The sequence below is a fragment of the Primulina eburnea genome, chromosome 10 (assembly GCF_022965805.1).
Source record: "Primulina eburnea isolate SZY01 chromosome 10, ASM2296580v1, whole genome shotgun sequence".
Classification (NCBI taxonomy): Eukaryota; Viridiplantae; Streptophyta; class Magnoliopsida; order Lamiales; family Gesneriaceae; genus Primulina; species Primulina eburnea.
Window position 1 is genome coordinate 32,997,217 of NC_133110.1, and position 72,089 is coordinate 33,069,305.

Sequence of the window (72,089 nt, forward strand, 5' to 3'; positions counted from 1 at the left end):
GAGTTCACAATTCTTTGTGATTCAGAATAATATTTATTCTTATTCGGGCTTACCCTATTTAGCCCCATTTTTTTCATCAACACCTTGATTAAGAATGTCAGAACTCATTTCTGATTGCACCCATCGGATCATGGTAAGAGCGTCTAGTAGCATCGCCCCATGATCCCCCTAGGTATCACTGATAGTGCCTGCAAGAACCAGTCGATTATGATTAACGTACAGTACGGTCCCTTCATCTCATATATCCCGATCGAATCTGCAATCATTGGTTCATCGAGGGTTGCATATTAATTCGATAACTATGTGATAACTATAATAGTGACATCGCGTGTACTATTTGGAGAACTCCTTCTCCAACGTACATCTCGTACTCTGGCCAGAGATTCCATGCACTATTATTTCATTAGATCACATAGGATACCCACACCCGTAGGTGAGCGGTGAATCCCCGACTATAATGCACTGGCTCCTATATGTGTCGCAACTGTACCCAACCTCGCCACCTGATGACTCTCCTGGAGCCGGTAAACGAGTCAAAGCACAGCCCTAGCATATAGAGCATCAGTGTTGTCCCGGGTCGTAAGGATTAATGGTGTACAATCATAACCACGGACTTATCCTCTCGATGAATGATAACCACTTGGAAAGTCCGAGAGAGGGTTGTTCGGTATAATCATCATATGACTACCCATCTGCATGTTTGGACATCTTTATGCCCTTACCAAGAAACGCATTACACAACATCACATATGCTAGTCTCGAGCTCAAGCGACCTTTATCCATGTTTTAGGCGGCTGAATCGACTGGGAACGAATTTAGAATATGCAATGTTTACAAATGAGTTTCAACATCGAATTACGATTCATTTGTATTAAAGCATAATCAAGGACTTTATCTATGCTGCTTGCATTGGTATACAGATAAAGTATAACGAAACCATTAAAAAGTAAATTATATTAAAATAAAGATTGTTTATTACACTTGAGTCAATAAATTCTCTAGCCAACTGTTGGCTTGCAGGGCATCTACTCTAACAATCTCCCACTTGCCCTAGAGCCAACTACCCTTAATTCCATTGTTTCGCGATGCTTTGCAAACAATGGTCCTGGCAAGGGCTTTGTAAGTGGATCAACAACATTATCTGCAAAGGGGACTCTTTCAACTGATATGTCTCCGCTTCCCACTATCTCCCGTAAGATGTGGAACTTCCTCGGTACATGTTTGGATCGCTGATGAGACCTTGGTTCCTTTGCTTGCGCAATGGCACCAGTGTTGTCCCAGTACAACGGGACTGGATCAACTTCATTAGGAATAACGCCCAACACTTGGACAAAATTCCTCATCCAAACTGCCTCTTTGGATGCATCAGATGCAACAATGTATTCAGCTTCAGTGGTGGAATCCGCAATGGTGTCTTGCTTGGAACCTTTCCAAAAGACAGCCACACCATATAGCATGAATACAAAAACAGAGGTCGATTTCGAATCATCTACGTCACATTGGAAGCTAGAATCCGTGTAGCCTTCCAATTTCAATTCTCCACCCTCATAGACCATGAAAAAGTTCATAGTCCTTCTCAAGTACTTAAAAATATCTTTCACGGCCTTCCAATGCATTGGACCAGGGTTCGCCTGATATTTGCTTGTAACACTCAAAGCATAAGTAACATCAGGACGTGTCGATATCATACCATACATGATACTACCAATAGCTGACGCATATGGAATACGTGTCATCATCTCTATCTCTTCATCAGTTTTGGGACACATAGCTTTAGATAGAGTAATACCATGACACATTGGTAAGTATCTTCTCTTAGACTCTTCCATAGAGAATCGTTTTATAATGGCATCGATATAGGAGGCTTGAGTGAGTCCGAGCATCCTCTTTGATCTATCTCTATAGATTTGTATTCTCAATACGTAGGATGCTTCACCCATGTCTTTCATGGAGAATTTACTGGCTAACCATACTTTAGTTGATTGCAGTAATCCTACATCATTCCCAATGAGCATGATATCATCAACGTAAATTACTAGGAATGTCACTGCACTTCCACTAATTTTCTTGTACACACATGGTTCCTCAGGATTCTTAGCAAAACCAAACTCTTTGATAGTGCTATCAAATCTGAGGTTCCAACTTCTTGACTCCTGCTTGAGACCATATATTGATCTCTAAAGTTTGCATACCTTATGCTCACTTCCTACTGATGTGTATCCCTCAGGTGGAGACATATAAATTTCCTTTTTGATGTTTCCATTGAGAAATGCAGTCTTTACATCCATTTGTTATATCTCATAGTCATACCATGATACTATGGCTAGTAGTATTATAACGGACTTAAACATAGCAACTGGTGAAAATGTTTCCTCATAGTCAACTCCTTGCCTTTGAGTATAATATTTTGCAACCAGCCTTGCTTTGAAGGTCACTACATTCCCATTCGCCCCAAGTTTTCTTTTGTAGATCCATTTGCACCCTATAGGAACGATTCCCTCAGGTTGATCCACCAATGTCCAGACTCGGTTTGAATATATAGAGTCCATTTCTGACTGCATGGCTTCAAGCCATTTGGTTGAATCAGTATCAGATATTGCTTCCTTAAAGTTCATTGGATCATATCCAACAAAAGACTCATCATGGTCTTGTTCATGAAGAAGCGTATATCTAGCAGGTGGTCTCATAACCCTATCAGACCTTCTAAGAGCTTGTACTTCAACTACTGGTTGTTGGAGATTAGGTTCAACTACTATAGTTGAGGGAGTATCTTGAATTTCTACAAGTTCTATCATCTTGCCTTTTTCTATCTAATAGAAATTCCCTTTCATAAAGGTGGCATTTCTTGAAAACAAACATTTTTGTTTCATTGGGATGATAGAAATAATATCCAACAGAATTCTTTGGATATCCTACAAAGTAGCACAAAGTGGATCTACTATCCAATTTGTTTCCCACTGTCTGCTTCACGTAAGCAAGACATCTCCATATTCTCAAGTTAGAATACTTGGGAGGTTTCCCCATCCATATCTCATATGGTGTTTTATCCACTGCTTTAGTATGGACATTATTCAACAACATTGTCGCAGTTTCAAGCGCAAAGCCCCAAAACGATGTAGGCAATTCAGTGAATCTCATCATTGATCGAACCATGTCCAACAAGGTTTGCTTACAATGTTCAGAAACACCATTCAATTGTGATGTTGCTGGTGGAGTCACTATGAGAGAATCTCATTCTCTTTTAGATAACCCAAAAATTCAGCACTTAAGTATTCTCCACCTCGATCAGATCAAAGTGCCTTAATACTTCTTTCTTGCTGATTTTCTACTTCAGATCTGAATTCTTTGAACTTTTCAAATGCTTCAGATTTGTGTTTTATCAAATAAACACACCCATACCTCGAATGGTCATCAGTAAAGGTAATGAAGTAGGATTGCCCATATCCTGTGCTAACACTTAGCGGGCCACAAATGTCTGTGTGGATCAAATCCAATAGACCATGCGCACGTTCCACGTTTCCATCGAATGGAGTCTTGGTCATTTTTCTTTTCAGACAAGACTCATGGGTAAGTATAGAATTTATGTCTGACAAGTCAAACATGCATTCTCCCACTAGCTTGTGCATCCTTCTTTGAGAAATGTGACCTAGTCTAGCGTGCCATATTTGTGCGGGATTTGGATCATCTAACTTTCTTTTGTTTGTTGTTGAAATCCTGTTTACTTGGACGTTCATTCATCATTTCCAGAACATTTCTGGCTCATATAACTTCTTATGTCCGGACTTCTTGCAGTGAAATATGTTCTGACTTATCGGGCTTTGTAGGCCTTTTAAGTGTCTTTCGGAGTTTGCCTCTTATTGGGTTTTTTCTTGTGAGGGGCAGAACATTTCTTTCCCTTACATTGTGGGCCACTTTTGTTCCTGACATCAAGCCCAACTAGGAAACAACATTTTCCTATTTTATGATGACTTCATAAGTCATAAGCATGTTGAATAGCTCTTCAAGGTATCATCAATTTTATTCAAATTGAAGTTCAACATAAACACGTCAAATGAAAAAGAGAATGACAACAAATTGATTGTCATGAAGTAACTTGTTAGGAATCACCTATTCCAGGCCCACCACTTTCTCATTAAACCCAATCATATATACACCACGCTCATGGACCAAAGCCCATCTTGCATTCGTGTAGTCATGAGCTTTTAAAAGTGGTGTGCATCACTGTACGAGTTTCATGCACTATGCAACTCTTGCATGTGTATTCGAATGTCAGCAGCATTCAACATTTTCTCAAACTGTCCCTACAGTTCATTTAACATAGAAGCGAGCACATCACACTTTAGCTTGCACAATATGGTCCCACCATCTTGCATGCATTGTCAGTTCAACAAGACTGACATTGGTGTGTATGTCATTTTCTCCGAATTCAGAACAATTTTCCCAACCAGTCTTGAAAATTAGATTCGGTTAGCTTGTTAATAACAAAATTGGATTATGTGACGAAATCGAAAAATATACTGATATGGAAACAGAATAATTGTTGCTGATTATTTTAAAATAATTTTAAGATATAAAATATGGATTTTTATTTTATAAATTTCCTCCTACTATTTTGACATTTCCACCACCCTCTGATGAAAAAGGGAAGTAGTATTTCCTTAGTAGGCACGTAGAGTCCAATTAGCCAATTATAATCCCGAATAATATCAGTCAATTATAATTTCTAAAAGGTAGAGTCCAATTGCATCCCTATGCAACCTCTGCGTGTTTTGCCTCACGTTTAATAAGGACCCAATAATATGACGTCGTTTATTTTCACGTGTCAAACCAACCCATCAATATTGAATTGTAGTAGACGGTCGCCATGAGTTCCCCCAATAATATGAGCCGAAGTCATGGGAGTTCACTCAATTCACATCATATGTCCGGTGGAAGTCACAGCTTTCCGGCGTACAGGCCTCCCCAATAATATGAGCCAAACACTGTCCGCGGGTAGCGACCAACATGCAACCACGGTTGATGGAAGGCAAGGAAAAATTAACTTCTTTAATTTTTACTTTTCCGGTTTGATATAAATTTTGAATCTTATTCAAAATGAGGGATTTTTAATTTTAAAATTGTCTCATCATTTTAATTTAAAAATCGCGTGCCACGAGTTTGTATGTTTGCCGGATTCATGCAACTATATTATATAATAATATACATACATGCATACGACTATATATCACATATATATCATAATATGACATTCAACAATAAATAAATATGATCGATCGTCAAAACTATTAGATCCATGTGAGCCATACATAGATCCAGGTCCAACCTAGGTGAATGTAGGGATGCAAATGTAATTATTACAAGAGCTTCCAATATTTTACATGTCTTCATCTTGATCATCGGACCCACCATCTTCCAGTCTTGATCTCCCACTATTTCTAATAATTACATTTAAATAGCCATGGCACATAAGGGATACATCTCATAGGGTGGGAACGGGCCATAAACCAGGCCCACTTTAATAATATCAAATATTAAAAACGAATAAAACAGTAAAATATCCTAACATACACCTAACACATTGGTCAAAGCTCTCGATCATCCTTCATTCATTTAATATCAAATATTAACATCAATTTAATTAAACAATTTAATTAATTGATAAACCATATATCTAATAATTTTATCACTAACCACCACAATTATTAAAGGATTAATAAATTAAATAAACTACTTTATTTAATTTCCAATTAAATCAATAATAATTGATTTCTTGTAAAAACTCATTTTACCATAAATAATTAAAATCATATTCTAATTATTTATTTCACAAGAAAATTATTAATTTTCTAAAAATCAATTTTTCAAAATAAAGATTGAACCAATTTCAAAAATGCCAGTTTACCCAAAAATTTTAGAATTCAGAAAATTGCACCGTGGGCCCAAACAATTCAGGCCCAACATCCAGCACGGTTCCCGAGACGATCCCGGGCAGCCGCCCTCGCTGCCCGCCCGCTGCCCGAACGTTTCGGGCAGGGGCGGCACTCCTGTGCGCGCGGCGCTGGCGGCGCACCGCGTGCGGACGCTCCGCACGCTGCGCCGCCCGGCGCGCGCTACGCGCTGGCCGTGCGCGCCCGATGCGCGCCCCCGTGCGTGACCCTGCGCGCACGGGCTGCCCGGAACAGTTCCGGGCAGAAACGAAAATATATTTTGTTTTTCTGGAAAATAAAATTTTATTGGTGCTAAATTTTCTGAAAAATTTTCTTGTGTGGTTAGAAATAAATTATTCTATATGATTTAAAATCTTACGATATAGAAAACCTGGCTCTGATACCATTGTTGGATCCCGGTTTTCTACGCGTCCAAACGCAGCGGAAGTTTAAAAATTTTATTTTATTTTGACAATCAAAATATGTTTTGCTTTGGGCGCTCGTATGGTTTTTCATAAACATTCAGATGATGTCAGAAATTATACCTTTGTGAATTAATCACGTAGCTCCAACTAATCCGGTATAAACGGATTAGCTCTTGTTGATTCTCTACGAACTTTCTTCGATGAAATCCTTTCTTTCCTTCTAATTAGGCCCACGACTGAATAAATTTGATCCTCTTCCAAATAGCACTAGAATAATTGGAAGAATTTTTAACGTTGGAGATTAAAATTTGAGAGACGGCTCAACCCTAAAAATTAATTCAAGGTAGCCGAAATATTTGAGAGAAAAGGTTGGAGAATTTTCGAGAGCCACTATTCTGGAAGAGCCGAAAAGATTTTTTTAAAAAAATTGAGAATCCCATTCTCTTGATTTCATGCCATATTTTAAGGATAAGAAAATCCTTATTTTATTTTTATTTCTAATCATTACTTTACTTAATTAATCAAATTAATTAAGTTAATTAATGATTCCAAAGATTGCATCCCATGAGTCTCGAAAATCTCTAATCCAATTTTGTGGAGGCTATGATTTTAGATCAAAATTTTAAAATAAAAAATTACATGACCTAATTATCATAATTAACATTAAAAAGCTTGATTAATTAATTGGACTAGTCCAACTAGTTTAATTAATTAATCAAAGTCCATTAAGAACTTTAATTATTTAGTATGTTGAACTTGTACTCCTACAAACCCTATTAAACATACTTCCCACTCTATTTAATTTAATATTTAATAAACTCAACTTTTGAGTTTAATAAATTAAATATATTATAAATTCAACATTTGAATTTAATATTACAAATTCAACTCCTTGAATTTATCACCTCCAAAATTTAATATTTAATAAACTCAACTTTTGAGTTTAATAAATTAAATATTCAAATTTTATAAATTCAACCCTTTGAATTTATTCTCTCCAAATTTCATAAATTCAACTTCTTGAATTTACTATATCATAAATTGAACTCCTTGAATTTATTTTTTCAAAATTTAATTATCATAAATTCAACTCCTTGAATTTACTATATCATAATATAAATTCAACTCCTTGAATTTATTCTCTCAACGGGAACAAACAATTCAGTGCTTGTGTGACCCTCAATGGTTCAGGGATACAGCTAGCCGTGAGTTCACAACTCTTTGTGATTCAGAATAATATTTATTCTTATTCGGGCTTACCCTATTTAGCCCCATTCTTTTCATCAACACATTGATTAAGAATGTCAGAACTCATTTCTGATTGCACCCATCGGATCATGGTAAGAGCGTCTAGTAGCATCGTCCCATGATCCCTTAGGTATCACTGATAGTGCCTTCAAGAACCAGTCGATTATGATTAACGTACAGTACGGTCTCTTCATCTCATATATCCCGATCGAATCTGCAACCATTGGTTCATCGAGGGTTGCATATTAATTCGATAACTATGTGATAACTATAATAGTGGCATCGCGTGTACTATTTGGAGAACTCCTTCTCCAACATACATCTCGTACTCTGGCCAGAGATTCCATGCACTATTATTTCATTATATCGCATAGGATATCCACACCCGTAGGTGAGCGGTGAATCCCCGACTACAATGCACTGGCTCATATATGTGTCGCAACTGTACCCAACCTCGTCACCTGATGACTCTCCTGGAGCCGGTAAACGAGTCAAAGCACAGCCCTAGCATATAGAGCTTCAGTGTTGTCCCGGGTCGTAAGGACTAATGGTGTACAATCATAACCACGGACTTATCCTCTCGATGAATGATAACCACTTGGAAAGTCCGAGAGAGGGTTGTTCGGTATAATCATCATATGACTACCCATCTGCATGTTTGGACATCTCTATGCCCTTACCAAGAAACGCAGTACACAACATCACATATGCTAGTCTCGAGCTCAAGCGACCTTTATCCATGTTTTAGGCGGCTGAATCGACTGGGAACGAATTTAGAATATGCAGTGTTTACAAATGAGTTTCAACATCGAATTATGATTCATTTGTATTAAAGCATAATCAAGGACTTTATCTATGCTGCTTGCATGGGTATACAGATAAATTATAACGAAACCATTACAAAGTAAATTATATTAAAATAAAGATTGTTTATTACACTTGAGTCAATAGATTCCCTAGCCAACCGTTGGCTTGCAGGATATCTACTCTAACAAAGTGATACCCTCAATTCGCTTCTTGAAGATAACCATGCTGTGACTCATCAGTTGTGGTCATTTACATCAATAATAGAAGCCAACTTAGACGAGCAATCCAACTCATATCAAGATATTGTTTTGAAGCATATCTTTTTTATGAATAATATGCATTACATTGTTCAAAAAGTTAAAAGCTCCAAGATTGGAACTTACTAGGGGGATGAATTGATTCGACATCACATTTGTAAGTACCGGAAATATGCAACGTGCTATAAAAGAATCACTTGGAGTTCAATGCTTCTGTTGCTACATGAGGATGAATTGGGAAAGGCGACTCTAAAGGCAAGATGTCGTGGTTTTGCCACTGCTTTTGAGGATTTATACAGAAACCAAACGGGATGGTATTCCAGATCCGCAGCTTCGCGAAGATCTAAGGATTTCGGCCTCAAAGGCGATTATCCATGCATACCGCCACTTTGTAAGTCAAATTTCCAGTTCTATCGGTGACAAATACATCGAATATTGGGAACAAGATTCGGCAACCTATATTATTGATCTTCATGAGGGTACATCAAAGTCGTTGAACCATTTTCCAAGGAGGTGAGTTTGGATTTTGGATGGTCCTAAAGCGTCATTCCTTCTTTAATGGTCTCAGTTGGGAGTTTTTGTGTGTGTGTAGTGTTAGATTTAGTTTTTGTACACTATTCCCTTGTGTATGCATTACAGTTTTAACTTGTATGGATCAAGGTGATTTTCATCTTGCATTTAACATCTTTATTGAACTTGAAATAATTAGAAGGTGATGAAAGAGAACGAGGCAACATCAAGCATGCTCATTGTCTCGGTGGCTATAAATACAACCCAAAATAATTATTCATTTCATTAATATGACCTAAATACGAGAAAAAATGAGTATATGCTCAAACTCTAATGATTCAATCTTCCTTGAACCTTGAAGCTTCAAATTCATGACTACAACCTCTGTAATTCGCTAGTGTGTATCCGATTTGCCGGTTAAGGGGATGAAAAAATGCCAACTCTTGCGTTTACATTTCACCAAATAAACATGAAATCAGTCACAAGGGATTCCAAACATGTCGGCTAAAGAAATGTGCTTTATTTCTAAAACATCAACAGGTTCACTGAACATTGTACAACAAAATTTTCAAGCAATAGCCGAGTAAGTAAGTAGAACAACACACCTAGCAAGACAGACACCGGAAGTGCCGGTAGAACCTTCTCATACAGTGCAAGGAGCAACAAGGTTATGCCAAGACCAGCAATTATTGCAAGGTAACATGCATACACCGTCATGAAGTCATACATAGCAGCTCTACCAACTAAAACACTGTAAAAGATGAAGTCACCTAACCCAAGCTTGATCGCACCTGAGGATGCCAGGCCGATCCCTTCGAGCATAAGGTTCTCACTTGGAGCTCCGTCTTCTGGTGAATTTAATCGGACACTTATTTGATGCTGAATAAGAGGAGCAACAAGTTCAGAATCCACGCTGGGAAACCGACCTTCTTCAGCATCAATGGTATTCCTCTCGTTTTCGCTACTTCCAACCGATAAACATGCCCCTGGGGTAGGGATTTGATTGGAGTTAAGCCCTCGATTTTCACCCGAACCACCCCTTCCCTCTCTCCATAACCTTCTCTGTGGCACACCACCAATCGAGCCAGAATTGCTACTGATAACCGGTCGGGCCTCGTAGACTAAAGCTGGAATTTCTTCATCTCTTGATATAGCTAGCTCTACTAAGAGCCTCAAAGGTCCACCAGGCAGCAAAACGGCGGCCAGATCATATAATGCCATGGCAACTAAAAGCACCCAAGTGGTCCATTCGGGTAAAAGGGTGAACCAATAAGCAACCAGCATCCCAATGACAACCAAATAAGTTTGTGTAACAAATATAGCCATTTTCGACATAAACACAGCCAGGACACCAACAACAGTGAAATTAAACAAAACGACACAAAACGTAATACAATCAACCGGAAAGCTGAAATCTTGGATCAAAAAAAGAGCAATCTCCCCGCCCAAGAACCCCAAAACTAGAAAAGCAGAGAAACCCATGTAGTATTTCAAGAACTTGGTGCATCTGAAATAGAAAAGCAGCACTAACAGGAAAGTGACCACTGTCACCATGGCAACAAAAACAAGGGAATTCAAAAGGGCTCCCTTGAATTTGTCCCATATGGAATCTGAGTTGGTTTCAGAGTAGGCCACAGTAGCCATCGATGTGATCGATAAGCCATTAGAAGAGGAATCCGTGTTGAGTAAAGAAACAAGAATCACCACCAAAATCATGCATATCGAGACTGGAGTTACGATTCTGACGATTTCTTCGCCGAGAGTTTCCAGAATGCTTCTGCGTCTTAGATTCCGATCCATTGCAGTGTTGGATCTTGGGTTCGACGGCTCAAAGTATGGGGAGAAATTCCTCCCTCATTTAAATGGGATCCACAACATAATAAAAATCTTATTACTTTTTCTTTTTTATTATATGTCATCACAGACATCATTACAATTTAACGATACCAAAATATTAAATATTTTTGATAATTAATGACGAAATTATTCTAAAATTGCAGGGATTGTTTTATGAACACAAGATAATAAAACTCTGAGTCTTTTTAATAATTGAATTAAAATGTTAGCTGTGATGTAGGAATATATTAATATCTAATCTTATAACTATAATACTCCTAGTTCTTGTTTAATGTAAACTAATTATTCTGCACAAGCGATGTATGTGTGTATAATTTTTTTTATTATTATCGTTGGACTAAAGTGAAATTTGACAAATTATGGAGAGACTAAATTGATGTTTGAATTGTTGAAATAAAAAAAATGAAAATAAAAGTGTGCGTTGAAATTAAAAACAAAAGTGTAATATTAATATCATATAAGATTAAAATTGAAAAAAAAAAGTTAGTATTCTTTCTAGGTGGTTAATATGATGTTCTCAATTTTAATAAAATAGAATAGATATAAATAGTAATTAATGAATCTTTCTTTGTAATATGATCAAACTGTTGAAAAATATATTTAAAATGTGTGTATTGAATATTTGAATGTTGAATATTTGAATGTTGAAAATAAGAGTTGTAAATATTGAAAATTAGTGTGTGATGATGTAGGTAATGATGTATTTTATTTTTGGATTATTTGTAAAGATTTCCTATAAATAGATCTCTCATTTGTGAAGAAAATCACAATTGAGTAGAGAGAAAAATATTATAAAGTGTGTAGTTTGGTAAATTTTGAGAGTTTGAGATTTTTACTTTTTACCATAAATTTTTACTTTTTCAAAACACGTTATCAGCACGAAGCTCTAAAAGTCCTATATACTTTTCCAAGCTCCAAAGAGAAGAAAAAGGTAACAAAAGTAATTATATTTATTTTACTATTATTTATTTATTGTGTATTTATTTAATATGCAATATAATGTTATTATTAGAAATAATAAAAATAAATTTTTCATAAACTTGTTATAAATCCTGGGAGGATGTTAAGACGACATCCCACACTCCCGGTAAGGGATACGACAAGTATAAAACCCTATAAGGTTTTTAAACAAAATAAATTATGACACTCATTATAATATTATGATATGATATACATAATTATTGTAAGGCCCGAGAATTTAATTACCGTAATCTTAGATTAATCTGGGATGATTTCTTGATTTATTGAAGTGATTATAGACGGAACGGAGTGGACCGGGAAAGACGAAAACAGACACGGAATATATGTGCGAGGGTGTGCATTTGCGCACATGCGCGGCGTGTAAGCGCGCACATGCGCGGATTGTCCAGAACCTCTTGCGCATCTGCGCGAGACAGGGCGTGCATATGCGCGAGGTAGGTGAAATGCCGAGGAAGAACTCCAGAGAGCTCGGCGCATATGCGCGACGTAGATGGCGCACATGCGCGTGAAGGGCAGGAGGTTTGGCGCATATGCGCGAGATTGACGGCGCATATGCGCGAGAAGAAAGAATGCCGGGCCGAACCTTCGGCGCATATGTGCGGTGCTGAGCGCGCATATGCGCCAGTCATGCAGAATGAAAAGGAGCCACTTGGCTTGTTGCATGTTACGTGTATGTACATATATATATATACACAACCGAGATTCTTCAGAAAAAGAGAAAGAAAACGAAGGCTTGAGGAAAGAATTGCTTTCAATTTTAGATTTTGATTTACGATCAATCCGGCCGTCCGATTTTGAATCCGACTTCGGTATTGAGTTCCTATCGACGTAGGCTACAACTGGACGTAAGTTTTGCTACGTTTTTATATGTTTTGAAAATATGGTATTGTCAGAATCTGATATGATTCATATATGATGTTCTTGGTATGTTAGACATCGTATAATCGAAATCGGATTGAGGAACAAATACCATATGAAATTGTTATGAATTTCGGAGTTGATTTGATATCAGAATTGTGTTATTATCGATTATGAGACGTGAGAATTAATATCTGATTGATATGGTATTGCTGGGTATATTGAGATTATACCGTTATGCCGTCAATATTGAATTAGATTGAGTATTGTGCAGAACATATTGAATTGGAGTAATGTATTGATATTATACTCCTCGATATTGTCATGTCAGATTGAGTATTGACAGGCTTTGAGTTCGAGACTTCGACAGAGTCAGAGTATCAGAAAGAAAGGTATAAATTAATGTTGAGTTGGGATTGCACAACTCGAGTGAGGTTTGACTCGAGTCTCCCTAAATCACATACTTTCAATTATTGCATTGATATTTGCAATTGATGAGATTTATGATTGTAGTCTATTGATTTATAGCCACTGCATGTAATGACTGCTGATTCGCTAGTCATCGATTGATTTGCTTAGATACTGAATGCATGTATTGATTACTGAGTCGTTGAGTCATATGCTGATTCGCCTAGTCACCGGCTGATTCGTCTGGTTATGGGCTGATTCGCCTAGTCACCGGCTGATTCGTCTGGTTATTGACTGATTCGTCTAAACTTCAGCTGATTCGCTTAATTACAGGCTGATTCGTTTGGTTATTGGCTGATTCACCTAATTCTTGACTGATTCGTCAATTCTGCGGCTGATTCGCCCAGACATTGATATATGAATTATATCGATGCCGTTTAGGGATTGATTCATTCCTATCGACTGAGATTCGATATAATTAACTATATCCAGACATCGGGATCCCTAGGTTAGAGTTGAGTCGAGTCTGAGACGACGTGTCGGTTGAGTTGAGTCTGATACGCCATGTTGATTTACATTGGTTATATCATTCATGTTTATTGAATGCTTGATATTGATTTATGTTTCTGATATGAGACATGTTATGAATAATTCTTATATGCTTTCGTATATGATTTTGTATGATTGCATGTATACATTGTTTATACTGGGATATTTATATCTCACCGGAGTTATCCGGCTGTTGTCTTGTTTTGTATGTGTGCATGACAACAGGTGGGGCTGGATCATGGTCAAGAAGAGGATGAGAGAAGATTAGATAGCGTGGAGATCCGGGCTTCGAAGCAACATAGGATTCAGCACTGATATGTAGTTGAACCTAGTTGAATTCTTGTAAATAACACAAGATTTGCATGTTCATGTTTAATATGTAATTTGAGTAAATTACATTACGTTTCCGCTTTGTATTTTAAAAAAAAATTTAGACCCTGTTTGATAATTGATTAATTAGTCCCAATCATGATTAAGAACTGGATTAGCGTCCGGGTCCCCACAATTATTTAAACATATCTAATATTATATATACCATATTATTACCATAAAATTATACAAATACATATCTTTATTTTTTGGTACACCAACGGTCATAAATGGTAAAAAACGGCTAGTTTTTGCCCTATAAATATGATCTCACAAACACATTCAATCACTCCAACTTTCTCTTCTTCTCTAAAAATTATTCATCATCAAAATTTTCGAAGAAAAAAGAAGATGGCTTTCTCAAGGATATTTTTAATTATTTTGGTTATCATACTCACGAGTCTTGTATTTATCGGAGAATATCCTCCTCGTGCGTTTTCTTTATTTTTACAAATACTTGTCCTTGTTGTTTATCCGTTACTTTGTATTGCAATATTTATTAACTAATAAAATGCATCGTAATTTTTTTTAGTACCACCATGTCAAATTTAACAAAGCTCGAATTTGTTGCGCTCGACATCACGGGAAATAATTATATGCCATGGACTCTCGATGTAGAAATGCATCTTGAGTCATTGGGTCTAAGCGAGATTATTAAAGAAAATGGCATATGTACATCACAAGAAAAGGCAAGAGCCATGATATTTTTGCGTCGACATCTCGACGAGGGATTAAAATGTGAATATCTGACTGAAAAAAATCCCATGGCTTTGTGGAAAGGATTGAAAGAAAGATTTGAACATATAAGGGAAGTTATACTTCCGACCGCCCGTGATGAATGGAATATGTTAAGATTCCAAGATTTTAAGAAAGTCAGTGATTATAATTCAGCGATGTATCGAATAATCTCGCAGCTAAAATTTTGTGGACATGAGGTCACAGAATCTGAGATGCTTGAAAAAACATTTTTCACGTTTCATGCATCAAATATTACTCTACAGCAACAATATAGAGTACGTGGATTTGCGAGATATTCTGAGCTCATCGCCTGTCTTCTTGTGACGGAAAAAAAAACGAGCTATTAATGAGAAATCATTAGTCCCGGCCCACTGGATCAACATCATTTCCAGAAGTAAATGCTGTAAGTAAAAATGAATTTAAACCTCGGAACCAAAATCAAATTCAAAGACAAGATTTTGGTCGAGGTCGAGGTCGAGGTCGAGGTCGTGGACGTGGAATTGGCCGTGGTCGTGGTCGAGGCCGTGGTTTTGAAAACAATAGAGATAGTTATTTTTATAACTCATCTCAAAAGAGCGTCCCAAACCATCCACAGAAAAGGCATCATGAGAATACAAGTGTTAATGAGAATCACTCAAAAAGATATGAAAGTTCTTGTTACAGATGTGGTACTCCAGGACATTGGTCCAAAGTTTGTCGAGCCCCTGAGCACCTTTGTAAACTTTATAAAGAATCATTAAAGGAGAAAGAAAAGGAGACCAACTTCACTGAACGCGGTGAGCGTTTGAGTGATTCAACTCATTTTGATGCTGGTGATTTTATGAATGATTTCTCTGGAAATGATCAATATGTTGGTGGGATCGAAATGAACAATATTGATGCTGCAGATTTTCTCAACGATTTCTTTGAAAATGAACAATATAATGGTAGAATATAAATGTATAATAATTAATTTTTCATGTATTCATAGAATAATGTTTTATTGTATAATTATGATATGTGTTATATTTAAATATATATTGCCAGTAATTTATTTCATTGCATATTTTTTTGAAGTTCAAATATGGAAAATGCTATGAGCAAAGCTGAAGTTTGCATACCCGATAGTGGTACAACGCACATTATCCTCCGAGATAAAAGATATTTCTTGGAACTAAAACCAACAAAATCAACGGTGAATACAATATCAGGTCCTGTAGACTTGATTAAAGGATGTGGTAAAGCACAATTTTTGTTATCTAATGCTACAAAATTTTTGATCAATGATGCTTTATATTCACCACAATCGAAAAGAAATTTGTTGAGTTTTAATGATATATATTCACATGGGTATGATACTCAAACAATGAATGAAAGGAATGAGAAATATATGTGTCTTATCACATATAAATCAGGAAAGAAATATGTGATTGAAAAACTACCAATGCTCCCTACTGGATTGCATTATACACATATAAGTCTCATTGAATCAAACATGGTAGTTGATAATTCTTCGATATTAACCAATTGGCATGATCGATTGGGACATCCTGGTTCAACAATGATGCGAAGAATTATAGAAAATACACATGGTCATCCACTGAAAGACCATAAGATCTTTCAGAATAATAAGTTTCAATGTAAAGCATGTTCTCTTGGAAAACTTATTATAAGACCATCACCAGTCAAAATCCAAACTGAATCACCAATGTTTCTTGAACGTATTCAGGGTGATATTTGTGGACCAATCCATCCACCATGTGGACCATTCAGATAATTTATGGTATTGATTGATGCCTCCAGCAGATGGTCACATGTATGTTTATTGTCAACTCGAAATGTTGCATTTGCAAGATTACTTGCTCAAATAATAAAATTGAGGAATCAGTTTCCCGATTATACAATCAAGAAAATTAGACTTGATAATGCTGGTGAATTTACTTCCCAGACTTTCAATGATTATTGTATGTCTATGGGAATCATTGTTGAGCATCATGTTGCTCATGTACATACACAGAATGGATTGGCTGAATCATTGATTAAACGTCTGCAAATGATTGCTAGACCAATGATTATGAAAACAAAGCTCCTTATTTCTATATGGGGACATGCAATTTTATATGCTGCTTCATTAATTCGCATCAGACCAAGTGCATATCATAAATACTCCCCATTACAGCTTGCATTTGGTAAAAAACCAGACATTTCTCATCTGAGAATTTTTGGATGTATGGTGTATGTGCCTATTGCACCACCACAACGAAAAAAAATGGGACCTCAAAGAAAGGTTGGAATTTATATCGGTTATGATAGTCCATCAATCATTCGATATCTTGAACCTCAAACAGGCGACGTGTTCACAGCACGTTTTGCTGATTGTCATTTTAATGAGGAAATCTTCTCAATGTTAGGGGGAGAACAAAAACATACCGAAAAAGAAATTACATGGTATGTATCATCATTGTTACATCTGGATCCAAGAACAAAACAATGTGAAAAAGATGTACAACAAATTGTACACTTGCAAAGAATAGCAAATCAAATACCAGATGCATTTGCAGACACAAAAGGGGTAACTAAATCATAGATACATGCTGCAAATGCCCCTGCTCGAATTGAAATTCCAAAGAAACAAATGGAAGATACTCATGATGTCATTAAACGCCTGAAGCGTGGAAGGCCAGTCGGTTCCAAGGATAAAAATCCTCGAAAAAGAAAATTCATAGAGAAACACGATGATCACAAATTAAAGAATGATGTTTCTGAAGAAACACATGATGATCACAAAATAGAGAATGGTGTTCCTGGAGAAACATATGATGATGAAAATGTTCTGTCAGAACCACAAACTGACGAGAATCATGAAATCTCTATCAATTACATTAATACTGGAAAAATATGGAACCGAAAAGATATAGATGAAATTGATGATATATTTTCTTATAATGTGGCAATCGACATCATAAATGATAACGAACATCATGAACCAAAATCTTTTGGTGAATGTAAAAATCGGCAGCATTGGATAAAATGGAAAGATGCCATCCAGGTTGAATTAGATTCGCTAAATATACGTAATGTTTTTGGACCTATAGTACTTACACCTGAAGGTGTAAAACCTGTTGGATACAAATGGGTTTTTATTCGAAAGCGAAATGAGAAAAATGAAATAGTAAGATATAAAGCTCGACTTGTTGCACAAGGTTTTTCTCAAATGCCTGGAATTGATTATGAAGAAACGTATTCTCCTGTGATGGATGCAATTACGTTTCGGTATTTGATTAGCCTGGCGGTATCTGAAAATTTAGAAATGCGTCTTATGGATGTTGTTACAGCTTACTTATATGGATCACTTGATAGTAATATATATATGAAAATCCCTGAAGGATTTAAGATGCCTGAAGCACAAAGTTCAAAACCCAGGGAATGTTATTCTGTGAAATTACAAAGATCATTATATGTGTTAAAGCAATCAGGTCGAATGTGATATAATCGACTAAGTGATCACTTGATGAAAAAGGGATATGTAAATAATTCAATATGCCCTTATGTTTTCATTAAGAAAACAACATCCGGATGCATAATTATTGATGTATATGTTGATGATTTAAACATCATTGGAACGAATAAGGAAATTCAAGAAGTTGTGTCATACTTGAAGGAAGAATTTGAAATGAAGGATCTTGGAAAAACCAAGTATTGTCTTGGTTTACAAATTGAACAAAAAGAATGTGGAATGTTTGTTCACCAGACAAATTATACAGAAAAGATCCTTAAATGTTTTAATATGGATAAAGCAAATCCTTTAAGTACTCCAATGGTTGTTAGATCATTAAACATAGAAAAGGATCCATTCCGTCCATGTGAAGATGATGAAGATATTCTTGGTCCAGAAGTACCATATCTAAGTGTCATTGGTGCCCTTATGTACCTTACAAATTGTACAAGGCATGATATATCTTTTGCCGTGAATCTGTTGGCAAGATTTAGCACATATCCAACAAAGAGACACTGGAACGGAATTAAACATATATTCCGTTATCTACGAGGAACGACAGATTTGGGACTTTTGTATTCAAAAGATGCTAGTCCAAGTATAATTGGTTATGCTGATGCTGAATACTTATCTGATCCACACAAGGCACGTTCCCAAACTGGATATGTATTTACTCGTGGAGGCACTGCAATATCTTGGCGTTCACATAAACAAACGCTTGTAACAACTTCATCAAATCATGCCGAGATTATTGCACTACATGAAGCAAGTCGTGAATGTGTGTGGTTAAAATCAATGACCCAACATATCCAAATCTCATGCGGATTATCATTCGACGAGAAGCCTGTGATACTATATGAAGATAATGCTGCATGTGCTGCTCAAATGAAAGAGGGATACATAAAAAGCGACAGAACTAAACATATTCCTCCTAAGTTCTTCGCATTCACCAAGGAGCTAGAGAAGAATAAATATATTGATGTTCGTCACATTCAATCAAGTGAAAACTCATCAGATCTCTTCACAAAGGCACTACCTACGACAATATTCAGAAAGCACATATATAATATTGGGATGCGCAATCTACGAAATTTGTGAAGAATTGTTCATGTCAACATCAGGGGGAGTTTACGTGACTGCACTCTTTTTCCCTTACTATGGTTTTTATCCCAATGGGTTTTTCCTAGTAAGGTTTTTAACGAGGCAGTATAAAAACATGTAATGAAGACAAACATTATGATCATCATCACAAGGGGGAGTGTTGAAAAATATATTTAAAATGTGTGTATTGAATATTTGAATGTTGAATATTTGAATGTTGAAAATAAGAGTTGTAAATATTGAAAATTAGTGTGTGATGATATAGGTAATAATGTATTTTATTTTTGGATTATTTGTAAAGATTTCCTATAAATAGATCTCTCATTTGTGAAGAAAATCACAATTGAGTAGAGAGAAAAATATTATAAAGTGTGTAGTTTGGTAAATTTTGAGAGTTTGAGATTTTTACTTTTTACCATAAATTTTTACTTTTTCACAACACAAACTAAAATATAAAAGATAATATTTTAATTCAAACTTTTGACTATTAATTATCTTTAGTTGGCAGCATTTATTGATAACGATGATTATCGTTGGTCCAACACAAGATATAAGTAAAAAAATGTTTATGGCAATAATTATTGTCATTGAATCCAACCTTCATGGGAGCTACAACTTTTAAATGCGTTTTTGGAGAACTATTTCTACTTCAAATTCTAGTTAGCACTTCATGCCAGTAGCATTATTGTAGATATCGTGATGTATTTATGTTTCCATGTTGGGTTTTCACAAACTTGTTTTCTTGAAGCCAACATAGCTTCCTGGATTCTTCATTTTCTCTGCCTCAGAAATATTTTGAAGGAGGAAAAATGCAAAGAAGACAGTTGAACTACACAAGAGAAATACTAATGTTTGAAATTTGTGATCATGGATACTATCTTATCTAGTAATTTATAAGCGTCTTCCTCGTCAGATGGGAATGGGGAAGTCCACTCCTGATACTGATGGAGACTGCCAGTGAAATCTGTAAAGAGTCCATCAACACCAATCGTGTGCATCCAATACTTGTATTCGTTATACGGATCTTCACTAAAGTTGAAGTGCAGAAACTGGTTCTCGTTCCGGAATGTGTAGGGGTGCACCTGTTATCAAAACACCATTTCAAGACGAGCTTCTGATTATTGACATGTTCGTCGAGATTGTTAGTAAAGTAACATCGCTTAAAATGAAATGTTTTTGAACGCACGACACAATCTTTGAGTTTAGACATGTCTGTAAGGAATACCCGGAATTTGTGTTGCTTGGATTGATTTTTACTGGCAAAAACGAGTTTGTACCTGAAGATTATGAGCATGTGCCCTAGCTACAAGATCGGTGGGTGTTTGGAGATAATTATTGGATGCTGTAACAAGGGTATCCTTCCAAGGTCCAATTCCCACAACATATTCTTTGATAAAGTCGAGATATTTATCTGAAGTGATCTCCCAAAATGACTGTCACAACATTCTAGCATTAGATTGAGAATATATACAGAGAACAAAAATTTCGAGTTCATACAACAAAGGTTTTTGGGTTGTGAGTGAAGACAACTTCATAAGTAACATATACGAAAACTAATCTGACAAGCATAGTAAATATCATGCAATTGTGAACAAGAAAAACTAGTTGGTACCGCTATAGTCAAGATGGCCTATAGCCTATCAGATAGAAAATCTACTCGAGGGGTTTTTTCTCGAATTTTATAGCCTACAATGGGATCGGATGATCATTAAAAATTAAAACACTTTCTATTTCATGTTTTGGCTTTTGGAAAGAATTTGTGCGTAACTTTAATAATAGCCATAAATACCCCAAAAAAGATATGAACTTGTTAATATCCGGTCAGATGTAAAAAGGATGAAGTGAAAAGTATAGACCTGATTTGTATCCTGAGTAGGCATCGTTGTATCATCAATTAGAAAAATCTTGGGCACATCAGTCAGGTTAGATATATAGGTAAGAGATGTGGGTGCAAACGACTGAACAAAAACAGGCTGTCTCAACCATTGCTTTGACAAATAGGATCCCTTGTATCCGTACTTCTTGAGTGTCTCGACAAATTTGTCCTCAAATTTCTTTCCACCTGACCATTTTACCTGCCCAAACAAGATATGTAAACATCGTATGAGATGACATATTTTAAGACAAATCAGTCACATTTTACGGTTTGCATCTGTTGCTCTAAGTAAGACAGGGTTGTGATAAGAAGAAAAGAAGGAACTCACATGTTGATTGATAAATACTGGATTTTTCATCTCGGGATATATTCCAACAACTCGTGGTGCATCAAGAGCGATTGAAATAAACTCTTCAAAAGTGATTATAGGAAATTGACCTGCAAAGTGATATGAAACAAATTGCTGGTGTTAGATTTTTTGTTTTGGACATTGCGTGTTTAATATTTATTTTCATATAAGTTTACCACAACTTTGGGACTAACCATTATATTGCTGATCCCGAAAATGGTACCTCTGCTTCACTCGCAACGATTTTAACTCTTTTATGGTGAAATCAACTGAACATCATAACAGCAGATTTTAAAATGTTTAACTACAAAAAATAAGCAACAATCATTGTACTGTGACATGGATGAATTATGGCAAACGAGCATAGATCACACCTTAAGGTTACGGTTCACCTTGATCAGATGCATTAAATGTGAAGATAGCAATGCTAGAAAAATATTTCCAGTTCTGATAGTGTTCTAACCTGTGAAATAGCCGGTAATATTATCCCCTTGAACCTCATAAGTCCTCTTTCGATCAGAGAATTCCTTGTGCATAGCTATATCAGTTGTATCATCAAGGTTTACATCATGGAAGCATATAAGAACACCATCTTTCGAAGACAGAATATCAGACTCTATGAAATCAGCACCTTCTTCAATGGCTCGCTGCAAGTTTATCATACATGTATCGAATATGAAGGTGGCATGTAGAAAATATAGCTAATCAATCCAACATCAATCAAAATTTCGCATTAGGATTGGCCTGTTGAACGAACAATATTAGCTTTGAACTGGCCATATTCAAGTCTCTGTAATAATTCAAAAGGTATTAACTACTACTGAGCCGTGATATCAAGCATGACACATTTGAGAATGGAGATCATGATGTTAATATTTCATGGAAGTAACTGAATTAATTTATTACTGATAACTAGGAGGAACTTTAGTAAGATGTGTTGGACAGCGCACATACATTATGGAAGGTACAGGAGAATATACCATGTAAGCAGCAGCTGTTTCTTCGGGAATTTCTCCATTCGAACCACGATGTGCAATGTTATATGGACGAAATGTTTGAAGCGGCTGTCTGTTTCTGTCATTTCTTCTGCCCGGGAGAGGGTAAAGTGCTCTTGCCGAGCACCCAACAATTAATAGAAGAAAAAAGAAAGGGGCATGACCTGCAAAGCAATGCAAGGACATGTAAAACTGAGCTCTGGGAACATAAGTATGAGGCGCTCATTTATTTTTCTATTTTTTTGTTGTAGTGAAAAAAGGAAACTTTTACATAAGCATCAGCTTGAGCCTTGAAGAACACTATTATAATACATTAACTCTTAGTACATGAAATAAAATTAACAACTGATAGAGACAAGCATTTTACAGAATTAAATGACACAACACAGAATTTAATCTAAATTTAAAATAAAGAGATTTGCAGATTCCTACTACGTAATGTTGTAGAGGAGAAAACCACATCAACAATAGCCACCAGATAAGCTAATTGAAGCGTGTAAAAAATCTTTACATTCCTTCTGTTTTGTCGAGGTAGGGAAGTAGAACTCACAAGGAGAAAGCCACATCAACAATACTACAATAGCCATCAGATAAACTAATTCGAGCACGTAAAATCTTTTCAGACTATATTGTCCTTCTGAGGCCGTTTCTATCATAAACACAACAAATATGCACCAGCGGGCAATTTTTCGTTAAAATTTTCAATCTACAGCTTCTAGATTTCGTTCCACTATTCACAGCCCACAGTTCCTACTTTTCTTGTGCAGTACCTTATTACTTATGCAGTGCACAAGCCCGTCATCTTGCTCATCATGAAAAATGCACTACTGGTCTCAAACTTAACAAGCATGAGCAACAAGTCACAGACCACAAAGCACAAGACTTTTAACATCCAAACCGCCTGCCATCAACAAAATCCGAATACAAAAACCAGATTGATTTGATCGAATGCATGATGCCATAGTAGCTCAAGTTGCTCCGATTTTATGAATCATCAAATGTTATCTGATTTCCCAGCAAAATTTTAAACACAAAAATGTCCGAACATAACTCAGTACAAACATTGCCGACACAAAATAAAATTCATGAAAATCCCACAAATCCCAGCTCACCAAAACTTTAAAAGTTCGACAAATTCCAGAAAACTGCAAAATACGTGACATGTAAACGGGAGCAAAAGCTGTGTCTTTAAATAAACGGAATCAGGAAATTGTCATAATCTCTCTGTACGATCACATGAAAACATTAAGCAAATTTAAAGAAATGCCGAAAACGGATACTCACAGAACGAACCCATTGGCTCTGATGCTGATCCCGTTTTCCTTCTCCCCTATTCGGATGCTCTTTAATTACAAATTTTGATTCAAATGGCACTTTGTTTCTTCATTATTAAATATGATTATCCTCGCGAAGGCGGATTCTATGCCTTGGATATACATAAACTGTGCGAATATTCCAACGATCGAAGGAGAGAGCATGCAAGAGATGACAGATGAATATAAACCGTCGATTCAGGAGGTACACATGGATTGGAGGGCTTTGATTGTTCTTGTGGTCCACCTTTTTGTGTTGGTTTGACTCCTGAGTCCTGCCATAGGAGCACAATTCTATTTCTTGGTGAATGGATAATCATTATATTTTATAATTTTTATTTGTCATCTTTTTTTCATCAGTTCTAAATATATAAAATTCGTTAATTTTTTTTTATAATTCGTGTGAAAATATATCTTTTTCATCGGTTGTAAATATATAAAATTAGTTAACGAATTTAAAACACATATAGACCCGCAAATATTGAACAGAGGAGTATTTATTATATGCTGTTTTTGGGTCAACTCCCGATGAATATTTCCATTAACGTACTGGAATTTTAAAATTCCAGACTAAAACATTCCCCCGATTACTCTAACCACCACAATATTCATTGAAATAGTTCATCAATTGAATCATCAAAATGGCAAGTGGTCTAACTATATCTGGACTCTTGTTACGAGAAAAGACCCTCAAGATTCATTAAAAACAGGTTTCCTATATTTACAAATTAAAATAATCGAAGATAAAGGGTTTGCTATGTGAGGATCGTTTCGATGGCACGGGACCATCGACTTTGGACCAATAATGGTTGAAGCAGTAGAAAGTGAGGGAACCCAAACATCTTATATTATGACTTTCTCCCACCATGGCAGATAAAGTTGACATACATACACACATACAATATACATACATGTGTGTGTGTGCGCGTGCGTATATAGAGGCGGAATCCTGTGTGTAAGGATGATTTTTTTTCTCCAGGGCAATGTTGAACAAATAAAGTACTCAAAAAACAACAATTGAGGTCCACAGAACTTATATTGGCTCTTTACCCTTGCGCCGATGATAGAAAATGGGACAACCGAGAGGAAAGGGTGCTGAACAAGGAATTCACTTAAATTGAACCCTTCTCAAAACTTACGCACGCACAACAAATATTCTCTGTTAGTTGACAAAGTGCATGCATATCGAGAAAATAAAACTCCAAAGTTCTTCACTGAAGTTAAACTAAATGTAAAACTCATTTCATGAACAGCTGGTCTACAAAAACATTGATTTGGAATAATTCATGGAAAGTCAAAGCAGAGCACAAAAACGAGCCCCACACTGAAATGGCTAGGCACTTGGTAGTGCAGTTCATTTTCATATGGCCATCAAATCACCATACCGGCGCATCAAGACAATGGAGCCAGCAAAGAGCCCAAACGCACGGAGTAATTTCTGCAGTGAGAGAAAAGAATGGGATAATGAGTTAAATAAAAAAAATAAGGCATCAGAAAACATATAGCAGAGCGAGTTAGATAAATTTGGAACAACAATAAAAAAAAAACTCACAAAAATAAGACAGGTGCTAAAATATTTGGATCGAAGAAAGGGGTTGGTTGTATGCAAAGAAAATGATTTCTACGAATTTCTTAAAACACCAAATCTTCTATCAAACCAACGGAACAACAAAAATAAGGTTATCCACAGAACAGCACATTTTTTACACAAAGAACACTGAACAGATGGTAAAATTGATATATGGAATCCGAATTGGGAGACTGAATATTGGAAATTTGTCATTCCTAGTACCAATCCAATTGGTATTCAACATTATTCCCCACCTTTACGATGTATAATATCATTATGTTCCAATCACAAATTCCTTGAGGCAAGTGAATATGGTGAAAACAGATTTTCATGGAAGTTTCTTTCCAAGATTATTGGAAAGATACCAAGGCTTTGCAAACTCGGGATTAGTGTATGGAGATTGTTGATATTTATTGTGAAGGGAATCGAGCTGCGGATTGCCTTGCACATTTTGCCATTAGTAATTCTCAACCTATTCGCTATTTTTGATAAATTTCCTTCTAGTCTAGGGAATGCTTTTGGCTGCGATCTCATGGAAGTTGCTTATCCACAAGTTTGCATGTTTTAGATATCATTTTTTGGTTATCTTCACATTTCCTTCAAAATCAAAACAGAAAAAGGGTTTTCGCTGCATCACTTCCCAGCAAAGAAATCCAACATCCAAACATAACTTATTTCAAAGAGCAACAGCAAACCCAGCACTAAAAGGGCTTAATTGTATAGGAAGCAGCCGAGTGCAGCAATCCATTTCATATCTACCTCCACCACCCACATCCACAACAGATTTCATGATTTTCTAGGAGAAAAGCTAGCCTGAAAATAAGCAATCGATATTCCCACACTCCACTGGTTTCAGAAACGAAAATGTTTTCCCTATCAATTGAAATTTGGAACAGCCGCACAGCTCATTTGAATTTCACAAAATGCTAAACAATAAATTGTTTTTATTTCATAAAACAAACGATCAGATATAAAAATATCAGCTGCAAAGCATACAAGGAAAAAGTTTGGGATCCCATTGATTGGCAATAAAACCTCAACCGGTCGGCAAACAAATTCATATTTAACACCAATTATACCTCCTAAAAACAAGAAAAATGTAAGCACTGAAAGAGATTAGAGAAACCATAAAATAAGGTGATTTATAAATACCAAGTTGAGCTCCCGTTTCTCGGGGTCATGGACTTGAGAGTGCCAAAATGCTTTGATATTCTCCACCGATAACACTCCATCCGCCATTGGAGCACCTTCTTCCTCACGATTTCGCAACCACCGCGGAGAAAACTCGAGTGCGTGTTTTTCCACTGCGTGTAGGTGTTAGGGTTTTGGATCAGGGTTTTGGGGAGAGAAGTCAGAAACAGAGGAGCGGGCGGCTTTTGCGTACAAAAATTCTTTTATAAATAATTATTGCATTTTTAAAAATTGAAATATGTTGTGGATAGTAAAAAATAATGAGAAAGAGAGAATGATTTTAGAATGATTTATTCATGATCAGAGACTTCTTTTTATAGAACACATTTATAGGGAAACAAATCTTATTCAATAATCATCTATAATATTATTTCTATAACACTCTCCTTTAGATGATTATCGACTCGATAAATAATTTGCAAAGATGTTGGGTCTCAAATGTTGCCTTGTTAAACCATTGTCAGTAAACCCAATGAGAAAAACCTGAACGAAAGAAAAAGAGTACGACAATAGATACTCTCCTTGATCTCAATCATCTAAGATCCTTCAACTGGTGCATCCCTATCTTGTGCATCAATTTCTTGAATGTTGAAGTTGGCAATGCCTTTGTGAATAAGTCGGCTACATGGTCACTTGAGCGAATTTGGTGTACGTCAATATCACCATTTTCTTGAAGCTCGTGTGTATAGAAGAACTTTGGTGAAATATGCTTTGTTCTATCACCTTTGATATAACCTCCTTTTAACTGCGCAATGCAAGCAGCATTATCTTCGAATATTACTGTTGGGCTATCTTTGGCTGTTGGGAACCCACATGACTCTTGAATATGTTGTGTCATAGATCTCAACCACACACACTCCCGACTTGCTTCATGCATTGCAATGATCTCAGAGTGATTTGAAGAAGTCGTTGTTAAGGATTGTTTCACCAACTTCCATGATATAGTAGCTTTATGTGGATCAGAAAGATATCCTACATCTGCATATCCAACTAAAGAAGACTTTGATTTGTCGAATAAAATAATCTCATATCAGTTGTACCTCGAAGGTAACGAATTATGTGTTTTACACAATTTCAATGTCTTCAGGTTGGACTTGAGTTATATCTCGCTAAAAGATTAATAGAAAATGATATATCTGGGCGAGTAAAATTTGCGAGATATGACAGTGCACCAATGACTCTTAGATATGGTACTTCTGGACCAACAATTTTTTCTCCATTTTCAGGTGGTCGAAAAGGATCTTAGTTAGCATCAAGTGATCGAACAAACGTGGGTAATGCTAATGGGTGTGCCTTGTCCATGTAAAAGCGCTTTAATATTTTTTCTTTATATGATGATTGATGAATAAATATTCTCTCTTGCAAATGTTCAACTTGCAATTGGAGGCAAAAAATTTTCTTTCCTAAATTTTTCATCTCAAACTCATTTTTCAAGTAATTGGCAGCTTTATTAAGCTCTTCTGGAGTGCCAATAAAATTTAGATCATCAACATATACTGTCACAATTGCAAAACCCTCATCTGTTATTTTTATAAAAGCGCATGGACAAATAGAATTATTTGTGTATCCTTCTTTTAACAAATATCCACTAAGACGATTGTACCACATGTGACCAGATTGCTTTAATCCATATAAGGATTTATACAGTTTTATTGATAACATAGTCTTGGGCGCTTCACCATTTTCTTTAGATAGTTTGAATTCTTCATGCACTTTCATATATATATATATATATATATATATATATATATATATATATATATATATATATATATATATATATATATATATATATATATCAAGTGAACCGTAAAGATAAGCAGTTACCACATCCATAAGTCGCATATCAAGAGTTTCTGATACTACTAAACTGATTAGGAATCGAAAAATAGAGGCATCCATCACAGGTGAATATGTTTCCTCATAGTCAATTTCAGGTCTCTGTGAGAAACCTTGGGCTACGAGTCGGACCTTGTATCTTACAATTTCATCATTTTCATGCCTCTTTCGTACAAAAACCCATCTGTATCCTATTGAGATTACATTTTCAAGTGTTCGTACTACAGGTCCAAATACTTTATGTTTTTCTAGTGAGTCTACTTCAGTTTGTATGGCCTTCTTCCACTTTGGCCAATCATCTCTTTGTTGACAATCTTTAACGAATTGTGGTTCTGGGTCTTCATTATGTATGATGTCAAGGGAGACTTTTACGGCAAAGACATTGTCAACAATTGTATTATTTCGATCCACAATTTTCGAGATGATATATAATTTACTGAAATCTCATTATTTTCATGAGAATTTGATTCTTCATAAATAATATTATCCAAGTTTGGTTAATTGATTTCTCTTACTATATCATCCAAGATTTCTTCTTCGGGAGCTTTTGAATTTTTTTTCTCTTGTACCTTTCTTTTTCGAGGTACAATATCCTTCGAACCAATTAGTCGACCACGCTTCTGGCGTATTTTAGAATCATTTGCAGGTTGAATAATAGATGGTCCTACAGGGATATCAATTTTTACAGGGGTATTCTCTGCATGAATATGTGACTTTGTCACATTCTTTGTATTAACAAAAGCATCGGGAAATTGGTTTGCAATTTTTTGCAAGTGAATGATTCTTTCAAATTCTTGCTCACATGATTATTTCAAGGACCATAATGAGATAGTGTTTTCTCATTCCAACAAATCTTTTGTTGTTCTTCGGGACACAACTTTATTTCCCCTAGATTTGGAAATTCCAATTCATCGAAGTGGCAATCTGCAAATCTCGCAGTAAACAAGTCTCATGTTAAAGGTTCCAAATATCTAATAATAGATGGTGAATCATATCCCACATAAATCACAAGTCTACGTTGTGGGCCTATTTTGGTTCGTTGTGTAGGTGTGAGAGGGACTTGTACTGCACAACCAAATACTCGAATGTGAGAAACATCATGCTCTCGACCATAAGCAAGTTGTAAGGGTGAGTATTGGTAATAATTAGTTGGCCTTATACGAATCAATGATGCAGCATGTAATATGGCATGACCCCACATAGATGATGGAAGTTTGGTTCTCATGAGTAATGGTCTAGCAATTAATTGCAAACGCTTAATAAATGACTCAGCTAAGCCATTTTGTGTATGAACATAGGCAACCGAATGCTCAACTGAAATCCCTATTGATATACAATAGTCATTAAATGTCTGTGATTTAAATTCAGCAGCATTATCAAGACAAATTGTCTTGATTGAGTGATCTGAGAATTGAGCTCGTAATTTAATAATTTGCGCAAGTAATCTAGCAAAGCCTATATTTTGAGTTGTAAGCAAACTACCATGTGACCATCTAGTAGACGCATCAATCAATACCATAAAGTATCTAAATTGTCCACATGGTGGGTGTATAGGTCAACAAATATCCCCATGAATTCTCTCCAAGAAAGTTGGGATTTCAACATCAATCTTTGTAGGAAAAGGTCTTGTAATTAATTTGCCTTGTGAACAAGCTACACATGGATAATCATTGTGTAAAAGAATTTTCTGGTTCTTTAGAGTGTGTCCATGTGAGTTAATTATTATTCTGCGCATCATTGTTGCCCCAGGGTAACCAAGTCGATCATGTCATAATTTGAAGCTCTGTTGGTCAACAAACTTCTGGTTTGTGGCAATGTTTTCTTCGACTGTTTTATATAATAGATGTTATGCAAAGGTACTCGAAATTATTTTCATTTAATGTTTCAACATGGTATCCATTTAGGCAGATATCTTTAAAGCTAAGCAATTTTCTACTGGATTTGCTCGCATATAGGGTATTTTCAATATATAGGCTTGTATTATTCGGTAAAATGATTTTTGTCTTTCCATAACCTTCAATAATTTTTTATGCATCCGATATTGTTGTAACATTATTTTCAGCTAATGTTAACTCCAAAAAATACTTTTTATTTTGAAGAATGATATGTGTTGTACCACTATCTACTAAGAATTCATCCTGACATTTCATCGTTAATCTAAAATAAAAATATAAATCAATAAGCTAAATATGATAAATAATGTGTAAGACTTTCAAAGGTAATATTTTATCGAATAATGAAAACATTTATTGAATAACAAAATAAACTTCCACGACAAATCCTAAACATAAACTGAACATCAAAATAAAAACAAGACCGCGATAACCTGATAAACAATAGAAATTCAAAGTAGGAACAAGACCAATGAAATTAATTGCTTATTATTTTCTAACACACCACCACCAATCAAATTATCTATATTTCCATCTGCATTAGCAAAGAAATCAGAGACGTCCAAGTGAGTTATATCAACTGGATCATCATTGTCCACAAAATTTATCTCCATTATTCCATTTTCCTTGATTGATTTTTGGTATAGATCCACAAGATGTTTTGTCGTACGACAGGTACGAGACCAATTCTTCATATACTTTGAAACTTTTCTCCTTTGCTTCTTCATTATTGGAATTCCACTGCTGGTGGCTTGTTTTATGTTTCTTTCCATTTTGTTGCTGATAGTATCTTCTTTGGCCACGCTCACGCCCACGCCCACGTCCACGTCCACGTCCACGTCCACGTTGACTTTCATTGTTATGATTCTGAGTGAAATTAGCATTTGCTTCAGGAAATACAATTTCATATTCTTTAGGAAATGTAGTTCCATTTGCTTCAGGAAATGATGTGGATCCAGTTGGGCGCATTTGGTGATTTTTCATGAGCAGCTCATTGTTTTGTTCAGCAACTAGTAAGCACGAGATGAGTTCAGAGTACCTTTGAAATCCACATGCACGATATTGCTGCTGCAGGAGCACATTTGATGCATGAAAAATGGAGAATGTTTTTTCTAACATGTCTTGATCAGTGACTTTCTCTCCACAAAGTATCATTGTGGAACTAGTCTTAAATAATGCAGAGTTATAGTCACTTACGGACTTAAAATCTTGTAACCGTAGGTGCATCCATTCATATCGGGCTCTTGGGAGAACTACAGTTCTCTGATGGTCAAATCTTTCTTTAGATTTTTTCCAAAGCTCTCGTGGCTCTTTCACAGTGAGATATTTGACTTTCAATCCGTCATTGAGGTGATGACGAAAGAAAATGAGTGTCTTTGCACGGTCCTGCTGGGACATTTCATTTCCTTCTTTGATTGTATCTCCTAAATTCATAGAGACAAGGTAGATCTCGACATCCAAAATCCATGATAAATAATTTTTTCCAGTCAAGTCAAGTGCTTCAAATTCAAGTTTGGTGATGTTCGCCATTGCAACTTAAAAAAAATATAGTAGAGTTATGACATATATAGAGTAAAATTGTATTACTATCATTGAAACTAAATATTATGAAAGATAACACATGTTATCACTTGTAATATGCAAGAAAGGAGAATAGGTAATAGAAAAACAGAGATAATTAATTATCGGTGTGTACTATGAAAGAAAGGGTTAACTCGACCCTATCCCTGCTGACAGTGCTCGCAAGGGTCGATCCAACGGCTCGGATTTTTTCGAATCAATTTTTTTTTTTTTTACCGGGAGGCAGGGGTGATCCGGGCCAGTGCCTGCACGGGCAGGGTGAAACAATCCGCAAGAAAGGGGGTTTACTGCGACTTGTACTATCCATCACTTGTATTATCTATATGAATTTTTTTCTTTCTTTCTTCGACTTGTACTATATTTTCGTGTCAATTCTTGTTAAAAAAATTAAAAAAAGGAAGCTGAACAAATAATCAAGTGAATAATTTATAGTTTTTATAATACTAAAAGCGTTTATTACGGTAAAGATTTAAAAAAAAAATCCAAAAAGTCATGGTCATATGTCCAGGATTCAAAATTCAATAGAAATCATATACAACTAAAAAATAAAAAATAAAACACACTTTATAAACATGATAAGAAAACTTGAATCAAAACAAAAATACATTTATAATTTATATTGAATCAACATTCTTCAAAAATATTGTTTGAAACATATAACATTTATCTAAATTTTTCAGGAATATGATAACATTATATTTTATATTAATATTATTCATAGATATTGATAGATCTTTATGATCTTAGATCAATGTTCTTCGAGAATATTGATAAATGTTATATATTTATATTTAATCATAGATCTATCAATATTATCAACATAAAATCGTATTGTGCTACTTCAAGAACATCAACATAAAATTAAAAAAAATTTGCTTCTTCAGGAGTATCAATATAAACGTATAATTTGTGCTACTTCAGGAGCATCAATGTTAAATCTAAATATTGTGCTTCTTCGAGAGCATCCATACAAGACTAAAAATAAATTATCTAAGAATTTTACCTTGAAGAGCACTTGTGCTGATAACGTGTTGTGAATAGTAAAGAATATAGAGAAGAGATAATGATTTTAGAATGTTTTATTCATGATCTGAGACTTCTTTTTATAGAGCACATTTACAAGGAAACAAATTTTATTCAATAATCATCTATAATATTATTTCTATAACAAAATAAATAATAAATCATTTAATTAAATAGAACACACTTCGGTTCAAAATTCGAACCCTAAATCGAGAGTTCAAGATTTTTTTTTATTTCGAATCCAAAACCATAATTAAAGGTTGGAACTAGAGCAGTAAAATTAAGCTCAGCTCACCCAACCAGTCTATTGATGATCTATGGTCGTCTCACCCCTTCAAAACTTAGGTTGTGTTGATAATTTTTTAATCTGTTCAAATAGCGGTCAATTGATTGTCATATTGGCGGGTTACGGGGTGGACTGGCCTGTCTTGTCCCGACCCACCTAATATAACAAAAAATTAGCAAGATAGCACGTTAAGTTGACAATTTTTCAATCACCCAAATTATCCGCAAAGAAATGAATGGCAACAGGAAATGCATTAATGATGATATATGCAAATTTGACAAATGAAGCATTTAGACAGGAAGATGCGTTTTCATATGTGTTTTCACACTGACAAGGCGCTCTATAAATAGAGCTTCCTCCTTTCATTCATATATCATATCACTTTCGAGTTATTCTCTCATCTCAATAAATTCTTATTTGAGTGTGTTGTTCTATAATACTTATGAGGTGTTTTGTTCTCATTTGTTAAGAGAGTTTGTGTCCTCTTTAGAAACACAATGTGTAGTTGTACATCATAAAATATTATAGTGGAATTATTTTCATCTTGCATGTGATTTTAACCTAACAATTTTTAGGGGTTTTTTTTTAAGGTCAGTGCTTGTACTTTATTGAATATCTAAAATTTCATTAGTTACAAGACGAATCAACCAAATAGGAAAATCTCCAATCTCCCACACAAAATGAGAGGAGTATGAAATAGCAAAAGAAGCGATCGATTGTGCGACTACATTCGCTGATCGTCGAATATAGCTAAGTGAAGTGTTACTTAAGGAGTCCAGGAGAATTCTGATATCTGTAGCAATGGACCCTACGTAACTGAGATTCTCTTCCAACCTTGTGACTGCTTGCACGGCTAGTAAAGAATCTGAGGTGACATGATGAAGCGAGAGGTTGCTCATTTGAGAGATCTTCAAACCGATTTCAATAGCCAGAAGTTCAGCATATGTGATAGATTGAGGTTTGTTAATTTTCTTTCCAAACCCAAGAACTGGTTGCCCCTCATGGTTTCTGACCACCCCTCCAATTTCATAACAATTTGATTCTTCCTTATAGGTTGCATCAATATCCAATCTGAGTTTGTCTTTTGGTGGAGCAACCCATTCCCCAGCTGAAGTACACTGGCGAGTTCCTAACAAAAGGAGAGAGAGCTAGTCTCGAATGTTGGAAATCATGTAATAGAATCTCACTCCAATCAGTACTAATACCGCCAGAACATTCTTTTTTCTTGTGAATCAAACTCAGTCGTTCCATCCAGGTTGCCCAAGCTCACATTGCAAACAATTCAAAATCTATTTTATTAATCTTCTCTTTCATCCACAGAAAAATATCAAACAAATTCAAATGTCTAACTTGTTTCAGGAACGACCAAAAGTAAGTCCTTTTCCAGCAGGATTTGATTACAGGACATGCGATTAAGGCATGACTTGTCGAATCACATACGGATTGGCACAGCGGGCACATAGCAGAGACTGGGACATGGTGAGTTAATAAATTTTGTTATGTAGGTATTATGTCAAGGACTGCTCTCCAACAAAATATTCGGACTTTCGGAGGGACTGAGAGAGCCCAGAGGTATTGCCACCAACTTTTCAAGCGAGAGCTCGAGGTAGATACCGGAGAGTCATAAAAGCCCATAGCGACCTTGTACCCATCTCGAACCGTGTATTTTCTTTTCGGATCAAAGATCCAATACCGGTAGTCCTCATGATGTGTCGAATAGATAGGAATGGTTAGGATCTTTGCAACGAGGTAGTTCGAGAAATGCTGGCTAACCACTGATTCATTCGATTTTCGATTTTCAATAAGATCTTTAACAAACATATTATTATTCTGCATCTCTGTAGGAATAGCACAACCCCAAGAGCTCGGTATCCATCTATCTCTATTCAATGCAATCCTGGCTCCATCTCCCACATGCCAACAAAGTCCCTTATCTAGTAAGGGTATGCTCCACAGTACGGAGCGCCAGAGGTACTAAGGCTTATTACCAAGGCCAGCTGCCATGATGTCTTGGTGCTTGAAATAACGTGCTTTAAGAACACGAGCTACCAGAGAGTCTGGATCCACAATGATACGCCATATCTGCTTAGCCAAAAAAGTCTTATTAAAGGTTTCCAGATGGCGGAATCTCCAATCTCATTAGCCCATTTTGGCGACTCTGATTAGAACCAAGAACTTCTGCTCGATTTTCATCCTAGCTCCTATAAAAGACCGATCAAGATCGAAATTGAAACTGTGGATTAACTTTAAGTAGCATGATGATTTATCATTCCAATACTTTGTAGAACTTGAATCAAACGGTGGATGAGAAAACATTTATTTAATAAACTAATATATCATTATTCACAACAAACATTATAATATTTCATTATAAAGAAGTTTGGAAAAAAATAGTTATTTAATCAATATTTCAAAAAATAAAATATCAAATAATATATCGATTTTCTGAGTTTTGACTATTGTCACCCATTTGATTTAAAGATATGCTTGAACAAAGAAATGATGAAATTGATAAATGTTGTGAGATAAATTTGTAGAAATTGATTAGTATATATAGTGAATAAATTTTAGTAAATAGCATATGTAGTATTTAATTTTGAAAATAGCGGTTGGTGAATAATTTGGCCGTTTGAAAAGAGCCGTTGGTGATAATTAGCGACGGTTTTTGAAAAACCGTCGCTTTTTTCAAAAACCGTCGCTTTTCAGTTTGCGACAGTTTACGAAAAATCGTCGCAAATTTCAAAATAATGCCGTTCGTTCTGATGAATTTTTTGGCTGTCATGTTAGCCAAGATTATTAACACATGCACCAATGACCCACATTGGTGCATGAACATTAACCCACCAATGTGGGTGCCCTTATAATCAAGACGATAAATAATATTTTCAAATTAATCAAATAAAACACAACACTGGAAAAGAAGCAAACTGAGAAAGATAATCACAATAGCCAATCAAATGGTGCCATTTGTACAAAAACGAAAAATAAAAATAAGAAATATTTTGCTCCACACAAAATGATAAATCAGAGCCTGTATTTGTCCAAATATTCTTCACAGTTTTGCAGTACATTTTCTCCACCACTAATACGGAGAAGAAGCGATGAAGATTATGGCGGCAGCACCGTATTCACCACTTTCAATCAGATCCATGGCTGCTAAGAAGCCCATTTCTTCTACCGCCAAAACTGTTGGCTCTAAAAAGGTTAGTAATCTTCGTCAAATGGGTTGTTTCGACATGTTTAGTGCTGGAAAAAACACAGATTCTTTAGTGTAATGTAGTCGTATCTAACTCTGTCTGGAAGATGGGTTATTTTTGCGAAGAAGTTCTTGATTTCTTTGAAAATTGAACTTACGGGTTGCCTATGATCTCGAAGAGGAAGAATCTTGGCCAGAATTTTGATTTGAAACTAGAGATAATCTCCGCACAGACCCTTACTTTCTGGAGACCATGATAGAATGGATATGCATTCATTATGTTTACATGGTGAGAAGACGACCCATTAGTTGATTACTTATTACTCGTCTTTGTTTCATTAATAAACGTTAGGGAGTGTGTGACAGATTAATACTTAATTTAATATCCATTAAAAGTTCATCTTATCAAAAGTCTAAACCATGTCTTAATTATCTTCGACAAGGAAAGAAATCGTGGTTCAATTTGATGCTACGGCTTTACTATGTTTCGGAATCCCTATTCGATGTTCCATTCTTCTTCACTACATGGTCATTATTCTTGGGAAGAAAAGAAAGAGAAATTGATGAGAACGTGTTATGTCTTACCTTGTAGAGTACAACGGTCTATCCTCTGGGAGAGCCCGCACGAGTGGGCAACACAGCGTCGGAGACGCCTGTGAAGCTTTTGACGAGGGTGGAGCAGCTGCGCCTCCTCAGTAAGGCGGAGAAGGCTGGCCTCTTGTCAGCAGCGGAGAAAGCAGGGTTGTCGTTGTCTGCGATAGAGAAGCTCGGCCTTCTCTCTAAAGCAGAGGAATTCGGTGTCCTGTCAATTGCTACCGACCCTGGAACGCCCTCGACTCTGCTCACTCTGAGCCTGTTTTTACTTGTTTTGGGGCCTGTGTTCGTGTTCTTGGTGCCGGAAGATTACCCTTGGCAGATAGGACTGCAGTTTGTGGTTGCTGGGGTTTCTATAGTTGGTGGATCTGCTGCTTTTGCTACCTCAAATCTTTTGTCTAGTCTGCAGAAATAAAGAACATGTTGTTGGCATATTGATGTAATTTCGAAGCATTTGTGGATTACATCAACTTCTTTCTGACGGAGTACAATGTAGCATTCATTTTCTTGTTTGCTAATATAAACACGCAGTTTGTGCTTGTGCTCTCTGGCCAATTTTCATTTTTGTGACCAGATTTTTCAGGGGTGTCCTGTCCAAATTAAGGATGAAGACTTGTATGTATCATTACGGCCGGGATGACGAGGATTCGTTCCAAATTTAGGATGAGATATATCTATCTTACAATCTCCCCTATATGATGCGTCCAGAAGGATCAAATTAAGAATAAATATGTTGCACTCTTTTCATTTTCAATCAATGAAGCTTCAATTTTGAGAAAGAAGCTGATGCTTATAGATAGAAATTATTTTTAAATGAGAATTGAAAGGATGCTTCTAAAAAAACAAACTTTATGTATTAGTGCATGCATCCCAGCATATTATAACTGCTTCTATTGTGTTAAAAAAAACAGAGAGATAAAAGAGACTCAGAAAAGTGAAATTCAAACTATTACTTATATATGAATCTAGTCATAAATAACAAATTTTCGGCAAAAAAAGTACTGTTATCTTGCACCACTAAATGATGATCAGAAACCTTGAATTCAACACAATCTTTTGGTTACTAAATAAAATGTTGCATCCCGACGTTAAGTAAACACAAAACCAATATTCTCGGAGAAAGACCAGCCACACATGGAAGAGGCATCCTAATCTTGTGTAGGAGCACCCTGGTTTAGCTCTGCAAATCTCATGCCAACACGCATAGAGTGTTTCAGGAACTTCTCGGCACATCTGCGAACACAAGTTTCCTCTTGCTTGTCAAGAGTCTTGCGACGGAAAGTGTCAACACAGTCGGTGAAACATCTCTCCACCAATGAGTTATACATCCTTAAACTGCAGAACAAACACATGAAAATATTAATTTCATCCCTATTTCATAAAAAAATTGTGTTTTTATGTAAAACATCCATTCAAATTCATCTGAACTAATGTGTGATCATCCTCAACGGAAAAGACTTCGGGTTGGATGCAATAATTTGGTCCGTAAAACACTACTAAATAAAAACAATTTCTGATGAATGTACAATACTTCGCATAAAACAAGAATCAGGATGGCGACGCTAGCAAACAAGTACCTTGAGCCACACAATATAAAGAGGAGAAGACAAACCACCACTTTATAAGTATTACTTATGCACATATTACAGAACTCTCAGGATATCAAGTTCCCCATAGAATCATTACAAGATAAGTAATAGCAAGAATTATGGCACTTCATGAAAATACAAGTGTTCTTTTTTTTTTTATTACAGAGCATACAAATTTTGAAGTCTCTCAAACACCAAAAGAGAGAAATACATTTGGTTATTGTATTACAAAAGTTGCAAGTTAGCATCAGCATAGCTTTAGGAAGCCCACCAAGCAATTAGGAGTTAAGGCGGATTAATACATGGCCATATATTAGGAAAGAGATAGACTGAGGGGTACCGTAATTTACCTCTGGAGAAAATATATGACCATGGCAACAATAAAACAGAGCCTAAAGTACACCAACCGTACACCACTGGTTGGATGATTAACAACATTGGGGTTGGGTACCATGGTGTCAAGTTGCAAAAGAGATACTGCTCGACTCACATGCACTCAAAACCCAACGGACGCTGCAACAAAGAACCAATTGTTGAGCTAAAACCTACAACTACATTTGCCAAAAAAAAAATAATAAGGGCAGGGTCTTCATGTTATCCAACAATCTTTGTAGCTTCGTCGAAATGGCAATAATTATATTCTATTTGCAGGCGAAAATTTCCGAATGTATGGATCCTAGAGAATCCTCAAGTTAGCAAGAACTTCCACCAAGCAGCACAAATAGCATCCCTATAAGAACCCATAAGTTATTACAAAGTTTCCAATTGTGATAAACTCTTATCACAATAACAACCAAGTGAGTCCAAGACTATATGTACATGCCATAGTTATTTAAGTCGTAAGGCGCACTAAAACGCTAGGATACCCAGGATGGAACCTAAGGCACAACGCGAAACGCACGCTTTATCGAAGTAAAACACATTTAATATAAATTTTAAAATTCAATATATATAAAGTGATTTATACTATAATATTACATAAATTAAATATTTTTCACAAAGATAGCAAACATTATAAATAAAAATTCATTAATAGATGATGTAGCTTAAATCATAACCAGAAAAAAAACTTCGATCATCTAAATTTCATTATTAATTTATAAGTGTATAGTATATTATGGGGAAAAGAATTCAAATATCTAAATCTTAAAATTCCTATTAATCTCCTCAACTATATCAATATCGTCGTCGTCATTCCAAACAATGGCGAGTCATGAGCTTAGAAGAAATTAGATCATTGAATGATTAGGACTTACTTTGTGATGGAAAACATATTTGTGTCACAGTGACCCATATTATTGGCTTCTCTTTCTTTTTGAATTTTACTAAAATACACAATCTGATTTAAAATAGTGATACTATAAGAAGCTGAAACATTGTAGATAATCATATTCAATAATGACAATAGACGGAAGATTACAGTAAAAGTTACATAGATGATTTTTAAACTTTCTAAAAAAAAGTCTTACATAAATGAGCGACAAAATAGTTTTTTATCAATAAATAATCATGGGATTTGCTAATCCAGCTTCAAAATTGTTTGGGCTTGAGTTAATTTTTATTTACGTACAAAATGACAGCCCACTTATTTAAAGCGCATGCTTCTGCACCTCTCAGAAGTCTTTGCCTTGCAGAGGCGTGCTCTTGTTTCAAGTGTTGCGCCTAGGTGATAACCCAGGCGCAAACTTTTAATAACTATGTTACAGACAAAAGACCAAGCGAATCCAAGACTATATTTACAGGTAAAGAGAAAGCATTTTGCTCAACAAATATACCAAAAGGATGATGAAACCCCTTAAACACACAGAAGTACTCTAACAAAGCTCGAAGGAAAGGTTAAGCAAAACTTAGATACAGAAAATAATGCCAAACTACTACAGAAAGGTTTCGGCAAGTTAAAATAAGCAACAAGAATGCACAAAAACTTTCTTAGTTCAATTACCTTTCTTAAATACAAGAGACCGAGTTTTTAATTTGATATAGAGTACACGAGGGCACGTCTAAGCAAATGACAAATCAAAGGGAGGGATACAAATTTAAACATCAATGCACCATTTAGTGCAAAAGATATTATAGTTTGGCTCGAGTTTAGAATAATCGGAGTTAAAAATAATCATATTTTTAGTATATTTCAAATTATTATCCCCTGCAACTCCAAATTTATTGCATCCAACGAGTCATGCGATCTCTAAGAAGATATTGCTATTAATTATCCCCAAAATATTACACTGCTCATTGGCAGAGATGGTACATTATCTCACACTCCCCAAAGAATAAGCACATTCAACAAGCAGGAAAAATTAAATACTGATTACTGATGTTAAGCCTAAGGGGAAAAATGTTATCGTATCATTGCTCTGACAAAAATCATAAACAAATTTTGCATCACAGATTAAAAAGAAATTTGAACTGAAACAACAAATCATTTTAGGCACATTCTTACAAAATAAAGCTGTGCCTAGCTTCAACTAATCTTCAGAACAGGAGAAAATCCAAAACTGTTCAACAAAGACCCAAAAATTCTGCCTCGGATAAATTAGGTTAGCTGGTGCATACCTGTCGCGGATTTGGAGCTGGTCGATCATGGCCGTCATTCGAAGCTTATCTCCCTCCGGAAGAGCGTCCAAATCTCCGAGCATGCTCTTGTCCATTTAGAGATTTCGAGATAGTGCAAACTGCGATGCATAAAGTATAACCAACTTTACAAAGCAAGGATCAATGTTCTAAAAACTTGACTTCTGGAGGAAGAAGAATGCACTATGCAGTGTGTTTTAAGGGATAGAATAAACGGACACGATTTGTAGCATCGGGCGGCTCAAAATAATTCAAGATTTGGAGAATAATTTGTCCACATCTATAATGATATATGTATATGTATATCTATATTTCTATATTAAGTGTGAGGGACCTCATAGTAACTACCTAGAGAGGACACCAACTTTTTTTTCCACTTTTACCCTTATATGATATTAATATTACACTTTTGTTTTTTGTTTTTTTTTATTTCAACACACACTTTTATTTTTATTTTTTTTCATTTCAACCATTAAATATAAATTTATTCCCTCCATAATTTGTCGAATTTCATTTTAATACATCGATAATAATAAAAAAGATTGTAAACACACGCAACGTGTGTGCATAGTAACTAGTATAAATTAAAATTCCAAATAGGAATTCTTAAGCTTCATTTGTTTGTTTTGAAATTTTTTTTTTACTTTTATATTTTATTTTCTTAAAAAAGCATGATTTTTTTTATTTTTATTTTCTCATATATATCACCTTTATTTATTTATGTTTTCTTTTATCTTATACTTAGTTTTCTCGTAGTATTCGTCGTTCACTAATTATTTATACTATTTAACGACGAGATAACAAGAGAGAAATATTCCCGATAATTTTTTATCGTTAAACATATCTGAAAACATACAAATAAAAAATGTACTTAATATAAAATAGAATCATATATTAACACGATGTATGAGATATAAAATATTTTTTTCGTTGTTGTATTAAAGTAAATTAATGAATTTGCTATATTTATGTAAACTTCAATTATTTTCACTATTTAATATTTTTAATAGATGATATTGATGTAATAACATTTCCAATTATTGTAATTAATTGGTTTATTTTATTTTAATTTTGTTTTTGAGATATGAAATTGACTGTAAATGTTACCCATTTTTGGGCCAAGTCTATAATGGCATGTTAAAATTCCGAGAATTTTAAATAAAATTAACCCACATCAGAATCGGGCCCAATTTTCACAAAATAAATAAAAATTAAACTTGTAATTTATTAATTTTATTTATTTATTTATATATATGTTCTGGCAATGTTTGAATTATTGGTAGCATATTTTCGAGCAAGCCTTTGTCATTGGCCATTGATTGCACTTTTGGCTGCCTCGCCAGGGATACGAGAGAAATAACTGTCTGCAAAGAAAGTGACTTATCAAAAAATAATTTTTTGGATTCTTTTTATCCACTTCGATTTTAGTCTTTTAATATCAATGAAGTTTTATTACATGGTTTTGGATCGATAGATTTATAGTTTATTGATTTAAAATTCGCTGACTATCTGACTATATGTATCTGCGTGTGCGTGTGTGCGTGTATTGTTGAAGTTGTATCTCCAAACATTTGAGAGCTCAACAAAGTTAAAATCATTTGAGACCAATGCGTTTTCAAGTAATTCCATTAGGAGTGGGTCTCATGTGAGACCGTCTCACGGATTTTAATATGTGAGACGGGTCAACCCGACCCATATTCACAATAAAAAGTAATACTCTTAGCATAAAAAATAATACATTTTCATGGATAACCCAAATAAGAGATCCGTCTCACAAATACAACCCGTGAGACCGTCTCACACAAGTTTTTGCCTTCCATTAGGACTTAAGCATCAAATCCAAATTTGGTGTTTAAGTCCAACTTGGATAGATGGAAATGATTTGAAAAATAAGTTTAAATGGTAGTTGCTTATTTTGATATTTAGATTAGACAAAATTGTAAGTTTTTTATTTATATTTGTCATGCATGAATTTAGACATTTATGTTGTTAACTTTGTTTTTTGTACAATATAATTTTCATATTTTTTTTTGCAGTTTTAGTATGTTTTCTGATATGACATCCATGCAGCACCAACGTTGCACTGACATGATACTGATTTGTGTGTTTTCACATTAGCACTGATGATAAAAAATAATTAAAATTGTAAAAAAACATTGAAATATGAATGGCCATAAATATTGAGATACAATAAAGGACTGCAACGATATATTTGTGTGTCTGTGTTACATCATGCAAGAAACTTGAAAGATCCAATTTCAAATATTATATTATTATCCTTTAATACACACACATATATATACACACATATATATATCAATAATTATATCCTTTTACTTTGTGCGTATACGAGATTTTTTACAAAAACTGAACTTTGACAACATAAAAAAAACAAATCGTAAAAAACGAACACATAAGTCGAATATTTCAATTTTTCCTTTCGTTTAACAAGCTTCGTGGATTTAATACTATTTAGATTTAAATCATATAATTGAAATAGTTGCTTTTGAATCATTTAAATATTACTCATATCGTACTATTTTAGGTGTGCTATTTATATCAAATTTATTACCTCATAAATTATTTATTATTTTGGTAAAAATTAATTACCTCATAAATATGCATACTATTTATTATATTTTTGTGTGGTTAAATCGTATATGCATACTGTGGGGACCCGGACGCTAATCATAGTCATAATCGTCATTGGGACTAATTAATCAATTATAAAACAGGGTCTAATTTTTTTTTTAAAATGCGAAACGTAGTGACAACAATCTAATATACAACTCAGTATATAATAAAGTACAAGTCCTGTACCGTCTACAATTCAGTACAAACTAAGGTTCAACAACTACTATCAAGTGTTCAAACCCTATATACAATCCAAGTCCGAAGCCTCCACTCTAATCACAATCTCTCCTCATCTCCTGGACCCTGAACCTGTCCCACCTGTTGTCATGTACACATACAAACAAGACAACAGCCGGATAACTCCGGTGAGAATAAATCCCAGTATAAATCAAAGAACATGCAGTCATATATTCAATACCAAGCATGAAACAGATAACAATAATACATATCAAAATCAGAAATGTAAACAATATCAATCTGTCGACAATACTCGTGACTCCACGATTCAGACTAGACTCAATCCTAGCCTAGGGATCCCAGTGTCCAGATGTGGCATTCCTATATCGACAAACAGTAATAGAAAAGACTCCAGTTCTATCCAAGTCGATATAACCAAACATCCAGTGTCCAGACGCATCCATCAAAGACTATGGTCTATCGCCATATCTTGTGACATCGTGCAATGTACCCGTGGTTACCTGCCACTATCAGGTACTTCTGTCACAAGATTACTCATCTAATGCATGCTCCTATAACTCCATAGAACCAGCATTTAAATCAAATCATTAACCACAATGAGAAACAAATAATAAGTATGTGATTTAGGGAAACTCAAATACATCCTACTTGAGTCGATGTCCCAATACACATTGACTTATACCTTCCGTTGCAATTTCGGTCTGGAATCCAAACTCTGTCAATCCCTCAATCTGACAATGGCAATACCAATAATCTCATATCAATATACCATTCGAATTACTAACAATCTGATTAATCTGGATTTAATTCAAAATCAACGGCATAATGGTACAGTCTTAGTATCCCCGTCAATACCAAATCAACAGACATCAATTACCAATCATAACTTCTATCCATTACAATCTGTAATTCAATCACAATTCAAATATGTCCAGTATAACTCAATATACCCTAAAAATTCATAACAATTCCATAATCAGTCCGTTTCTCAATCTGACTTCGATTCTACGATGTCTAATATGTCAAGAACATCATATATGAATTCCATTCAATTCTGACAACATCATAATTTCAAAGCATGTCAAAACGTAGTAAAACTTACGTCAAGTTGTAGTCTACGTTGCTAGGAACTCGGTACCGAAGTCGGAATTAAAATCTAACGGACGGATTGATCGTAAATCAAATTCTGGAATCAAGGAGCAAAGTTTTCCCCGGATTTCCGTTTTCTCCCTTTTCTGAAAGAAGCTTGCATGTATATATATATATATATATATATATATATATATACACATACGTAACATGCGAAATGGAAAATGGCTCACTCTTGGCCAACCACGTCTCGCGCATATGCGCGGTCACCGCCCGCGCATATGCGCGAGACATTCTGTCTCGGCGCATAGCTTCACGGGGACTCGCGCATATGCGCGACACTCTTACGCGCATATGCGCGAGGATTTCTTCACAACTCTCGAGTTGTGTCGCGCATATGCGCGGATACATGCCACGCATATGCGCGAGGCCTACTGTCTGCTTGGCGCATGTGCGCGCGTTCTGTAGCGCATGTGCGCCGATGCTATTGTCCTCGCACATACATTTCCACACGTATTCTTATTTCGTGTCCCGATTAATCCTCTCATAATCATGTCAAATTATAATTCAATAATTATAGATTATTAGGATTAAATTTCCGGGCATTACATTTCTCCCCCCTAAGATACGATTTCGTCCTCGAAATCACAAGCAATCAATCGTATTAATAATGAGTGTATATACAAAACTGTACACAAAAATTTACATCAGTGAAATAATGCTGGGAATTCTTGTCTCATATCCGACTCAGTCTCTCAAGTAGCTTCTGCGATACCATGACGAGTCCATTGAACTTTCACAAGAGGAATCGTCTTTGTTCTGAGCTGTTTTTCTTTACGATCGATGATCTGAATCGGTTTCTCGACATAACTCAATGTCTCGTCCAGCTCGGTCTCGTCTGGTTGCATAACATGTGAATCATCAGGGAGATATTTCCGCAGCATCGATACATGAAAGACATCATGTATTCCAGATAAAGAAGGCGGCAATGCTAGTCGGTAGGCACGATCTCCTATCTTCTCGAGAATCTCATAAGGACCGACGTATCGTGGAGACAACTTCCCTCTCTTTCAAATCGGACAACACCCCTAAAAGGTGAAATCTTCAGGAACACTCGGTCTCCTGCCTCAAATACCAACGGTCTACGTCGAAGGTTGGCATATTTGGCTTGTCTGTCCTGGGCTGCCTTCATTTTCTTCTGAATCAATTTCACTTTTTCAGTCATATCTCTGATCATATCAGGTCCAGTCTCAGGAACTTCAGAGATATCATCCCAATACAATGTGGATCTGCATTTCTTTCCGTACAACGCTTCAAATGGGGTCATCTCAATACTCGTCTGATAGCTGTTGTTGTTCGAAAACTCGCAAAGTGGCAATGCATCTTGCCAATTAGTGCTAAAATCAAGCATTACAGCTCTCAGCATATCCTCCAATGTCTGAATCGTCCGTTCTGACTGTCCGTCAGTCTGTGGATGATATGCGGTACTCAAATGTAATTTCGTACCGAGAGCTTGCTGCAGACTCTGCCAGAAGTGCGAAGTAAACCGAGGGTCACGGTCTGAAACAATAGATTTCGGCACTCCATGCAATCTAACAACTTCTCTGACATAGATATCGGCCATCTGATCATATCTATATGTCATTTTGTATGGAATAAAACATGAAGATTTAGTTAATCGATCAATCACGACCCAAATCGCATCACAACCTCGGGAGGATCTCGGTAATTGGGTCACAAAATTCATTATGTGATCCCATTTCCATTCAGGAATGGACAAACTTTGCAACAATCCTCCTGGTTTCTTTCTTTCAGCTTTCACCTGTTGGCAATTCAGACACTTTGATACAAATGTAGCAATGTCCGCTTTCATTTGTTTCCACCAATATTGTGTATTCAAGTCATTATACATTTTCCTGCCACCAGGATGAATGCTAAATCGACTGTTGTGCGCTTCTGTCAGTATCTGCTGTCTCAAATTCGAAACATTCGGCACCACAAGACGATTATTCACATACAAAATACCATTTTGAACCTGATATTCCGATCGATGTCCAGCTCTAACCATAGCAATCGACTTCTGTATATTCTGATAATCTTTTTGAGCCGCTTTAATTCTCACAATCAGCTCTGGTTCCGCTTGAATAGTATATAATCTCATTGGTCCCTTATCTGTCTCAAATACTAGTCCAGAAAAACAGCAGTCCTCAATCAAATTCGAGACTCCCATAGTCGATAAGGATAGAGAACATACCTTTCGACTTAGTGCATCTGCTGCTGCATTAGATTTTCACGGATAGTATTTGATTTCACAATCAAAATCTTTCAATAAATCCAGCCATCTCCGCTGTCTCATATTCAATTCTGACTGTGAAAAGAGATATTTCAAACTTTTATGATCAGAATAAATTTCGAATTTCTCACCGTAGAGGTAATGTCGTCATATCTTCAACGCAAAGACTATGGCTGCCAATTCAAGATCATGATTGGATAACGAGATTCATGGGGTTTCAGCTGTCTCGAGGCATACGCAATCACATGCCCCCGCTGCATCAAAACACAACCCAATCCTCGGTGAGATGTATCACAATAAACAACAAAGTCTCCAGTACCTGAAGGAATCGTTAACACAGGCGCACTGGTCAATCTCTTTTTCAATAACTGGATTCACAGTCTTCTGACCAAACAAACAGAGCATTCTTCTGAGTCAACTGCGTAATCGGTTTGGCAATACTCGAGAAATCTTTAATAAATCGGCGATAATATCCTGCCAAACCCATAAAGCTGCGAATCTCTGGTACAGATGTCGGTCTTGGCCAAGAAATCACTGCCTCAACCTTGCTAGGATCAACAGATATCCCGTCTCCTGATATAATATGTCCCAGAAATATCACCTGTTTCAACCAGAACTCGCATTTCGACAGTTTAGCATACAGTTTCTCCGTCCTCAAAGTTCGCAACACAATCCTCAGATGATTAGCATGTTCAATCATATTCTTTGAGTAAATCAAGATATCATCAATGAATATGATAACAAAATCATCCAAATATTTCTAGAAGACGCGGTTCATCAATCCCATAAATACCGCTGGTGCATTCGTCAAACCAAATGGCATGACAATAAATTCATAGTGTCCATACCTGGTTCTGAATGCAGTCTTAGAGATATCAGAGTCCCTGACTCTCAATTGATAGTATCCAGATCTCAAGTCGATCTTGGAATACACCGAAGAACCCTGCAACTGATCAAATAAATCATCAATACGAGGCAATGGATATTTATTCTTTACCATTGCCTTGTTCAGTTGCCGGTAATCTATACAAAGTCTCATCAACCCATCTTTCTTCCTCACGAACAGTACTGGAGCACCCCAAGGAGATACACTCGGTCTGATATACCCCTTGGCCAGCAAATCCTCCAACTGTTCTTTCAATTCTTTTAATTCGATCGGTGCCATCCTGTAAAAAAGACCTCGAGATCGGAACTGTTCCTGGCATCAACTCAATGCTGAAGTCTATTTCTCGAATCAGAGGTAATCCAGGAATCTCATCCGGGAAGACATCAGCAAACTCACACACCACCGGCAAGTCCGCCAATGATGGGCTCGATTTCAGTAAATCAACTGAATATACCAGGAATCCATCCGCTCCTTTCTGCAATAATCGTGTAATATTCATTGCAGATATCAAAGGAATTCTGGCTCGAGAACCCTTACCGTAAAATTTCCACTCCTCAGCCATCTCAGGTCTGAATCTCACTATCTTGTGGAAACAATCGACTGTAGCTCGGTACTTGGTCAGTATATCAATACCGATAATACAATCAAAATCAGATATCCCAAGCACAATACAATCTAACTCAATCTTATGTCCATCATACTGCAGTGTACAAGATTTCACAGACTTTACTGATATCAAACATGTCCCTAACGGAGAAGAGACAGACACTACTGCAGACAACGACTCAATAGGTAACGCATAACTCAATGCAAACCTCTCAGAAATAAATGTATGTGATGCACCAGTATCAATCGATACGTACGCAGGATAACCAGAAATGAAAGAGTTACCTGCCACAACATCATCAGGTGCATCCTGTGCCTACTCCTCGGTCAGAGCAAACACTCGGGCCTGCTGTCTCGGAGGCTGGCTCACTGTCTGGCTTCCTCCTGGCCTCTGCTGTGACTGGGTAGACGGTACTGGCTGAAAATAATGAACAACAGATGGTCGTCTACCTGCCTGAGTCGCTGATCCAGATGACTCAGCTGCCTGGAACCCCTGGGCACCTCTCTGGGGACATACTCGAGCAAAGTGTCCCTGTTGCTTGCAAATACGGCAGCTGCCAAACACTCCTCGGCACTGCTCAGTGGGATGCTTCCCTCCACAAGTATTGCAAATAGGTTCGGTATAGCTCTGGCTCTGTCGAGGACTCCCAGAACTAGAAGAACTGCTCCCTGACTTCTTGAACTGCTTTCCTCTCGTCTTCAAGAAGTCCTTCTTTCCACCACTACTGCTGCCACCTTCAAATCGAGGAGGTGGTTGCTGGAATCCCGGTGCTGGAAGCATAAACGAAGCTCCTCTCTGTCTCATCAGACCGGCTTCGGCTCCTTTGGCTCTATTCAAAGCACCGGTAAAATTGTTCGGTCTTCCCGTGTTTACCAAGGTGAATATTTCCGGATTCAGGCCGTTAATGAACTGATCCGCCACAGCCTCGTCATGATCCGCCACATGTGGAGCAAATCGCAACAGTGAAGAAAACTTGGCCACGTATTCCTCGATGTTAAGTTGGCCCTGTCTCAAGTTCGCAAACTCGGCTCCCTTGTCCTTCCTGTATGACACTGGAAAGAACCTCTGATAGAATTCAGTTCTAAATACACTCCAGGTAATAATCGTACCTCGGTGTTCCAATGCCTTTTTTGTGTTGATCCACCAGTTCTTGGAAATGTCATGCAATTGGTGTCCTATCAGTTTCACCCTCTTCTCATCAGTATATTCCAACGAATCAAACATCATTTCAATATCATCCAGCCAACTTTCACAATCCACTGAATTTTCAGTTCCTTTCAAAGTGGGTGGATGGAATGATTGGAATCTTTTCAAAAGTGTCTCCATGGGTGTGGCTGTAACGTCCATGGGAGGGTTCGATGTACTACCCTGCTCCGGTACTCTTCTCGGAGGCATATCTGAAACTCAAAAGGATTAGTAACCCCAAACAAAATCCGGTTTCAATCCTCTTCCGATCATCTTACTGCTGATCCAGAATTAGCTCCAATTCATATTCAATAACACATGTTTTCAAATCAAATCAGATAAACAGATAAACATGTATTATAAGACAGTAAATCATGCTAGCAATCACAAGCAGGAAAGAAAACACATTCTACCCCGCGCACTAGCTCCTATCTCAATCTCAAGGATCTATCGCTCTGATACCACCTGTTGTGGGGACCCGGACGCTAATCATAATCATAATCGTCATTGGGACTAATTAATCAATTATAAAACAGGGTCTAAATTTTTTTTTTTTAAAATGCGGAACGTAGTGACAACAATCTAATATAAAACTCAGTATATAATAAAGTACAAGTCCTGTACCGTCTACAATTCAGTACAAACTAAGGTTCAAAAACTACTATCAAGTGTTCAAACCCTATATACAATCCAAGTCCGGAGCCTCCACTCTAATCACGATCTCTCCTCATCTCCTGGACCCTGAACCTGTCCCACCTGTTGTCATGTACACATACAAACAAGACAACAGTCGGATAACTCCGGTGAGAATAAATCCCAGTATAAATCAAAGAACATGCAGTCATATATTCAATACCAAGCATGAAACAGATAACAGTAATATATATCAAAATCAGAAATGTAAACAATATCAATCTGTCGACAATACTCGTGACTCCACGATTCAGACTAGACTCAATCCTAGCCTAGGGATCCCGGTGTCCAGATGTGGCATTCCTATATCGACAAACAGTAATAGAAAAGACTCCAGTTCTATCCAAGTCGATATAACCAAATATCCAGTGTCCAGACGCATCCGTCATAGACTATGGTCTATCGCCATATCTTGTGACATCGTGCAATGTACCCGTGGTTACCTGCCACTATCAGGTACTTCTGTCACAAGATTACTCATCTAATGCATGCTCCTATAACTCCATAGAACCAACATTTAAATCAAATCATTAACCACAATGAGAAACAAATAATAAGTATGTGATTTAGGGAAACTCAAATACATCCTACTTGAGTCGATGTCCCAATACACATTGACTTATACCTTCCGTTGCAATTTCGGTCTGGAATCCAAACTCTGTCAATCCCTCAATCTGACAATGACAATACCAATAATCTCATATCAATATACCATTCGAATTACTAACAATCTGATTAATCTGGATTTAATTCAAAATCAACGGCATAATGGTACAGTCTTAGTATCCCCGTCAATACCAAATCAACAGACATCAATTACTAATCATAACTCCTATCCATTACAATCTGTAATTCAATCACCATTCAAATCTGTCCGGTATAACTCAATATGCCCTAAAAATTCATAACAATTCCATAATAAGTCCGTTTCTCAATCTGACTTCGATTCTACGATGTCTAATATGTCAAGAACATCATATATGAATTCCATTCAATTCTGACAACATCATAATTTCAAAGCATGTCAAAACGTAGTAAAACTTACGTCAAGTTGTAGTCTACGTTGCTAGGAACTCGGTACCGAAGTCGGAATTAAAATCTAACGGACGGATTGATCGTAAATCGAATTCTGGAATCAAGGAGCAAAGTTTTCCCCGGATTTCCGTTTTCTCCCTTTTCTGAAAGAAGCTTGCATGTATATATATATATATATATATATATATATATATATATATATATATATATATATACACACACACACACACACACATACGTAACCTGCGAAATGGCAAATGGCTCACTCTTGGCCAACCACGTCTCGCGCATATGCGCGATCACCTTCCGCGCATATGCGCGAGACATTATGTCTCAGCGCGTAGCTTCACGGGGATTCGCGCATATGCGCGACACTCTTCCGCGCATATGCGCGAGGATTTCTTCACAACTCTCGGGTTGTGTCGCGCATATGCGCGGATACACGCCGCGCATATGCGCGAGGCCTACTGTCTGCTTGGCGCATGTGCGCGCGTTCTGTCGCGCATGTGCGACGATGCTACTGTCCTCGCACATACATTTCCACACGTATTCTTATTTCGTGTCCCGATTAATCCTCTCATAATCATGTCAAATTATAATTCAATAATTATAGATTATTAGGATTAAATTTCCGGGCATTACACATACTATTTTTTAGGTGTGATTATTATTTGTCGTCCTTGCAAAAAATTTCTTGTTATATCTCATCTTCTGAGCTTGGATTAGTTTTTTTTTAACTTATTATATGATTATTCTAATGTATCAAAATATTAATTTTTGTGTTGAAAAATGTCAAATTTACATTAAAAAATTTTAAAATTTTAGTTATATATATGTATATAAAAGGTGTTCTCTCAATCATATAATAAATGGTAAAGATGATGGCACGATGATTGGTGAGGAGTGATTGAATAAAATATATGTTGACAATATTAAATTGACGTATTTTTTTAATAAAGTTTGGCAAAAACTTGCGTGAGACGGTCTCATGGGTCGTATTTGTTAGACAGTTATCTTATTTTGGTCATCAATGAAAATATTACTTTTATACAAAAAATATTATTTTTTGTTGTGAATATCGGTACGGTTGACTCTTCTCACAGATAAAGATTCGTGAGACCGTCTCACAAAAGATTTACTCATAAAATATTCCCATTTATGTGCTCAACTTCTTCCTTTTTTCTCGATTGGGAGGCAAATGTTATATTTGAGTTTTAAATTTGAAACTTTGTCTTAAATTTATAATATTATTGCTGGATAAACTAAAAGTCATCGATATTTCTTCGCTCACCCTCCATGCATGTTGTTGTGCTTTAATATTACTCATTAATATCGAGTATTCAACTGAAAATTTAATTTTCTTAATATAATCTTCCTTTCATTATCTTGTGAGATCAGATGATATTGTAAATTCACTTTTTTCAAACACTTTTTTCGTATGAAATCATAGCCCTTAGGAGTGAAAAATTATATATTCATTATATATATGTGTGTGATGAATATGATTCATTTCGTGGCTTTATTTCATCCTATCCATGTGGGCATTGTCCCATGATAGGATGAATGACCAAGATTGCCCATGCATATATAGGACTCACTTTTTTTTTGAAATTATATGTGTGGCAGGATTTTATCCGTTGAAATGAAGTGAGAATAGTGCCCACATAAGTAGGATCTCATCTATCCATTTCGTGGGGAGGGAAACATTGATTATGTGTACATAATGGCGAATTTATTGCAAATCTGTGATACGTATGGCGACATTTCGGACCTTCTCCTTTGCCTGCACTGACTCTGCCCCACTCCAAAACAAAGAGTAAAAGTCAAATTTTTAATTCGTTTCTGCTCTGAAAATTCTGAACAAAATAACTCATTTTTAAGGGAAATTATTTATTTTAATTAAAGGGTACGATAAATAATATAACCATAAGATTTCCTAGTACTAAACTGCTCTTTGTAACTCTACATTTTCTTGCTGACCTACTTACACATGGGTAAAGGATCAAGAATTGCACCACTTTTTCAAGTTTTCGTAATGTATTTTTCAATTTTTAACAATTGGTGTGACACTGCAACATCAACGCCGAATCAGCCCCGCGCCAGCACCGCATCAGAAGAATTATTAAAATTGTAAAAAAAACAAAAGCGTCTTACTGAGTGACTTATTTTTCGACCCGCCCCACTAACAACTTTTAGATAAACAAGTTGGTAAAAGAATTTAGGTTTTTTTTTTATCTGCGCGCGCGGACGAATAATTATATTCTTAAAATAAAAGCACAGACAATTTAGATTGTTAATTTAAAGAGACGGGTACGTTCTACTTGTCTACACCCACCCAAAAGTATGTGTGTGTGTGTGTGTATATATATAAATATATATATATATATATATATATATATTTTTTTTTTTTGAATTTCTTGACCAAGAAAGGATATATACAAGTTGGTTGATACAATCCCAGATCAAATTTATGTGTGGTCCTGTCTGAGTACTAAGCGCAGAAGCTTTAAAGAACCTAAAAATGGTCCATCATCTATATATATGAGCTAGATACGACTATATCACAATTATCTCATCCAGCTAACCATCGAACCTCCAAAAGCATGCACCACAGTTATTTTAATTTGAGTAGATCACTTGTGAGACGTTCTCACGAATCTTTATCTGTGAGACAGGTCAACCCTACCAATATTCACAATAAAAAGTAATATTCTTAGCATAAAAAGTAATATTTTTTTCATGGATGAGCCTTTTAATTTAGTGTCATCATTTTTACGACGATTCTTGATTAATCACGATTCTATTATGTGTATATACATTAATTAGTTCTTTGAAAACCAAGATGTGGATTTTTTTTCGATAATACACTACAAAAAAAAGTTTCTGAATTGCAACGGTCTTAATTAGCGACGAAAATCAGACCGTCGCTAAAGTCATCGTCGCAAACATATTGCGATTGCGACGGTGTTTCAAAAATCGTCGTCAATTAGCAATTGTTTGAATTATATTTTGTTTTTTCTAATTTGTGTTCCAGATTTTATCAAGCTTATTTTGCTGATTTTGTGTTTTTATTTTTGTTAAATATTAATGTGATTTGTTTTTATAATTGATAATAGTTTTTTTGTGTTTTATTTTTGTTTATAATGTTTATTTTGTGTTTATTGTTTTGTTTTATGTATCTACGTTCGTTATATGTATGCACGTAATTTATTAATTTTTAAATAGTTTATTTATTTAGTTGAAGTTTAAATATTAGGTGATTATTTCAGTTATTAATTGAAAGTACATACTTACATGCAAACAATACCTTAATAATTTAATTTCCGGAAAGGAACCTTCTCTCTATAGCTAGACATGAATACTTGAATCAATGCATACTATGAAATTTTGCCGATAAAGTTATTTAAATGACAATAAAGCACTCGACTTTTTCCCCATTGATTAACATAGATCGGTCCCATTTGATGTTTAATGTCTTCTATCTTTAGAACATTTATCACTATTATGACTAAGATATGTTAGTTACCAATAAATATTTTCACAAAAAATTAGCTAATAATAGTGCGAATCAACAAAATTTATATTTTAACACGTACAACAGATTGACATATTAAAGTATATTTCAACACGGTTGAGTGCAATAATACTATGTGTCATGTCATCAATATTTGGCGTCATGTCAATGCTCTAATACAAAATAAAAAAAAGCTAAAATTACAAAAGATGCAAATTAAAGTTATTGAACTGAACTGAAATTTGACTAATTAAATGAACAAAATCATAATTAGGTCAAGTGATATGTTTCATTTTTTATTTTCCTATCTCTAATTTTTATATAGGCGTGAATCGAGCTAAGGATGGACTTGTCGCTAAATAATGTGAAAAAAGAAATTTTCATCTGTATATAATTTTTTAAAAAAAAGTTCGAAGTTTGCCCTTTGAATGTATTAAATCGTCGTTGCCTTCCCAAATCCTAAGTCGACCCCTGTCACTGCTTGCATCCCATGAGGTTGCCCTCATGATCAAGTCAAATAATTTCACAAAAAACTAGGGAAAATTGCATGGGTTCCTGTATATTTCTGCATTTGCGATTTTAGTTATTTATGTTGTCAAATTTCAGTTTTAGCATGTCATTTTATAGAAAATGATGATATCATTAGGGCACTACCCCAAGAGTGCATCTAAAGATGAATATTTATCAATATATGTGAGACCTGTTAATTTTTCAATGGACCCTACGTGTATTGTTAAATATCAACCCTTATATGCAGGGTTGAGGTAGTACCGTAAGGGTAGCTTGAAATTCTCTTATTTTATTTTAATTATATTGATTTGGAACTGATGTTACAACAATGAAGTGCTGACATGGCATCAATATGATGCTTACTCGTGCAATTTCATGTCAGCACTGCGAATGAAAAGAAATTAAAATTATCAAAGATTGAAATATGATACAATAGTTTGATTATATAAATTTACTACGAAACCTACAGTGTCACGCCCCGAGACCGGGGTTAGTCGACACCGGCGTTGTTCAACAATCACATAATCGCCAAACAACAAGCCTCGTAGTTCAGTATAAACCAAAACCAGTCTATTTCATAATTAACTCAAAATAATCTTGTCTTACAGTGATAAATTCCAAAACGAAATAAAATGTGCGGAAGCGATATACAACTTGAATCGAAACTTAGGAAGAACATAAGTGAGAAATCTTCATATCTCGAAACTTCATCTCCAACTCCAAAACACGTCTTATTCATCCTTGTCTACTTGATCTTCATTCTCATCTGGGGAGAAATGTAAGGGGTGAGTGTTTGGGAAACACTCAGCAAGTGGGGGCCGATCGATTACCACAAATACATATAAATATAATTTAAAACCCATATTGCAACTGATTTTTTTCAAAACGTAGTATCTCATATCAGATCAGAATCGGAATTGAAATGCAAAACAGAGATTATCAGACAATTCAGAACAGAACGAATCAGAACAAATGAAAACACTGTTATTCATCTCGTTATCCATGGTCAAATTGTCCCCAATATGTTAGTCCTCTAAGGGGTGAGGCCAAAACACAGTTTTATACCCACTGATAGGGGCCGAAACACAGTTTTATACCCACTGATGAGGGCCGAAACACAGTTTTATACCCACTGATGGGGACCGGAACACAGTTTTATACCCACTGATGAGGGCCGAAACACAGTTTTATACCCACTGATGGGGGCCGAAACACAGTTTTATACCCACTGATGGGGGCCATATATAATTTATAATCGTCGTTCCATATCTCACTCGAATCATAACAGTGCACCACAAAATCAGATGTAGCAAACAACATTTATCGGAATTTTTGAATGAACTCAGCAGAATCAAAGAACATCGGAAATAGAAGAACATATCGTACATCGATTGAGATTTTATAAAATATATAATAGCATTTTCCGAAAATGATTTGACATACATAGACGCATGTCATGAAATACTTATACAAAGTTTAAATTACAAAGAAATACATAGCAAAAGCCCACTTACAGTATTCTGACTGCTCAAGGAAACGTGAATGGTGAGATTGCGGCAGAGCTTCGCTACTTGAGGATGAAAGCTTCGAAAATACGGTGATGCTAGAGAGGATTTCGAGGTTTGGGAGTGCAAGTTCTGAATGAAGAGTCCTCCTACTTATAGGTACGGAAAATCAGCTTACAAGGTAAGCTCTGAAGTCGCTCCACGAATGACGCTGATGGCTAATCAAATGGGTGATTGCACTAATCTCTCTCGGATGAACGTAGACTGCTTCCTTGTACAGGTTCGTGACGTATCTGGACTGTATTGCAAATTTGCTAGCTTCCTTATTGAGAAAACTTCCTTATATACAATATAATATTTCCAATTATGTGGATATCCAGTATTAATTTACTGTGTATCTTGTACTGGATTTCGATTTCCATGTATTATTTATATTTTCAAATTTATTATAACTCGAAAATAAATTCTTATACATGTCTATATTTAATTAATTATGTGCCCAAAAATTTGGGTTCTCACATACAGGACCAAATGTTGCAATTTTTCACAAAAACAATGGTTCAAAATTTAGGTATTTCCATAATTCATGAGACTTCCTGAGATTTATGTGTCATATATGCATAAATGCCACATGGTTGCAAATGTTCCATACCTTTCTCTTTCCCCTTTGCTTTTATATGTCCTTGGCAACATGGCATAGTAATATTCTCTTCTCCTATTTGACTCTCTAAGATTTCCTCACACAGCCCTCGCTTGTTACATTAATACTGTGCTGCAAACCTATTTGAAACCCTCCATGGCTTTGCAGCCAAAAAGCGAAAGGATTCGGGCTAATCGCCATTTATGTTGAACCGTGAGTGTTCTTTAGCTCCCATATATATCAGCTGAAAATCACTTCTTCAAATAGTTTTGAGATTTTTATCATACAGTTCAAATATTTTCAACCCTAATTGTCACTTTTCTTGAATGATACTGTGCTTATTTTTTATCAGTTGGTGTGTTTCTTGAAAATTACTGGTGATCAATTTTCCCGGAGCCTGTATACCTTGCTGAATATTGCAGCAAAATCTATGAATTTCCTGTGAAAATACTTTCTTGAGTTAAAATATAATGATATTATTCAAGATGGTGAGAAATCATGATTTTTGGTTATAGCCAACAGTTTATGTAATTATTATTGTATTTTCTGTACAAAATGAAAGAATATAGCAACAAAACTATTTCCCAAAATGAACTGAATTCGATTTCTGTCGATACCGTTGATTTCTTGCAGGTGGATCGGTTGATCATGAATACAAGAGAAAAAGATAGCACTCGGACGGAAAAAGACGACCTAGATGATAGGAATAGCACCAAGCTGTTTCCCAAGATTAATCCTACATCTTCTTCAAGACAATGGTCAAGCTACAAAAACCCAAGAATTGTTCGTGTATCGCGTGCTTTTGGATGCAAAGACAGACACAGTAAAGTGTGTACCATAAGGGGATTGAGGGATCGACGAATTAGGCTCTCCGTGCCTACCGCGGTTCTGTTGTATGAACTACAAGACAGGCTTGGTTTAAGCCAACCTAGTAAAGTTGTAGATTGGCTGCTGGATGCAACGAAACACGAGATCGATAAGCTTCCCCCTCTTCCAACTATACCTATAAACAACACTTCACATGAATCATCTTCTAACCCTCAAATAATATCCCTATCTCAGACAGATCAACCCTTTTTGGGACTCAATCAAGCAAAAGAGAAATGGATTTCACCCCATCAAGATCAAGAGGTTTATGGGGAATTTGTGGCCCAAAACTTGTTTCCATTAAACAGTCAACAACCCTCTTTCCCATACATGCCATACAACTCTTTTATCCACAATTGGGATCCTTCAAACTTATCCTTATCCCAATTCGGAGGAGGGTTTTCGTTCTCCAACCAAACGGATCAAGGTCATTCATCTCACAACAATCTTATGCCATCTGTCTCATCGAGTTCTCAGTTCTTTTTACCTTCCATTGTTCCACCTTTTAATCCTCCATACATCACCACATCAATGGAGAGTGATTTGAGGCAAAACAATCATTTGCAGCAACAAAATTCAGCCTTTCACTTGATTAGTTCTCCACTGAAATTGTATGGACTGAACATGAACTCGAAAACAGCTCTTCAGTCACAGGACAACAAAGCCGAAAGAGGAGATGAAGACAACAGAAATTCTCAAAGACAATAAATTTTCTTATAGAAGATCAATAGGGCATTTCACACAAGAAACAAAGATTTCAAGGACTCAGCACAGGTTTCCTGCAAAAACTTTACAAATAATTGTCCTACACAGTAAGCAACATAATTCTTTGTCTTTTGTCACATACTGCTGCATCGATGCTTTGATAATATATATCTATACATATATACACACACACACACACACTATAAATGTGTAACTATTACAGTATGTGCATATACTATCTCTGTCAGGTTCATTTTTGGATTTTTACAGAAACCAAATATGATTTTTTTTGTTGATTTTGTGCGAAATATGAAGTGCTTGCATGTGTTAGATAACTGGAATATTGTATCATGAAAACATTTTATTTTAGATAATACATTAAAATATATATATATATATAATATATTTTATATGAAATTTTGCAATTTATTTGTAGCATTTCACAATATATCCCAATTTGATATTTGATAGATTATATTTATTGGGATTTGAATTGGTTTTATAAAATGATTTTTATTTAACTTTTTTGTGAGCTAGTCAAGCTACCAAATTAAAAATCAATCTCTTGTGTTTTTTGTTGGGAAAATCAATCTCTTGTGTTTTTTGTTGGGATGCCTTACTAGTACATGGGCAAGAAGCAAGTTTGTTTGCAAGCAGATTCTTACAATCCAATCTATGAGAAGTCGGAATTGAATCGGCTTTCTCAATTCAACTAGCTGAGTGAGTGATAACTACTCTGTTTTAAATAATGGACAACTTTAATCTGTTATAATATTAATCAAACAATTAATGTTAATTGGCATAGTAAACAAAATTTTGTTTCAAGGGAAATAATTATTGTGGTATATAATTAAGTTAGTTATGAAAAAATAAAATGCTAAAATTTCGTATGCAGGTTCTGGTATTTGAGAAAAAATTTTACGTATGCAGGTTCTGGTATTTGAGAAAATTTAACGGATTGTATTCACAACCAACATTAATATATAACATAATTTTTTAAAAATACTCAGGTTCTTGTTATGGTGCAATTACAATTTTAGTTTTGTACATATATTTGTCTATTTGCAATTGTGATTTTTTATATCATCAAATTTCAGTTTTAGTCCATTATTTTGTGTTTTTTTTTAAATTTTTTGCAAATTTAATATTTTTTACGACAAGACATTTACATGACACATACGTGGCACACATACGTATAGTTTCTCATCAACACTCAGAGTGGAAAATGAATAAAATTTACAGGAAATAAAAGAAATGGGATTAAAAATTAATTATAACATCATAAATGACCAAAATTTTAAATAACAAACACATAAGATGAAAGTTGCAATTTTTCTGTTATAAAACTTTTTTTTATAGAAAAGATGGATATAAATAAATTTAATAATTTTTTTTTTGGAGAATGAATTTAACAAATATTTTGTTTGAGAGGAGGTGCATGTGCACAAAAGGAATTAATCAATTTTATAGAAGAAACAATGTTTTCGAGACATTTGCAAGATATACCTTCTAACTTCTAACCATATATTTACTTTGTGTCCAATACATTTCCCACTAGGTCTCTCTTTTTTTTTAATTCATTTAATTTTATATCGCAAATATATATATCTTATTAAGTCTACTAACTCATATATTAATTATTTCTTTTGTAAGTGAACTTAACATTAATTACCTTAATTTATGCATATATAGGCTAGCTACCATTTTTCTATTAATATAAATGGCTTAGGTTTCAACTTTTAATAAATGTCAATTACCAGCCATGGCATGACTACAAGAAAATTCCGGGATATTTTGATATGATATATATTTTATAGAGACGAAGAAGGGATTCATTATAATTGTATTTCGAACTCGAGATATTTTCCCAAACTTTATATATATTTTTGAATCAGATAAAATATAAGTAATGAGCGAAAGTTTTGATATATAACTCCACACATAAATGAGCGTTTCAAAATGTGAAAATTTCATTTTAGAACTGTATATTTTTCCAAAGGAGAATGTCATGGATAAAAAGGTCAAAAAATTTCAAGAATTTAAAAATTAATACTTGTTTGTTTTCTCAACCCCAAACAAATTAAACAATAATTGCATCTTCATTAAACAAAATTAATTAAAGTTTGAGGTTCGGTGATTAAATCTTTCATTATTGCATGCACTTATTTAGTTAGATTAATTATATATTCCTTAAAAAATTAAACTGTGTATATAATTGAGCTAGTCGATCATATAACATCGACAATAATTAATTTACCATTAATTATTAACTAACAGTACTACCTTTCGTCAATAATCAACATTAATCTTGGTTTAATTAGTAGTTAATTGATAATAATGAAAAAGGTACATTTTGACCAAAGAAAGCGGAGACGAGAGGGAATATATATAAAAATAATTTTGGTATGATGAGTGTCTGATGATGGGCATCCATGGCATCCATGGGCGCCTCGCGATATCTGTGTGAATGTCTCATAAGAATTTGATGTGTTTCCACGAGATGTTCTCGCGAACATCTCGGGTAGGCAACCAGAATATCTAAGGATGGCTATGGTTGCCTACCGACAAGTGCACCACATATCATAATTAATTAATTAATTATATATATATATATATATATATATATATATATATATATATATATATATATATATATATAGACGATTTCAATTGGAAAAACTAGCAAGTGTACTAGGTCATTTAATAATATAGTTAGATTGAGTCACACACACACACACACACACACACACACACACACACACACATATATATATATATATATATATATATATATATGTATATAAACTAGCAAGTGTACTAGGTCATTTAATAATATAGTTAGATTGAGTCACACACACACACACACACACATATATATATATATATATTGATAGACGATTTCGATTGAAAAAACTAGCAAATGTACTAGGTCATTTAATAATATAGTTAGATGGAGTCCAATTACTATGATATAAATTATTTAATTTAATCTAGGCTAAATAAAGAAGTGATTTTTGTGAATAATTAGATAATTAAAATAAACTAAGTTATTCTAAATCAAATATCACAATTCATTAAATTATGGATTAAACAGGAGAAATTCAAATTCAAATAAGCTGATCAGGAGCACACAACTGTATCAAATATCAATTATTGTCACGTATTGAATTTCATCAAACAAGAATTATTCTAAAGTTCCCTATCTTATTTATTAATATATTTCTAGAATTAATAATCATGTTTTTATTTAACTCTTTCATCTATTTCTAATTGAATTAAATAAAAATGCATTCAATAACTATGTAATTTCAGCTCTTTGTCTAAAATCACATGCTGCAGTCGAATGCTATTTTTAGTCGGTTTAAACATGTGTTGATCAATATTTTTGAAGCTATTGTCACTCTATTATCTTTCGAGTTAAAATCAAACAACAAACATGCAAATAATTGACCAAATTAAATTCAAAACGTCATACACATAAAATAAACCAAAACATTAATCAATCCAATAAGCGAATAATGATCACAAGTTTAACCATATCGTGGCCCCGGTCATAAGATGTGAAGGGAAATATATTTTCTCTTATTAATATGATTTCGTAATTTAAAATAATTTCTCTAATATTATCTCTTCCATGATTAATTTGATTTGGCTAACATTATTTGTAGCCTTTCTAGATAATATGGTATTTAATGAGATAGTTATGCGAATATTGATATGATATGGTATCAAGATTTAAGAAGAGTTTTGTTTCTATTAAACTCTTATTGTTCTTTGTTGAATAGGTTTCCTTGTTGTGACAAACTCTAGGAGAGAGAAAATTTATAAATAAGATAAACAAGGACTTTGTTGTAGCTTGTTCATCTCGACATTATATACGCACATTGCACATTGTGAGTTTCAGAGAAAAGATCATAAACGTTGTTGCTGCTTTGGAGATTGCCATAGGGCGTGTTGCCTTGAATGTTGGAAACATCTGCAGACAACATCGTGACGAAGTTCGCTGAAGAGTGTTTTTGAGACTCCAGTTTTTGGCACACGTTTATTTTGTTTTCTTATTCAAGTTTTAATATTGTTGGTCATTTTTAGAAAGCTTAATTTTCTCAAAGTGTTGAGAACATTGATTTTTGTGAAAATCACTAGTGATGGGTTTTTGTAAAAGCTTTGGTTTTCTAATGATTAATTTTTTTCCCTGAGGCACCGCACAAGTATAAATATTTGTGCATATTCAATCTTGTCCATCGCATTTATTTTAAGTCAATTTGTGTTACAAGCTTTAATTTTTCGCTGCATGCGGTCCGAGATGTTGTACCATCTGGCACAATATTTAATTCTAATAAAACACGAATTTGCTTCTTATACTGATTTGATTATATTAGATATATGTCATTATCTGTTGAACAACACAATATTTCTTACAAGTGGTATCAGAGCCTACTCTTGATATACTAGGTGCTGATTCTAGTTCTTGTTTTGTTTGACAGGAATTATTCAAATGGACACATCACTTGCAAACACGGCACTCCGACCACCAATCCTAGATGGAACTAATTACGGCCTATGGAAGGTCAAAATCAGATATTACATAAAATCCATAGATGAACGGGCTTAGCAGCGTGTTGTCAATGGATGGACTCCGCCGAGGAGAGTGGATGAGATGGTGATAGTCTGATAAAATAGGAGAGTGACTGGTCTACGGATGAAGTGCAGATTTCTAACTACGACTCAAAGGCACTGAATGCGATTTTTCATCAGTTGATATGAACATGTTTAGTCTGATTACCAACTGTATTTCTACCAAAGATGCATGGGATATCCTCCAAAGACACTGTGAAGGTTCTGAGAGTGTGCGACGAACTAAACTAAGGATGCTTACTTCCTAGTTCGAAACTATGAGGATGGAAAAATTCAAGAACATATTGGATTATGATCGTCGTTTGCGAGAAATTGCTAATGAAGCGTTCAGTTTAGGGGACCCTACCTCTTATGAACGGTTAGTTAGCAAGGTTCTCCGCTCTTTGCCCGAGAGGTTCAACATAAAAATTTGTGCAATAGACGAGGCTAAGGACACATCTCAGATGGCTTTGGAAGACCTGATTACTTCCCTACGCACCTTTGAAATGAACACGGATATGCAGAAGAAAGAAAAGGGTAAGACGTTTGCCTTCCAAGTCTCAAACGACTCCTATAACGATCTCCGTCAAATATCCCAAGAAGTTAATGAATCAGATCTTTGCGAGGACTCCATCGCCTATATCACAAATAAATTTGGGGATCACTTGAAGAGAATCAGAGATAAAAAGAAGGATTCACAACCGTCTAGATTTCCTAGTCTACCCGTACCTGAAAGGCCACAAAAGTCTCCTGTCCAACAATAATTTCGACCAAGGAATGAGGGCAAGAGACAATTTAATTCAAAGAAGTATGAACCGGTCCAGTGTAGAGAGTGCAAGGGTTTTGGTCACTATGCCAATGAATGTGCTAACCGATTGCGAAAGAACAAAGGCTATAATGCCTCCTTAAGCGATGAGGAATCTGATGAGGAGGAGAAATCAAATGATGAAGCTGATCATACCTCCTTGACGGCACTATTGACCAAAAACCGTTGGCTGCAAGTGAATCATTTAGGTGTTGCCTTAGGTGTTTCCACACCCGAACGCAACATCTGCGCAAAATCAGTCTGCCTTAAATCTATGTCTTCTGGAAGCTTCGGTGAAAATTATGAGGAAGTTGAAAAAGAAGAAATTACTCTTGAAAGTGTACAAAAACTGTATGAAGAGCTATTTGAAGATTGGAGCAAAAGGAACAAGCTTAACTCAAATCTTATGAAAGAAAACACCGAACTGAAATCGGTGGTGGCGAAACTTGAAGTCTCTTTGCAAAAAGGATATGGAAATAGGCAAGACCAAGGATGAACTTCAAAAGGCTACTGAAACCTTATCAAAGTTTAATTCAAGCACCTCCAAGCTTGAAACCATACTTTTGATGGGAAGAGATGACAAAAAAGGATTAGGGTTCAAAGACAGTGTGTACGAAATAGGTGAATCTTCTAAATCTACTGTTTTGTGAAAGATAAAACTGAAACATTCACACCGCCACAACCTGCACCTTCAACCAAAAGCTCTCCACCAAAAAGACAACCTGCTGCACCTACTCCTAAGAAAAGAAAACGCAGGTATGTATGTCATTACTGCTTTAAGCCTGGTCATATCAGGTCATATTGTTTTAAATTCATGGATGATCGCATGAATAAAAAGACAAGTCAGATGTTGCCCCGAATATTGCACAACACTTCCCGCAACACCTCCAATCGCCGACCTACAGTGAGACAGGTTTGGGTATCAAAGGTAAAAATTCACTGTAATGTTGTATATACTTCATTGAAAACTAACACTGCAGATTATTGGTACTTTGATAGAGGAAGCTCACGCCACATGACAGGATCACGAGAACATCTCATTGATTATGTTGATAAAAAAGGTGGTAAAGTAACTTATGGAGGGGGAGCAAAATGAATGATTGTAGGAAAAGGGACATTAAATGTTGAAGGATTACCAAAGCTCCACAATGTGCTTCACGTTGAAGGATTAAATTCGAATTTAATTAGCATAAGCCAATTGTGTGATGATAATTTGCATGTCAAGTTTACTAAACATATTTGTGAAGTTTTTGATGAAACTAACTTGTGCATTATGAGAGGTAAGGTGAATAACTATCATGCAATCGTGCACAAGTTAGTGAACTTGATTTATGGCATCAGAAACTTGGACATGTGAATTTCAAGACCATGAAGAACTTGTGTAAGTATGATGTAGTACGAGGTATGCCTAATCTCTCTTCTGGTATACCATAGGTGTGTGGAGATTGTCAAAAAGGAAAACAGACTCGCGTGTCGCATCCAGTGTTGCCAACATCTGGGACCCGCTGTCTGGAGTTACTCTACATGGACCTTATGGGTCCTATGGAAGTGGAAAGCTTTGGAGGTAAGAAGTATTTTTGTATGTGTTGATGATTTCTCACGATTTTCATGGATAAGATTTATTAGAGAGAAATCAGATACTTTTGATGTTTTTAAACAATTGGTCACAAGAATCACAAACTTCCATAGTTTAATGGTGAGAAGGATCAGGACTGATCATGGTAAGGAATTTGAAAACTCTCTATTCTCATCATTTTGTGACAGGAAAGGAATTTCACACGAATTTTCAACACCAAAAACCCCATAGCAAAATGAGATTGTTGAACGCAAGAATAGGACCCTGCAAGAAATGGCAAGAGTGATGCTAGCTTCAAAGAATATTTCAAAGCGGTTTTGGGCAGAAGCCATTAATACAACTTGTCACATTTCAAACAATGTGTATTTAAGAAGTGGATCAACCATGACTTCTTATGAAATAATCATGGGAAATAAGCCTAATCTTAAATATTTTCATGTTTTTGGTTGTGTTTGTTACACTTTGAATAACAGGGATCAACTTGCAAAATTTGATCCAAAGAGTGATAAATGTTTATTTTTGAGATATGCCACTAGCTTATAGTCGAGCTTACCACATGTTTAATTTACGAACTAGGACTATTATGGAATCCATTAATATAGTTTTTGATGACTGTGCAGATCTGAAAAGGAAGACGTCTGAAGATGATGTGGAAGACCTTCGGGAAATTACAATCGCACTGGAAAATGCAGGTGTTTACCGAGATGTTGCAACATCTAGCACAAAATGTGACACTGAAGTCACCGAAACTAAGAATGAACCTAACAACGATGATGATGCAGTAGATGATGGACAGAATATTCCAAGCAAATTTCAAAAAGACCATCCATCATCTCAAATAATCGGAAATATGCGCGAAGATGTTCAAACTCGAAAGAAAGAGAAAGTTGATTACCGAAAAATGGCTGGACTTATATGATTGAGCTCAATGTAATCACAGGTTAGATTTTCATGCTTTATGTCCAATTTTGAACCCAAAAATGTTGATGAGGCATTAAAAGATGAATTTTGGATTAATGCAATACATGATGAGCTAGAAGAATTTATTTGAAATGATGTTTGGACTTTAGTTCCACCCCTTGATCATGGTAATATTATTGGTACAAAATGGATTTTCAAGAATAAAACTGATGAGTTGGGAAACATCGTTCGAAATAAAGCAAGGTTGGTTGCTCAAGGGTAAACACAGGTTTAGGGGGTTGATTTTGATGAGACCTTTGCTCATGTTGCCCGCATTGAGTAAGTCAGACTATTGCTAGCTATTGCATGCTATATGAAAATCAAAATTTTTCAAATGGATGTCAAAAGTGGGTTTTTAAATGAGATTTTGAGTGAGGAAGTGTATGTTTGACAACCTAAATGTTTTGAGAATACACACCATTTGGATCATGTCTACAAATTGAAGAAGCCACTTTCTGGTTTGAAGCAAGCACCACGTGCTTGGTATGGGAGATTGACAGAATACCTAGTTCAAATCGGCTTCAAACGAGGTGAGGTAGACAAAACTGTTTTTATTCAAAAGTCCAAAGGTGACATTCTTATTTGTCAATTCTATGTTGATGATATAATCTTTGGTTCTTCTTCTCAAAAGCATGCTAATGATTTTGTTGAGTGCATGTCATCCACTTTTGAAATGAGCATGGTTGGTGAGTTGAGTTATTTTCTTGGTTTGTAAATTAAACAAATGCATGATGGCATCTTTCTGTGTCAAAGTAAGTATGCTAAGAACTTGATTAAGAAATTTGCAAATGAAAACACCAAACACATGAGAACTCCTATAGGCTCGAGTGAAAAATTGTGCAAAGATGATGTTGCCGAAAATGTTGACAACACTCTATACCACAGCATCATAGGTACCCTCCTGTATTTGACAGCCAGTCGCCTTGACATCATGTTTAGTGTATGCTTATGTGCTAGATATCAATCTAATCCTAAAATTTCTTATTTGAAAGCTGTGAAGCGCATTTTACGTTACATAGCAGGAACTATTAACATAGGATTATGGTACACTCAGAAACCAATTCGAATTTGGTAGGATTTTCTGATGCAAATTGTGCTGGTGATTTAGATAATAGAAAAAGTACATCTGGAGGTTGTTTCTATCTTGGCAATAATTTGATCTCATGGCATAGTAGGAAACAAAATTGTGGGTCACTTTCAACTGCTGAATCTGAATATGTGGCAGCTAGAAGTTGTTGTTCCCAACTTTTGTGGATGAACCAAATGATAGAAGATTATGGACTTAAGAGTGAAACTTTAGTTGTTTATTGTGATAATTCTAGTACAATTAATATTTCAAAAAATCCATTACAACACTCTCGAACTAAACACATTGAAATTAGACACCACTTTATTCGAGATTTAATAGAAAAGGGATTGATTCGAATTGAATTTGTTGGTACAAATAACCAACTGGCTGACATATTCACAAAAGCATTAGACTTTGAGAGGTTCTCCAACCTTAGAAAATATCTCAGTATGTGTTTTGCCTGATCATTTATGGATGTTGTCTCAGATGTCACAACATCTCGGACAACATCTTACATGCATGTGCGTTGTTAGGATTTAGGCATACTGCATTGCATTCATACTGTGATATGTTGTGTTGAATCCGTGTAGCATAATTTTCTGATTCACTTACAATTCATTGTTATCTTTTAAAACTTCACACATATACATGTGAACCTAGTCACAAAAATTTGAAGAATGGTCACTTGACTCTAATCAATGAGACAAGTATCTCGAGAGATTAAAATATAATCATTAAAAATGTTGAGTCTGTGATTAAAAGGCAAGATGGAAAAAGTTACCCAAAGTAGCCCAATGAAGGCTGGACTTCAAGTGTGAGAGCTACCCCTTCTAAAGATTAGCACAGAAATAGGAGAAAATAGAAAAAGCTACCTAAAGGAGTCCAATGAAGACTGTTCTTCTAGTGTGGGAGCTACCACTCACATGGTCAGAAAATTGTTAAATCATTCAGTGTGAAGAAAATTAAAATTGTTTTTCTGGAATTGTGCGTATTGTCGGAAGTTGTTGCCAATATTTGTGACAACACTTCATCTGTAAACATATCTCATATTAGTTTTCATGTTTTATTTATGTTACATTCTGTTATTAGGCATAAATAGGTCATGCATAAACATATCATTGTGAATATTTTTGAGTCATAAATATATGAGTATTTCAACAGAAGAATAATTCGATGAAAATTCAAACTTTGATAAAATTCGAATTTCAGTGATCTTTAATGTCTAGTGGAGTTTTAATTTGATGTGGGTTTATTTCTGGAATTTTTGAAATAATATTGTGCGAAAATCATCTCAGTAACTGTCTGAAAGGATTAACGGCTATATTTTTACCGTTTCATTTTTTCTCGTTAGATTTAATCGGTTACTGAGTTTTGTTTTTGTTATCGTTGTACTGTTCATTCATGTTTATCTTCTAGAGTTACAAAACCTAACTCATCATTATCTGTCAGTTAGCGTTTCAAACTCTCAGATTTTCCCACTGTGAAATTTCTCTCATCGCACTGCAATTTTTCTGTGTTTTTCTAGTTTCCTCATTTGCTTTTGCAATCTACTGTGATTCAATGGCAGGAAAGGGTTTTGATCCCCATGATATACGAAGTGAAATGGGTCATACAGAGGATGTTGCCCCAACTTCCGCAACATCTGAAGTAACACCCACGGCTCAGAATCTCCAAATCATACCGGCTGCTCTAACTCTAGAACCTTTAGAGGTTATTGCTCCCGGAGAGCCAGGAAATCCAGAGGACATCGACAACCCACCTATGTTCAGGTTTCCTGATCCGCCGCAACCACAAGTGCGAAGATCAAAGAGAAAGGCTGGGTACAACCTCGATCTTACTCCCGTGAAGAGATTTCACTACAAGGGACAGCCCTCCACTCGCCCATCATTGATTGATCCTGCTGAAACGTCAGGCGATGACTTAAATGGTGACTACGAATTTGTGGCTCGCAAGAAGCTTGTTCCTACATCGAAGGAGCGCAATACATCAGCTCAAGTGGTTGCCAAGATTCAAAGAACTATGTACTTAGCCTGGAGGTCATAGGTTCGAATCTTGGGGAGGCATTGACTTCCCTGCTAGGGGGAGGAATCCTGTGAGTGGGGCCGGCTGAGTCCTCGAGTCCTAACAACACCCGAGCTAACGTCATTTTATTCAAGAGGAGAAAAATTCTCTAACACAGGGGGAGTTGATTTGAACTAAACAATGATAAATGAGTTTGATCTCATTTTGTCCAGAAAGGCAAAAAGGGGGAGATTGAAGGGAAATATATTTTCTCTTATTAATATGATTTCGTAACTTAAAATAATTTCCCTAATATTATCTCTTCCATGATTAATTTGATTTGGTTAACATTTATTGTAATTTTGTCTTTCTAGATAATATGATATTTAATGAGATAATTATGCAAATATTGATATGATATGGTGTCAAGATTTAAGAAGAGTTTTGTTTCTATTAAAATTTTATTTTTCCTTGTTGAATAGGTTTCCTTGTTGAGACAAACTCTAGGAGAGTGAAGATCTATAAATAAGAGAAACAAGGACTGTGTTGTAGCTTCTTCATCTCGACATTATATACGCACATTGTACATAGTGAGTTCAGAGAAAAGATCATAAACGTTGCTGCTGATTTGGAGATTTCCATAGGACGTGTTGTCTTGAATGTTGGAAACATCTGAAGACAACATCTGTGACGAAGTTGGCTGAAGAGTGTTTCTGAGACTACAGTTTTTGGCACACGTTTCTTTTGCTTTCTTATTCACGTTTTAATATTGTTGATCATTTTTAGAAAGCTTTATTTTCTCAAAGTGTTGAGAAAATTGATTTTTGTGAAAATCACTAGTGATAAGTTTTTGTAAACGCTTTGTTTTTCTAGTAATTAATTTTTTCCCTGAGGCACCATACTTGTGCATATTCAATCTTGTCCATCACATTTATTTTAAGTAAATTTGTGTTAAAAACTTTAATTTTCTGCTGTATGTTGTCCGAGATTTTGTAACATCTGGCACAACATATAATTCTGATAAAACACGAATTTGCATCTTATACTGATTCGATTATATTAGATATATGTTATTATATGTTGAACAACGCAATATTTCTTACAAGATGACTACTCCATAAATTAAAGTTAGACAAAAAAAATTAATTTTTGAATTAATGAAAATAAAAAAAAAATGAGAAGAAAACTCAGCATAGACCCACGAATCTTGCTTGTCTAGTGCGTCTTTTCGTCCTTCTTCACGTCAAGATCGTTTGCCTCCAAGTTGTTTCACGTCTAGATCGTCTAAAACCCATGAGATTATAGTCTTTTTTTAGATAGGAAAG

General features: G+C 35.5%; 6 protein-coding genes across 8 annotated transcripts; 2 read left to right on the forward strand and 4 right to left on the reverse strand.

Annotated features, from left to right (window-relative positions):
- Positions 1–9,679: 9,679 nt before the first annotated feature.
- LOC140803296 (presenilin-like protein At2g29900) lies at positions 9,680–11,061 on the reverse strand. The gene has a single exon (XM_073159107.1). The coding sequence runs from the start codon at positions 10,972–10,974 to the stop codon at positions 9,700–9,702; it is 1,275 nt and encodes a 424-aa protein (XP_073015208.1). The 5' UTR covers positions 10,975–11,061; the 3' UTR covers positions 9,680–9,699.
- Positions 11,062–20,277: 9,216 nt separating this feature from the next.
- Positions 20,278–24,311, reverse strand: LOC140803297 (glycerophosphodiester phosphodiesterase GDPD6-like). The gene is made up of 8 exons (XM_073159108.1): positions 24,015–24,311; positions 22,716–22,894; positions 22,199–22,382; positions 21,930–22,004; positions 21,715–21,824; positions 21,367–21,585; positions 20,788–20,943; positions 20,278–20,592 (listed from the first exon to the last, which is right to left on the reverse strand). Exons 1-8 carry the CDS (start codon positions 24,025–24,027, stop codon positions 20,356–20,358), a joined length of 1,173 nt encoding a protein of 390 aa, XP_073015209.1. The 5' UTR covers positions 24,028–24,311; the 3' UTR covers positions 20,278–20,355.
- Positions 24,312–25,205: 894 nt separating this feature from the next.
- LOC140803904 (mitochondrial import receptor subunit TOM5 homolog) lies at positions 25,206–26,987 on the reverse strand. Its single transcript, XM_073159745.1, has 2 exons — positions 26,766–26,987; positions 25,206–25,481 (listed from the first exon to the last, which is right to left on the reverse strand). The coding sequence occupies exons 1-2, from the start codon at positions 26,850–26,852 to the stop codon at positions 25,404–25,406; spliced, it is 165 nt and encodes a 54-aa protein (XP_073015846.1). The 5' UTR covers positions 26,853–26,987; the 3' UTR covers positions 25,206–25,403.
- Positions 26,988–36,431: 9,444 nt separating this feature from the next.
- Positions 36,432–37,754, forward strand: LOC140803299 (uncharacterized). The gene is made up of 2 exons (XM_073159109.1): positions 36,432–36,628; positions 37,214–37,754. Exons 1-2 carry the CDS (start codon positions 36,527–36,529, stop codon positions 37,628–37,630), a joined length of 519 nt encoding a protein of 172 aa, XP_073015210.1. The 5' UTR covers positions 36,432–36,526; the 3' UTR covers positions 37,631–37,754.
- A 396-nt stretch (positions 37,755–38,150) lies between these two features.
- LOC140803300 (mitochondrial import inner membrane translocase subunit Tim9-like) lies at positions 38,151–41,550 on the reverse strand. 2 transcript variants are annotated; one of them, XR_012111838.1, is made up of 3 exons: positions 41,361–41,500; positions 39,155–39,317; positions 38,414–38,550 (listed from the first exon to the last, which is right to left on the reverse strand). XR_012111838.1 is itself a non-coding variant. In XM_073159110.1 (2 exons), exons 1-2 carry the CDS (start codon positions 41,453–41,455, stop codon positions 38,364–38,366), a joined length of 282 nt encoding a protein of 93 aa, XP_073015211.1. In that variant the 5' UTR covers positions 41,456–41,550; the 3' UTR covers positions 38,151–38,363. The 2 variants fall into 2 exon arrangements, 1 of the variants encoding a protein (XP_073015211.1); XM_073159110.1 differs by lacking the exon at positions 39,155–39,317 and having other exon boundaries at positions 38,151–38,550; positions 41,361–41,550.
- Positions 41,551–58,157: 16,607 nt separating this feature from the next.
- LOC140803905 (transcription factor TCP17) lies at positions 58,158–60,101 on the forward strand. 2 transcript variants are annotated; one of them, XM_073159747.1, is made up of 2 exons: positions 58,158–58,380; positions 58,801–60,101. In XM_073159747.1, exon 2 carries the CDS (start codon positions 58,816–58,818, stop codon positions 59,740–59,742), a length of 927 nt encoding a protein of 308 aa, XP_073015848.1. In that variant the 5' UTR covers positions 58,158–58,380; positions 58,801–58,815; the 3' UTR covers positions 59,743–60,101. The 2 variants fall into 2 exon arrangements, with proteins under 2 accessions (XP_073015848.1, XP_073015847.1); XM_073159746.1 differs by lacking the exon at positions 58,158–58,380 and having other exon boundaries at positions 58,410–60,101.
- The last annotated feature ends 11,988 nt before the right edge of the window (positions 60,102–72,089 follow it).

Excerpts from the sequence above, each read along its gene's own strand:
- LOC140803296 (XM_073159107.1), bottom strand. The coding sequence starts at position 10,974 with ATGGATCGGAATCTAAGACGCAGAAGCATTCTGGAAACTCTCGGCGAA.
- LOC140803297 (XM_073159108.1), bottom strand. Across the intron at positions 22,005-22,198 it reads TATTACCGGCTATTTCACAG|TTGATTTCACCATAAAAGAG; the intron begins GTTAGAACACTA and ends TATGATGTTCAG. Across the intron at positions 21,825-21,929 it reads TCGGGATCAGCAATATAATG|GTCAATTTCCTATAATCACT; the intron begins GTTAGTCCCAAA and ends ATCACTTTGCAG.
- LOC140803904 (XM_073159745.1), bottom strand. The coding sequence starts at position 26,852 with ATGGCGGATGGAGTGTTATCGGTGGAGAATATCAAAGCATTTTGGCAC. Across the intron at positions 25,482-26,765 it reads AGAAACGGGAGCTCAACTTG|AAATTACTCCGTGCGTTTGG; the intron begins GTATTTATAAAT and ends CTCTCACTGCAG.
- LOC140803299 (XM_073159109.1), top strand. The coding sequence starts at position 36,527 with ATGAAGATTATGGCGGCAGCACCGTATTCACCACTTTCAATCAGATCC. Across the intron at positions 36,629-37,213 it reads AAACTGTTGGCTCTAAAAAG|AGTACAACGGTCTATCCTCT; the intron begins GTTAGTAATCTT and ends CTTACCTTGTAG.
- LOC140803300 (XM_073159110.1), bottom strand. The coding sequence starts at position 41,455 with ATGGACAAGAGCATGCTCGGAGATTTGGACGCTCTTCCGGAGGGAGAT. Across the intron at positions 38,551-41,360 it reads CAGCTCCAAATCCGCGACAG|TTTAAGGATGTATAACTCAT; the intron begins GTATGCACCAGC and ends TTTGTTCTGCAG.
- LOC140803905 (XM_073159746.1), top strand. The coding sequence starts at position 58,723 with ATGAAAGAATATAGCAACAAAACTATTTCCCAAAATGAACTGAATTCG.